This window comes from Martes martes (genome assembly GCF_963455335.1).
Source record: "Martes martes genome assembly, chromosome: X".
NCBI classification, from domain to species: Eukaryota; Metazoa; Chordata; class Mammalia; order Carnivora; family Mustelidae; genus Martes; species Martes martes.
In genome coordinates this window covers 91,212,355-91,284,443 of record NC_137897.1, presented here as the reverse complement: position 1 = coordinate 91,284,443, position 72,089 = coordinate 91,212,355, and the positions used below count along the sequence as shown (strand labels likewise).

General features: G+C 41.5%; 1 pseudogene across 1 annotated transcript; it reads right to left on the bottom strand.

Annotated features, from left to right (window-relative positions):
• Nucleotides 1-48,790: 48,790 nt before the first annotated feature.
• LOC308337466 (large ribosomal subunit protein eL27-like) lies at nt 48,791-49,302 on the bottom strand (annotated as a pseudogene). Its single transcript has one exon. The product of its transcript is annotated as a large ribosomal subunit protein eL27-like (transcript).
• Between the last annotated feature and the right edge of the window lie 22,787 nt (nt 49,303-72,089).

Sequence of the window (72,089 nt, the reverse complement as noted above, 5' to 3'; positions counted from 1 at the left end):
TCCTTCACATAACACACTTACTTAGAGCCATGAGTGAGTAGATGAGGTCAGCCATATTTGCACATTACCAATAGGCCAGGCTTCATTTGAAACACTGGGATCCCGCAACAAAGAAGACAGAACTGGTCCATGCCTTCACGGGGCTTCCATTCTAGTAAGAAGACGAATAAGGGTTTGCATTCATGGGAGGGTATGATTTGAGGAGTACAGCGTACTATGGGATAGCACAGACATACCCATTGTGGTCTAGAATATGAGGAGAGGTCTTCTGGAGAAAACCATGGGGCTGAGACCTGAACAGTAGTAGAAGTTGTTGAGGAGAATGGCCCGGGAAATGGTGTGCCGAAACCCATCGTTTGGCTGACTTTCTGATTAATGGAGCAGGTCTGTCAAGGGTTTCTATCAACTCTTTGCCAGTCTAATTTGCATTTCTCTATATACTTGAGAGGAATATAAATTGCTTTTCCTAAAAAGATTCCAAATCTTCACAACTTCAGACAAGTGTTGCTACTGTTTAAAAAATACCCTCTGGTCTACACTGGGTACACTCAGTAGGTCATTCCTGGCGCCCACTTCCCTTTGGATTGGTCAGGAATGTAACAGTGTCTTGTAGGTGCAGTCCCAATCCTTCACAATTTACGTAACATTTACTGTTGTAACATATTACCACACGATGCCATTGTGGCTTATTAGCAGTAAGTAGCAGAACCTGTAATGTGTAGACAATTAAAAAATTTCATTTTCCATGTCATTTCCTGCACTCATAGGGTGTTGTGTGAGGAGAGTAGTGCTGGAGACCATTCTGTGGTATTTTTTGGTGTGGTATATTTTATATATGTAATTTCGTGTGTGTGTGTGTGAGAGAGAGAGAGTGTGTGTGCGTGTGTGTAGTTTCAGGTTACTCTAGGTCAATAAACCAGCTCTCTCGACCTGTACTCTCCAACATAGCAGCCATTAGCCGCACATGCCTGTCTAGCAGTTAGAATGTGGCTCGTCGGAATGAGATGCACAGTACGTATGAAATACACACCAGATTTCAAAGACTTGGTCCAAAAGAAGAGGGATGTAAAATATCTCATTTTTTTTTGTAATGATTGCATGTTAAAGGTGTTTTGTTTTCTTTAATTAGATACAATATTGTTCTTATTAAATTGGTTTCACCTGTTTTTTGTTTGCTTGTTTTTTACTTTTTACAAAATGGCTCCTTGAAAATGTCACATTGCATCTGCGGCTGGCATTTGGGGCTCACCTTATGTTTCTATTGGCTGGCCCTGCTCTAGATTTCTTTAATTTGCCTATGTGAGCAGAGGCCGAGGCTAGTCGGGAGACATGGCTAATGTGTGCTGTGGCTGTTAGTGAGCGTGGCAGCGAGGAGGGGTAGCAGGGGTGTGTGTCATCACTGCGGGTTAGGAAGTGTTTGGCTTTTGAATTGAATCCGTTCAGTTACTGAAAAAAATCAACATCCATAGGTGCCGTGGAGACTTTGTTGGGGATAAGGGATTGGAGGAAGAAACTCGATCAGATGCTCTTCGAGTCCCACCTAACAAGGAGAGGAGATCCTTAACACTGTCGTGTTCGTGAAAGTGGAACCATTGTTCCCAAGGAGTTCTTGCTGCCTATTTTGCCCCTGAAAGCAAGGCAAAGCCCATAGGAAGGAAATGCCGTGTTATATCAGGAGAAAGTTAACCTGAGGAAATGGAAGCTGAGCCCCCTTGTAAACAAAGTTCTCATATCGCCATTGTTGTGGATAAGGCATATGACGCCTCAAGTCGCCATTGCTAAGGATAAGGCAAACCCCAGCAACAATAGTTTGCAATCCCGTAACCCATTTCATCCCGAAGTGCATTAGTAACATTAATTCGTGAATCATCGCAATTTGTCAAATGTTCAGTAATGAGTGTTATTATCCCATTTAGGGATGAAGGAGTGTCAATGAAGGTAAAAGGCTTGTCCGAGTGAGGACGTGTTTAGGAGAACTCACTGGCGGGCATGGAAGAAATGAAATGGAAGCCCTTTGCAAAGCAGTTTTGAGATTGTTTTCCGAAGGATGTGGCAGAATAGCACATCCCCCCTTTCTACGTTCCCTTGACTAACAGAATCGAACAACTGGGTGAGCATTTTGTAAATGGACATTGACTTAAATGTATTCGCGGGGTTTTACTATTTAAAGCAAGGATGTACAGACATTGATTTATTTCCTTTATACATTTTCGTAATAGTCTTATTTCAGACCTAGCTTGTTTAGAGAAGGGATTACTTGTTTGTTAGACATAGTCATTTATTGACCCCCCCCCCCGAGCATTTATTAAACACTCATTATTGCCATCATCCCTGACCTCAGCAAGTTTACAGTCTACTGAGAAGAGGCAGAGGGCGCCAGGGGGCTCAGTAGGTTAAGCCTCTGCCTTCGGCTCGGGTCATGATCTCAGGGTCCTGGGATGGAGCCCCACATCGGGCTCTCTGCTCCACGGGGAGCCTGCTTCCCTGTCCCCCCGCCCCGGCCTGCCTCTCTGCCTACTTGTGACCTCTGTCTGTCAAATAAATAAATAAAATCTTTAAACAAGAAAAAAGAAGAGGCAGAAACACCTTCTGCCTCTAATAAGAGGAGGCAGAAGATGTTTCTGCTATGCTGATGAGAGGAGTAGGTCCTAGCTAATGACATGCAAGACTTACATAGCCCTTCCTGTGGACTGGCACTATTCTAAGTGTGTTTACCTGTAATGACTTATTCAACCTTTAGGGGAATGCTATAGATAAGGAATGGATACCATTCCTATTTTACTCAATACTGCACGTGGGCAAAAAGAGATTCTGTAATTTGCCTGAGATTGTGGTGAGTGGCAGAGCTTGGATTCAAAGCCAGGTCAGCTTTGCCCTTCACCACCACACACAGGTGTGTGTGCATTACCACCTGGGTGGGCAGAAAAAGCTTGTTAGGGAAAATGACCCTTGAATTGAGTCTTGGTAAAAGGAGAAACTGTTTGCTAGGATGGCAAGAAGGGGGTGTTCCTATTATGGTGATCCTAACAGAGACCTGGCAAAATGGAGCAGTTACCCCCAAAATAAACAGATTCAGGAGAAAGGAGAGGGGAAGATGGAAAGAGGGGGAACAGAGTAGGCCATTCAGAGCTCCAGGGAAGGGATAGGTTGGAAAAGGAGAAAGCTTGAAACTGCTGACAACAGGAGTTTAACAGAATACCTAAGGATTCATTTACCAAAGCTCCTACAGTCCCTTAGCCCAGACAGCTGAAAACTTAACTCTGTTTAAGTCACTGGCTGTGTGACCCAAGGCAAATCAGTTTCATTCTCTGGGCCTCACTTTGCTCATTGGTGAAATCAAGGGTCAAGACAAAAGGGTCTTTGTGTTCCCTACCAGAGCTGGTCTCATGATGTTTGTGGTTCTAATGTGCGAAAAAGAAGCCCAATTTTGAACTGGTAAGTGACATTTTTAGATTTACATTTGATAAAGATGACACTACTTTGTATGGTAATACCATGGTAAATTTTTTAAAAGGCATCTTAAGCTTTAAAATTCAACACTTGCTCTGGACACTTCCATTTGGAGAGTGTTTCCTTGTGTCCCTCCGCTCTCTCTTCCATGCTGAGCACACCTGATTCTCCTTTGGTCCCGATGTTCTTCTCTTTCTCACTTGGAGATGACCCCTTTCGTTTGCCATGGTTCTTTGGTCTCTCCTCTGGCACCTAAGACTTCTAAGAGACTCAGTGCCCCTGGATTTTCTTGTTTCCATTGTTTTAACTACCATCTCTATATAAATATCTTCTGATTAAAATATGCTCTGTCTTTTTTTTAGATATTATTTTTAAGTACTCTCTACACCTAGAATGGGGCTTGAACTCACAACCCTCAGATCACGCAAGAGTCATGGGCTCTACCATCTGAGTTAGCCAGGGACCCCAACTACTCTACTTTCTATCTTTAGTGGATATAGTCCCCCTTAGAAATGTCATGGCTAAAACATGACTTTGCATCAAGTTTTCTCTGAAGCCTTTTCTCTTTATTAGAAAAAAAATCACCTTATTTTCTTCTTCCATGCTCAGTACAGAAAAATTGGAAAGTATAAAACAAAAAGTACAAACAAAAGAATATAGTATATAGTTTATATGTATGTGTGTGTGTGTGTATCATGATATCATACATACTGTTTTGTAACCTATTGTGAACACCTTTCCATTTCAATACCTAAAATCATGTATCATTTTGAAAGACTGTGGATTATTCAATTATATACTCATGTAATGTATTTAACCTAATTCCTGATGCTGGGAACTTATTTCCAATGTCCGTATCAATAGATACAACAAACAGTGTTTGTATGAGTTCCCATTGCTTGCAGGCACTTATCACACACAGCTGCTGTACAGGTTACCTGAGCTTTGATGTATCTCCCCAAAATGATTTTATACTTTTTGAGACCAGATCTTACCTTTCTTTGTGTCTCTCATAGAGTTTAGCATTGGCCTTGCATAAGGGAGACATTCCGTAAATACTCATTGAGTGAATGGGGAGATGAGCTTCCAAGCTTGGGTGACAGGAAGAATGATACATTTATTGACAGAAAGAGGGGCATTGGTTGAGGGAAAAGAGAAGAGGGTGAATTTGACTTTTAACATGTTTAGTTTGAGGTGATGGTGTTCTTAGTTTTTTTTAAAAATATTTTTTGATGGGTCACCTGGGTGTCTCAGTGGGTTAATCCTCTGCTTTTGGCTCAGGTCATGATCCCAGAGTCCTGGGATCGAGCCCCGCATTGGGCTCTTTGCTCAGCAGAGAGCCTGCTTCCCCCTCTCTCTCTGCCTGCTGCTCTGCCTGCTTGTGATCTCTCTCTCTCTGTGTCAAATAAATAAATAAAATCTTTTAAAAATATATATTTTTAACAACACCTGGAATAGCTTAATCTGTTACCTGTCCATTTCATTTCAGGAGACTCAAGCTACAGGACAATTCCAGAGCCCTTTTGTGGTACGTGGCATCCCGGATTCCTTACTAAAACAGCTTGGTTACTTATGGTGAGAATGATATGCTATTTGCTTTATTTGTTTAAAAGATTTTATTTATTTATTTGAGAGAGAGAGGATGAGAAAGAGAGAGAGTGAGAGAGAGCATGAGAGAGGGGAAAGTCTGAGGGAGAAGCAGACTCCCTGATGAGCAGGGAGCCCAATGTGGGACTCTATCCCAGGACTCCAGGATCATGACCTGAGCCTAAGGCAGATGCTTAACCAACTGAGTCACCCAGGAACCCTGTCTTTGCTTAATTTGATTAAAAGCTGACATTTGGGGCTCTATTTGTTCCCATTGTTCTCTATTTAATGGTCTTAACTTGAGAATGTGGCGGAAAACTCTGTGATAAGGTGAAGGTAAAGAATGGGGGCTTCCCTTCTCTAATTTCTGGATGCCTCTGTTATATATTCCACCAGTCACAGTGTTACTGGCTTTACAATGAAAACCGCAAACACATTTGTGTAGCAGGAGAAGGCATCAGGAAATTCGTTGGTGAGACCTTAGAAATTGAAGTTCCTTACCTAATATGTCTGGCTTTCCCCTTATAGCCCCCATTAGAAATGCCAGACCATTTAGTTAGGACTCTTGGCTGCCAATAACAAAAACTTCTTGGAGCTAGGTGAAGCTCCAATAATGACTAAAGTCATGATGATTCTTTTCTCAAATTCTTTTCTTTAAATAAACGTATTTATTTATTTTAAGTAATCTCTATGTCCAACATGGGGCTTGAACTCATGACCCCCGAGATCAAGCGTCACATGCTCCTCTGACTGAGTTAGCCAGGTGCCCCTATTTCCCCAAATTCTTAATGGTAAGGCTAAGATTTTTCTCATCTTGTTTAGATTCCATGCATGCAGGCCAGAGATTAGTTCACTGATCCAGAAGTCCATACCGATACAAAAAGGGCCAATCAGAGACACTCCAATGGACTGTGGAATTGAGTTTTAGAGATCCTAGCTTCAGTCTGGTTGGTCTCTCGAATAGAGGGGATGTAACCTAAGGATTTGTGCCCAATCATGTCCCAGCATGCAGCTGGGAAAGTGTAAAATGCCAGTCTGTACTAAGAGAGAGTAAGGAAGTGGATTCCTTGATAATTTACAGAGACAAAGATGAAGATAGTCCTGCCAGCTTTCTGGTCTCTGATTCAAATCCATTCCTGAGCCTTGACTTGTATCCCCCCCCCCCCTTTTTTGTATTCTTATTCACAAAAGAGAATAAAATAGAGACACTGCAGTTGGGCAAGGCATATGACTGATTTGTTAACAGAGAAGGGACATACAATGAACTGCATGTATTTAACGTATACAATTTGATAAATATTGACATTTGTATATACAGGTGAAACCATTACTGCAGCAGTGATAATGAACATACCATTTCATTAACCATTAAAAGTTTCCTTGTAGGGTAGCTGGGTGGCTCAGTTGTTAAGTGTCTGCTTTGGGCTCAGATCATGATCCTGGAGTCCTGGGATCGAGTCCCAGGATCAAGTCCCACATCGGGCTCCCTGCTTAGCGCAGAGTCTGCTTCCCCCTCTGACCCTCACCTTTTGCGCGCGCACTCTCTCTCTCAAATAAATAAATAAAATCTTTTAAAGAAAAATTTCCACGTACCCCTTTGTTGTTCTTACTTCCCCTCTCTCCCTGTTCTTATCCCCATGCGATCACTGATCTGCTTTCTGTCCCTACAGATTCATTTGGATTTTCTAGAATTTTCTATAAAAGGGATCATGTATCTTTTTTGTGTGTGTGTGGCATTTTTCTCTTGGGGTAATCATTCTGAGTTTCATCCAGGTCGTTATGTATATCATGTTGTAGCATGTTGGTGGGGAAACAGACAACATTATACACTATTTCTTGTAGAAGCCTGCCAATGAGGACTGTCTGTCACAGAGAATATTCTGAGCCTTTGAGGCATACATCCCTGCCTGCTGGTGTTCTCCCCTTGAATATCACACAGACAAAAGGAACTTTATAGGCAACAACCCCCACTCCCCACCCCCCCAAAAAAAAACCTCCTCCAAAATCGATTGCTCCAATCTTCCCCATCTTATGAAATGACATCATCTTTCCTCTCGTTCAATGGGTCTTCCGAGGTGCTGGGTCATCCCCCTCAATAGATCTCTAATCCCTCTGTCTTTTTTTCCTGTCTCTACTGTCACCACCCTATTCGAAGCTGCATAGCCACTGGTCTGCTTACTGCAGCCTTCTTCCCAGTCTCTCTTGGCTTGGCTTTTGCCCACTGCCAACTCAGAGAAGCCATGGTGATTCTAAAACATACATTGTCTCTTCTCACTCTCATGCTTAAAAAGCTCATCGGTGGTGTCATTTGCACTTGAAGTCAATTCCAACCACTTCACCGTGGCCTGCAAGGCCCTACAAGATCTAACCTTTGCCAGTGTCTCCGACTTCCTCATGTTCTCCTCTTCTCCCTTGGTACTCAGTGGCCTCGTTTTCTTTCTTTTCTTTCTTTCTTTTTTTTAAAAATGATTTTATTTATTTGAGAGAGAGACAGAGCGTGAACATGAGCCTGAGCAGGGGTGGGGGGAAGCAGAAGGAGAAGCAGACTCCCTGCTGAGCGCAGAGACTGATTCCAGACTGTATCCCAGGACCCCGAGATCATGATCTGAGCTGAAGGCAGATGCCTAACCGACTGAGCCACCAGGCGCCCTGGGGAAAAATACAATAGTTTAATAACTACTTCCTTACAGAACAAAATCTGTACAGTCAGGAACTACTCCCTTAAGTAGCCACACACGACTTGCTCAACTCTGACAACATTCTACCCAGGTGCCCCATCAGCGGCCTCCTTTCATTCTGCAAAGGTACCAAGCTTGTTCCCACATCAGGGCCTTTACCCATGATGAGCTTTTGGTATCAATGAAAGGATGAAGGCGAGAGGACTGTAGCCAGAGGGCTACGAATGGGCAAGTTAAGAGGGAAACTTGCGTGTTGTTTGAAAACACAGAGTAAGAAGTCAGTTGAGACATAGAATTTGAGGACCCTTTGGGCACTGGGGGTTTCTGTGGGTGCAGTTCTCTGTACAGTCGGGACATAGGCTGGCGCATTGAACCAGAGAGAGGAGCTCCTCCTATAGGTTTATTTTTAGAACATTATGCTTACAGAGTCCCTGGGAAAGTTTTGATTCCTCACCCTCCAAATTCGAGCTCCTGTTAGTATTAAACGCACAAGAGCTGGGCTGAGAAGTCAGCTCTGAAAAGTTTTGACAGAAGCGGGCAGGGTTAGAATCTTCTCAAAGATCCCCACGCAGAGTTAGTGTAGTTTATGGCTAGGGTCCTTCTTGATGTTGGAAAACCTGTACAGATCCTTTAGTGCTTTTTCTCCCTCTGACTCTTCCAGCTTGAGTTTGACCTTTCCTTAAAGCCCAGTTAAAGGCTCACTTATTCTAGAGGTCATTATCTGCCTAAGGGGGTGGGAGTATGTTGGTTTCTCTTCACTTAGCAAGTGTGTATTTATTTCTGTGTTTAAAGACACAACCTTGCCTCCACCGCACTATACAGTGTGTGTGTGTGTGTGTGTGTGTGTGTTTGGCTACTTTTCTTATCTGGACTAGTTTCTGGGCCACACGAGAATAGAAAGCTTTCTCCTGGTTCTGTTCCTTATTCCACTCTTTGGAGTGAAGGGCTAAGCAGACACCCTGCGGGCTCTCAGAATACTGGTTCCATTCAGTAATGGATCAGATGAGTGTTTCAAAGAAATACAAATTGAGCAGAGAGATGAAAAAGGGGTCCTCATACTTTGCGTTTGTTCTTTAATCAGAGTGAACATCATCGTAATCCTTTGGTTTCACAGCTCTTAGGCACACAGCAGGTTTACAAATGTTTCTTGAGGGACTAGGCCTCTGCCATGATTTTGTGCTCTTTAGTGCACGGTGCGTGTGCGCGTGTGTGTTCCTACCTGCCTCCATGTTCTGTCTTTTTTTTTTTTTTTTGGAGAATTTTTTTAGAGATTTTATTTGTTTATTTGACAGAGAGAGAAAAAGAGAGCACGGGAAGGGGAGGGTCAGAGGGAGGAGCAGACTCCCTGCTGAGCAGGGACCCCCCCCCCCCCGCCCCGCGGAACTCCATCCCAGGACTCCAAGATCATGACTTGAGCCGAAGGCAGGCACTTAACTGACTGAGCCACCCAAGCACCCCTGTCATCTCTGTCTTGGTGAATTTTTATAAATCTATAATTAAACTGGTGCCATCAAAACTCTGGAGAGTGTGGTAGGCAGAATTCTAAGATGATCTCCAAGATTCTTGGCGTCTGGTACACATGCCCCATAAATTCCCCTCCCCTTAAGCGTAGCTGAGACCTGTGCATATGCTGAGGTCACTCTGATGGTTAGGCTACATTATATGACAAAGGAGAAGAGAGTTTGAAGGTATAATTCAAGTCCCTTCTGGAGGTGCGAGTTCGCCTGGTGACCAGACAAAGCACCAGCCATGTTATCAACTGCCTACGGAGAGGGGCAGTCTCTAGAGACCGTGGATGCTGGGAGTCTCAGTCCGACAAGTATGAGGCATTGATTTCAGACAACGATGTGAATGAGCTTGGAAAAGGACTCTGAGCTCCATGTGTGAATGCAGCCCCGCTGACATCTTGCTTCCAGCCTTGTAAGACCCTAACCCATGCACCCAGCTCAGCCATGCCTGGACTCGGACCCATGCAAACAGAAATTTGTGTGGTTTTAGGCTGACCTCCAGGTCTGTGGTGGGCCATTATGCAGCAATTAACAATAAGGACTACAGAGGATCCTCTAGCTGGAATTTTAAATGTTCACCATTATATTAGTTCATTACACTGGATGGCATCAACAAAACAAACGAGAGAAACACATTTTCTCACAATTCTCATAGAGGCTACATGTCGGAGATCCAAGAGTCAGCAAGCTTGGTTTCTTCGGAGGCCTCTTTTCTTGGCTTGCCAACTCCTCCCTGGATCCTCACGTGGTGTTTTCTCTGTGTTACACGCAGGTACGTGTCCCGATCTCCTCTTCTTAGGAGGACAACAGTCATGGTGGATTAAGACCCACCCTAAAGTCCTCATTTCATTCTAATTCCAGCTTTAAAGAATTCACTGCCAAATGAGATTGCATTCTGATGTATGGGGGGTTAGAATCGAGCATATTAATTCTGAGGAGGGGGACACAATTCAGCCCATAATAGCCATTATCCTTTTCTCTATTCTTTGTACCAATATTTTCTTTTGACTTGTTTTCTCATTTCTTGAATCTCCGTTGTATCTCCCCATTCTTTAGGTTTTTACTGTACAATTGTATTTCAAATGCTTTTTTTAGTTCTTGACATTTTTGGGTACAGGTTAGCATGTAAAATCCTTCATAATGACATCTCTAGCTTGTAGTGGCCAGTCTGAGATAAATAAAAACATCACTTTACATTTGCATATATTCTTTATGTGTTTATGAGGTACTTTCATATGCCTTATTTGATTTGAAATCCAGAATAACACAGTGAGCAGGTCCGGCCAATATCATTATGATCCCCACTGTAAATTCAGGAAAACACACTCAGAGAGCCGATGGGTCTGAGAATGTCACATAGGGCCTAAGTGTCTTCTAACTCTAAGTTGGAGTGTTCTGTCCACTAGATTAAATATTCAAAACATCCCAACCCAAACAGCAACTAATTCCTACAGACTCAGTGTATTTGTAATGTCTTATTCCCATCTGGTTGTTCAAATTCAGATTCTGTAATTAACCCTCTCCTTGCTATGCACCATGAACGGTTTTCTCTTCCAGTGAATAAGGATGCCCGGGCCATACCTGATTATCCCATTTTCCTGTTCTTTTTCTGTTGGAGAATTTATTGTAAAACAACCCCACTTGAACCTTTCTATGGCAGGAGTGATACAATGACTTAGATGTGTATCAGCTCAGTTTTTATTTATTTTTAACCTGCATGCCAGGTTTTAACATATGCTGAAATTGATTGCTTTAAACATATCACCTCAAGGAGACTGTAAACTTCTGTAACAGGTGCTATTGGTATAATGGGCATTTTGTGTGTAATGTAGGCATACGGTAATTAATGAACAAGCATGGTGGAGAAGCCAACGAATGCATTCCGGTTAACAAAGATGAATTGTGTTGAAAATACTGACAGGTAAAAGATAATAATGCAAATTCCATGTGCATTTGCAGTTTCTTCTCTTCACCAGTTTGATAAAGCCTAGCCATGTGGTCATATCTTTAGTTCTAGAAAGTCTTTTGAGTAGCTGATTATTTTCAAAGTTACCTAAAACCCACTGCTAGAATTTCAGTGTATGGGATTTGAAATACCAGGTCAGCAATGCTGAGATCTCAGATCCCTGCTCCATTTACTGGTAGGCAAAGGGAGAAATATTAGGAAATAGAATGAACTACAGTCCCCACACTCACCCAGTCACTTCCTTAAGGAAAACAAAAAACAAAACGGGAGTAAACTGGCTGTTAACGGAAAGCGCCCATTATTTTTCCTAGGAGGAGTCTGGAATCACAAGGAGACAAGGTGTAGGAAGGTGGCCTCAGGCTGTAACCTTCCGGAAGGCAAGGAATGAATAGAAGACCTGCAAGGGAAAAAAACAGGCTTGACTGGGGTTTTTGTTGGGGGCTAGGCTGACCGAACTGGGAGGAGAGTCAAGATTCAGACTTAGAGTAGCAGCAGCCCTACCAGTTTGCAAGCAATAGAATTCAGCGGTTTAAGAGCCTGGGCGCTGGCTTGCATCAACACCGCTTGGGATCCCGGGTCCTGCTCTGTCCCTTACTTAATTCTGTCACCTTCGCAACTTGCTGGACCTTTACGCCTCAGTTTTCTCACTTGCAAAACGGAGATGAGAATAACGTGGACCTCGTGGAGGAGCTGGGAGAGTTACGGGAATTAACAGTTCAGCGCGTGGTTTCTAGTAAACGCTCAGTAAACTGTTAAACTGCTGGATCCGTTGTTATTCTTCCTTTCTTAACACTCCGCACTCCCGTAGGGAGGAGGGAGCCACGAAGCGCTCAGCGCACGGGCAGGCTGGTTTTGAGGGGCGCGCCCCACGGAGGTGAAGCGGCACCGCTTCCAGGGCACGCCCCGGTGCCCGGGCCCTTGGTGAATCCGAGCGGGCGAGACTACCGCGGGCCTCCCGGAGCGGCCAGCCCGGGGGCGGGTACGCCGCCGGCCCTGGATACTTGACAGTTTTCACCTCTCCTGCCTCCTGGGCACCAGAGGCCATGTGGGCTCCAACGCGAGCGTCCCGGTTTCGGAGGCGTGAGGGCTCCTTGGAAGTCCCCCCCGCCCCTGCCCCGCCGGGCCGGGCCCACCCGCGCAGCGCACCGGCTGTGGGGGTGGAGTTCTGCTCGGACCCTACACACGGTCCTAGCCCCAGCTCCCCCTCACTCCGCCTCCCGCGCAGGCGCCGCCGGGGCCACCCCCGCCGCCATGTTTCCCCCGCCCGCGCGCTCGCTCCCCCCGCCCCCCTCCCCTCCTTAACTGGACTCCCGCCCCCTTCTTCTCCCCCCGCACCCCCCCAACCCGTGAGGTCAGGCGGAGGCTCTGCCGCTGCGGCCGCAGCAGCTCAATCTCCCATTCCGGGGAAGCCGGGAACGGGGACTTTGGAAAATAAGTGGAGCGGCGTCCGGGTTAGGGTCCCTGCTCTCCGCCTGCGCGAGGGCTAAGTGACCAGGACGAGCCAGGGGCTGCGGAGGTGCGGGGGCCGGTGTCTCGCAAGCCGGAGGGAGCCCCGGCTGCGCCGTGCGACTCGCTCTTTGGCTCTCGGAGTGCGGCAGCGGGCTGACGGACGGCGGGACGCGGGGACGCGGCAAACAAGGTGAGGCGGGGTCCTGAAGTCGCAGGGGCTCCATCATCAGCCACCACCCCGCCTCCGGGACCCGGTGCGGCGAGGCGGTGCGCGGTAAGGAGTTGCGATCTGCACCGGGGGCAGAGGGACAGGGAACCAGCTGGACTCTTTGCGTGCACCCCCGCCGCCCCCCGCTTTTTCTCTCGCGTGCGAGTGCGCGCTCGTCCCTGCGCCTTCTCATCCCTACCTCCCGGACGCGGAGGCTCCGCCAGACGCCTGGATTCTTTCAGCACCCCCGACCCCAGTTTTCCTTTGCTTCTTTGTTATCCCTCCAAAATCTTCTTGTCCGGGCTTCGCTGTCGCTGCCCTGGTGGTCTGGGGTCCCTCTGCTCGCTTCAGCCCCGCTGTCTCTTGCCCTCTAACAGTTTCGGCTTTGTGCCTCTCAACCCATCCGTCCCTCAGAATCTTTGAACTTGGGAGGCTTCACTGCTGGCTCCCGAGTCTAGAGCACACTCCTCTTCCTCGAAGCTTTTAACTCCTCTCTGGACGTCTTTATCTCTGAATGTCTTGGCTTCTTTGGTTTAATCACAGTTGACTAATGATTTTCTTGGAAGCTTACTGTCTAGCCTACGGCTTACTGAAATTGATGGGAATGATCTTCTAGTATATATTAGCTAAGGAACTCTAAAGTTTCTTTCTAGGTTTCAGTAACTTAGTCCAAGATACCACAGCCGCTTGAAATGTATGTTATGTATGTTTGTGTGTCTGTTTGTATGCAATCCTAGCACATGGTCCTAAATCTGATTCTTCCTCCACTGCTGAGCAGGCCTGAGTGAGAGAGAGAGAGACTTTTGATGCGTGCTTCCATTTCTCCATCTGCAAACTGGGATGTTCATCTTTTATTGTGCTCAGAGAGAATTCTAGGGGTTTGGGATACTCAGAGAGAATTCTAGGCGTTTAGGATAGTCACTCAACTTAGTATAGGCTGTTTACTAAGCACACTGCATGGGAACTGAGAAAATCCAGGGTTTCATGCTGCATTTGTTGGGAGGGCACCTGCCTTAATTTTTTTTTTTTAAAAGAAGCTGGAGTTTCTTAGTGTATATCTCCTATTTACATAAACCCTCAAGAAGCAGCATTTACAAAGCAGGTAGTTAGAAAAGAGATTGCTTTGCTATGGACTGGAGATTAGTTTGCTTAAGTCAATTTCACACAGTACCACTTTCTCAGTGATGTCCAGTCGCTCCCATATTGAGGCTCCCTTACTCACTTCCATGCTGAAATTAGTGTGTGAAGAAAATTGAATGGAGAGGCTGAAAGTGGAGGCAGAATGCAGTGAATTAGCACATGCTGACGTTTGTGGCTGTGTTTTTTTTTTGGAAATAGGATGTATCTAGTGCTCAGCTTTGAAAACCGGGAAAAGTGAAATGATCAACCAAGCAGTTATGACATCATTTTACCCTTAAAAATAGTAGCTCCTTGAATTGCAAGTTTTTATCACTATCCTTATACTTAGAATGATAGCATTGTCTGCTGGATATGTGATCAAGTGTTGCCATTGGCATGATGTGCATTAACGGGCAGTAATCTCTGAAGAAACTGAGTTGGGAATGAAGGTAAGGGCTAAATTTCACTGTCCTGGTAGCACTTGTTTTGGCAGTGAGACAAGGAATGTAAGTTTCTGCTGCAGAATCCAATGATGTATTTAGAAAATACATGAATAGGGGCACCTGGGTGGCTCAGTGGGTTAAAGCCTCTGCCTTCGGCTCAGGTCATGATCCCAGGGTCCTGGGATCGAGCCCCACATCGGGCTCTCTGCTCAGCGGGGAGCCTGCTTCCTCCTCTCTCCTCTCTCTGCCTGCCTCACTGCCTACTTGTGATCTCTGTCTGTCAAATAAATAATAAAAAAAAAAAATAAAATCTTTAAAAAAAAAAAAAAAAAAGAAAATACATGAATAAGAGTCTCAATTTTCCCTGGTTTTAAAATCTGCACTTTCATTAAGCACACTTTGAAAAGCGTGGTATGACTCTATAGAGTTTGAAGTTGAGCTTCTGAGGAAAGCAGTTTTTAGGAGAACAGTAAAGGCCATTGATTATCAGTTTAGTTGGATGGATTACAGATGGTTTGTAGTTTCCCTCATTTGTTTGGTAAATTCCTGACTTCATTTTAGTTTTATTTTAAAAAATGGAATAAAGTAGGTAAAGAGGATTTATATAGTAAATAGGGCCAACCTAAATCTGTAATTTTCTTGGCAACCTATTTTGGAAAGACGTACTAACTTGCAAACACAGTTTGTATCATTCTGTTATTTTTTTTCCTTTTGTGATTATTAGTGATACTAAGTCTAAGTTAAGATTGCCACCAATATGAACTATTTCTGTTTGCCAGAAAAAAAATAAAGTTGGTTATGAGTTCATCCCGAGCATTTTTCTCTGAATCTTTTCGACATGTTTCTATATGTATTTAATAAACCCACTTGGTAGACCCAGAGGTTATCAGAACCAGTGTTTCTGATGTCACTACACGTAACTGCACTTTGCTAATGAATCGTCTTTTTCATTTTAACATTTGACATTACTTTTCTTCATGTAATTTGATTTGCAGTAGTGAAAGGAGACCAAGCAGTTTTCAAATTGATTTTGATGTTTAATAAACTACTACAACCTCCTCAAAGTATTTTTTCTTAAATCCAGTGCTTGAAAAGGATCTATTTTTACTGCTGTTAAATAACTCAACAATTTGCCAGGCATCATCAGATTTCAGAAAATGTAGACAGATTATGGAAAAAAAGAGTAGCCCTACAGAAAGCATCTCAAAATTCAAGGGGGGAGAAAAGGGCTTTTTTCAAGTTACTAACATTCATATCAATCAGCTTTTAAATATATTTTTCATTCATTTAGTAATGTCTTTGACAAAGTCTGTTGAGCACGTTCCATTTGCCAAAGCCCTCTATCAGGCATGAGGCCCTGTATTATTACAAGGCATGATCTTGGCCTTGTGGAGTCTCCCAGAGGCTATAGTCCACCAAAGGATAGAGAAACCAGCAAACAAACGAAGAAGATCCTCACAGATTGTAGGAAGAACAATGAAGGAAATAAGTAACGAAATGTGATATGGAGACCTGGGAAGGGCTTATTTGGCAAGGGTGGTCAGGAAAGGCCTCTCAGCAGCGAAGGTGACCTTTGAACAGAGAGACCTGAAAGAGAAGAGAGAATAAACCTACCTTGTGAAGAGCAGAGAGACAAGTAAGAGTCAAGGCCTTGAGGCAGACAAGCAGGGTGTTTGAGGAACAGAAAGCAAGCCAGGATGGCCAGCCCCAACGACATGGGTGGGGGGAATCGTTAAAGGTGTTCCAGAGCCTAAAGGGTGTCGGATAATAAATATAGGGCCTGAAAATTCTGAGAAAGAATTTGGGTTTGATTCTCAGAACAAGAGGAAGCCAGGGAAGAGTCTTTATGAACTACTTTTCTGTGGAAGATCACTGGCTGGAAAAAAAAATTACTCAGTGGAAATAAATAAAAATGGGTTTTGCAGAGGTTGTCCAGCTACTCAGTTGTTTACATTAAGACCTGAGGATGAAAAGCTACGTTTGATATGTATGCTAAATAAATAAGTAATTTGGTCTCTACAACTCTGTAGATAAGGGGATAGGGGACTGGGAACTCTGAGGTGAATGCTTGAAAAGCAGTTTACTTTCCAGAGTTATATTGTCACCTGTGCCCGAGGTAAGTTGTCACCAGCCTCATTAAAAATCAGACCATTGTTCAGCCTAAGAATTTGTTTTTCAAAGAATGATGTTTTATTTTCTCATACAAATATGTTTCCTGGGGCGCCTGGGTGGCTCATTTGGTTAAGTGTCTGCTTTCGGTTCTGGTCATGATCTCTAGGTCCTGGGACCCCACATCGGCCTCCCTGCTCAGTGGGGAGCCTGCTTCTCTCTCTCCCTCTGCCTTCAGCTCCCCCTGCTTGTGCTCTCTCTGTCAAATAAATGAATAAAATCTTAAAAAAAAAAAAAAAGAAATATCTTTCCTTTGGAAGATTGGAAGTTTCATTTGAGTATGAAAGAATACTTAGGTTTTAGTAATGGCTGTGAGATTTTTCAGGGGAGTTTCCCATTTTCCTTTACTTGTTGCCTTCTCTGGAGGTTTTGTTTTGTTTTGTTTTGGTGTGTGTGATGATTTTTTGAAAGTTTTTATATATTTAAGTCATCCTTACACCCAAAGTGGGGCTCGAACTCATGACCCCAAGATCAAGAGTCGCATGCTCTTGCGACTGAGCCAGTCAAGCACCCCTTTCCAGAGTTTTCCAATTGCCATTCTTTGAGAGATTAGGGTTCCTCTTCCATGAGGGTTACGTGAATTTCGATTTGGTATTTATTTTGTGCCCTGAGCTCTTGCTCAAAAGCAATCCAGCTTTGAGGTCTGGTTGGCCCCAAATAGGAATTCAGTCAGTTGTGGACATTCCGCAGGGGTAAATCTGAATATTATGGGGCAGTAACCTGCGAAATAATCTTCAGCAACTCCTGCAGAGTCTACTTCCTACTCCTTAACTTGGCACTCAAGGATTCTTCACGGTTTGAGCCAAGCCTACTGTCCTCCATGTCTTTATCATTCTCTTACACAAATCCCATGTTGGTTTGAACTGGTTTTCTCCAGTTAGGAACTTCTCTGCTTAGCTTCATTCTTGGCCTAGAGCAGGTTCACAACTGCTTGCTGAATGGATGCCAGGCCATCACCTCTTTGAAAAGCCATCTCCTTTCTTTTCTGTCATTGCAAATCCCAACACCAGTCATGGGACAGTTCAGATCCCTTGCCCTAATATACACCAATGCCCCTGAACCAGCCTCCTCCTCTGGAGGTGAACGGTAACCACACACTTGCCACGTGGCGCGTTAATTATGTTGATGTGATGCCTGGCTGTCTACCCACCGGCCTCTGACTTCGTGAAGGCGACCTGGATTTGTCTGATTCTCTCATCATTGTATCCTGAGCACCTGGCTTTTGGTATGCCCTCTATTAATAGTTGTCAGATAACGAATAGACGCTGCCTTGCGATGTTTCTCCTGTTATTGTTTTGGGTACTTAAATTAATTCATGCTGTTTTACTTTTCACATATCTGTCAAGTCTTCTCAAGCGGTTTCTGAGAGGACCAGGAGTACAGTTGTTATGGGCACAAGCTCTGGGCTTAGGCTGTTTGTGTTCCGTTGTTGGCTAGGAGACTTCCTAGCTGTGTGACACCGGGCCAGTTGGTTAACCTCTCTGTACCTCCTATTTCTCACCAGTAAGGTAGGGGATAATCGAACTTCCCTCTTAGGGTACTTGTAAGGATCAAATGAGTTACCTAAGTCTCCAAGTTGTTGTTTGCAGTTACTAAAATTCAGAAGCTCTGACAACTGGTAAAAACTTTGTTTGGTAAGCGCCCTACATAGGTGGTGGCAAAATCTGACTTGAACTGAGAAGAGGGTATTTATAGTTTTTATTCTCTTTAGTGTTCATCTTTATTTGGTTTTGCTGTAGAATTAGTAGTATGTTTATGGGGCAGTGCCTCAGACCCTCCTGGGGTATTATGTAATACGTAGTATACACAGGTTATTGCCTCTCCAAAAGCCTGGACATTTCTGGATTTGGAAACACATCTGGCACCAAGGCTTTCAGATAAGGGATTGTATACCTCACAGTAAAGTGCTTAAATCAGCGCCGGGCACATAAGAAGTTGTTGCTCTTGGTGGTGGAGATTAGAGAGGTAAATATACAACTGTCTCCTCCCCAATACCTTTCTCATACTGGTTACCATGTAAATAAATGCTGATTTATTCATGCAACAACTCTGAATAGAAGGCTGGCTGTGTGAGCATCATTTTATCATAGGAAAACAGATACGGGTCATGTGATTGAAATGAGCCAAGAACTCGATCTCTCAATACTCTCTCATCTAGTGCCATTAGGAATATTTATTTTTGTGTTTTGCTTTTTTTATTTAAACCAGAGCACGCTTCTTTAGGGTGAGTCTTTTAGTCAGGGGTAGAAGGGAGGATCAAGTTAAGAAGAATTCATTTAATATGATGAGACACTTCTACTTTGCAGTTGCTAAATATTTATTGAACTCCTCATGTATATGGAAATCAGTATTTAAAAGCAGGAGAAAGGTACAAAACAAATGAGGCATAGTTCCTGCTTTTAGTGGTTCCAGTAGCATGCACGGTTACATGGGCACATGGTTGTCCATTGCAGTTCTTTCTTTTACTTCGTAAGTTTGAAATCATTAATATTAAAAATGTGCAAAGGAAAACACAATAGGCAATTGAGAACCCGTCTTGGTTCCAGTATATGCAATTGGTTTTTTCTTTAGATTTTATCTATTTGCCTGACAGAGAGAGCACGCACAAGTTGAGGGAGCAGCAGGCAGAGGCAGAGGGAGAAGCAGGTTCCCATGGAGCAGGGAGCCCAATGTGGGGCTTGATCCCAGGACCCTGGGATCGTGACCTGAGCCAAAGGCAGACGCTCAACCGACTGAGCCACCCAGGTACCCCATGGAATTGGTTTTTAATACACTAAATTAAGTACAATATGATTTTTTAAAGATTTTATTTATTTGAGAGAGAGAGAGAGAATGAGACAGAAAGAGAGAGAGCATGAGAAGGGGGAGGGTCAGAGAGAGAAGCTGACTCCATGCCGAGCAGGGAGCCTAATGCGGGGCGCCATCCCCGGACTCCAGGATCCTGACCTGAGCCGAAGGCAGTCACTTAACCAACTGAGCTACCCAGGCGCCCTACAATATGATTTTTACTGTTCTCCCTATCAATATCTGTAAATCATAATTGATACATTTTCTTTGTCCTTTTGCCTTTGTGGGTTTGAGAGTAATTGTATGTCCCAAAAGATTTTTCGGGAATGTTCTCTTGCCGTGAAGACTAGTTCTTGAAATCATTCTGCCAGTTCATTCAACAGATATGTGTTAAGTACTTATTATATTCCAGGCATTGAACTAGTTTAAGCCAATGGAATCTCTGCTCAGTACTCTTTCCCTCAAACTGGAGTATACTGGACATACTGGGTGAGCAGGGTGGGGATGTGCTAGTGTGCCCCAGGAGCAACAAAGTAAACAGCTTGTGTATTCTTTTTTTTTTTTTTAAGATTTTATTTATTTGGCAGACAGAGATCACAAGTAGGCAGAGAGGCAGGCAGAGAGAGAAGGGGAAGCAGGATCCCTGCTGAGCAGAGAGCCCCAATGCGGGGCTCGATCCCAGGACCCTGAGATCATGACCTGAGCTGAAGGCAAAGGCTTAACCCACTGAGCCGCCCAGGTGCCCCAGCTTGTGTATTCTTGAAGAACATTCACTGGTAGCTAATGAAAACTACTTAATAATATTTAAACAGATTCATATGCATTGTGCTTTAGAGTGCAATATTCATGTGAAAATTTGACGTAAAACCCAGTACTTCAAATAAAGTCTCTGCTTGTGCAAGGTCAGCTGTGGTAACCCTGGGGTGACCCTTTGAAAAGCACCGAGGCCACAATATGCCAAGTCTGTTCCTTTAGTCAAATGCCAGGGCATTTTCATACCCTTAAATTTTCATGGTGACCTTCAGGAGCCGTAATAGACATTATTAAATTTTTCCACCATGTTGCCCAATTTCTTTTAGTTCAAGAGAACACTCTGGTTGTTTGATAACGATCTAAATCTTAAAATGTGTTGAGTCCTAACAGAGTTTCTAATATTGGTGGGAAATAGCTAAGATTGATAGTGAAGGGCCTGCCAAGGGCCTGGTCTTCAGAAGACAGGCTGTTAGAACACAATGACCATGAACTTGTGGAGCACAACTGATGGGGTCACAGCTTTATCCCATCCCACGAGCACTTGCCTGTGTCACCGGTTAAAGTTAACTCCTGCTAACTTTAAAGCTGCTTTCATTTATAACACATACATTCTACAGGCTGCTTTGTTAATTGCTGGCTATCGAAATGTTTAATGGCAGAGGAAAGTTGTCAAGGTTTGTGTGCTCTGAGGGTAACAAAAGGTTTCTAGATTTTTAGACGGTTTTGAAAAGGGGTGAGCAGTGCGTTGGAGGAATGCCTGTTACCAAGCGAATGGTTTGATTTGCTCTGAATGAGAAAGATGAAGAAGAAAAAGGCAAGTGAAGAAAAGGAGGGAAAGTAACCAAAGTAAGTCAAACGCCGAATCTCTCAACTGATTTTGATTATTGCTGTCCCACTTTCATTGTGGTTCACAGGGCCTGCCATTGTTGTCTTGTTGTGTTATTGCCCAAAGCTCATCAGGACATAGAGGGGCAATTAAGGGATGGTCATTATGTTCTGTGTGTCAAGTGCTTTTCCATTTTACAGTCTTTTCAGGAAAAGGGGATAATAGAGTTGTAGAGTTTGGTTTCTTGGTTCCATTTCATTAAAATGGGCATGCTTTTCTAAAGAACTTCATCTCAGCAATGTTTTCTGTTCTCCTGTTGAGTACCTCTCGGCAGGAAGGCAGTAGAAATCAGTGGCTAAGATCTTGGGCCCTGGAATCATAGGCTTGGATACAAATCCTGACTCTGCCTCTTGTTGCCATTGTGGTTTTGGGCAACTCCCCTCACCTCTTTGAGCCTTGTTTGCCTCTTCTGTAAACAATCTCATCTGGTGGTTTTAAGGATGATATGAACTAATGCATATGACATCCTAAGCATAATTCAAGCTACATGGTAGATATTATTATTTTTTTAAGATTTTATTTATTTAGTTGACAGACAGATCATAAGTAGGCAGAGAGGCAGGCAGAGAGAGAGGGGAAAGCAGGCTCCCCACTAAGCAGAGAGCCCGATGCGGGGCTCGATCCCAGGACCCTGGGACCATGACCTGAGCCGAAGGCGGAGGCTTTAACCCACTGAGCCACCCAGGCTTCCCCATGGTAGATATTATTGACTCTTAGTAGATTTCATGGTTTAACTAGCTAAAATTTGTGACATACTATGGGAGCTTTGCCACTTATATATGAACAAGAAATGTAAGGGAAAATTTTGTCGTTCCTTTGTATTGCCTTAATCCCAGCAGGAATGGTATTTTTTCCACATATATCTCTTAAACAGTGAACTAACTGCTTAGAAGTAACACTGGTTTTCTGGCAGAGAAGAAAGTTTATGGGAAGTGCTTGGTTTATTACTTATTCAAAGATGGTATCACATTGAATGCCAGGAAACTGTAAATTTTTTAATATGATTGACCCAATATATATTTAAATATAGTGTTCAGCTTAGTAGGATTTAAAAGTTTAATCTTCATTTTGAAGGGAAAGGGAGATGCAGGAAAATGTATACAATAAACAATGTTGTCTTTGAAATGAAAATTTTTGGTGTTCTGATACTCAAAGACGTCATATATTTTCTTGATTTATCTCTATTCCAGATTTGAGGTTCTCGCAGAAGAAAATATTGAAATATTTGTAACAGTTAAGGCACTGGGAGGAGGGTAATTCTGTCTGAATAATGTCTTCTATAGATTTTGAGTTGTGATGGTTATCTTAAGCTTTTCTGGTAGTTACTCTGGCAACAAATCAAAGAAGACCTTAGAGATGATAAAAGTTCAGTAGCAGTTTTGAGAAATGGATGGATAAGTCTAAGTAGATCATTGAGAGCAGCTTCTGGTGTTGGAGGGCTGGTGTAGCCTTTTGGGTTGGAAGTGCATGACGGTAGTGTTCCCGCATTCCCCCGTTCTAGTGTTCTTCCTTTCCAGTGTCAGATGATAAGGCAGTTGATCCTTGGGTAGCCGACTTGGTTATGGAATGCCATTAGTATACAGAAGGGAGCGAACTGGGAGACACATTGCTCAGGTAACTGTATATTCGCTCGGTATTTTGGGAGGATTGTTACGATAATGCGCACTCAAATACTTGAAAAGCCTGGCTCGCCATCCTGATGGGATATATTACGGATTAGCAGTGTTACCTGCACTAATAGTTGTCATGATCAGCATTGGATTTGAACATGAAAAGACAACATTCAGAAGTATCTTTAGAAAAATTAGACTTATTCTGTCCTTAGGTAAGAAGCTCGAATGTTAAGGATAATGCCACTTACTTACAGAACTAACTTTCTTTTGGAGCATGGTTACTTATTCTTATTTTCTTTGCTTCAGTGGCGTGTGCGCAGTGAGGCTGAACGACTTGCAGAAGGTCTCACTGCCGGAGACGGAGCTGGGAGCCGAATGTAGGGCCCTTGGTTTTTAATGAAGTGCTTGTTCAGTAATAATGGAAAAGACTTGTTACCCAAAGGATTCTTTCGTGTTGCTTTCTTTTTTTTTTCCCCTTCAATATTTACTTATTTGTTTTGAGAGAGAGTGTGTGTGTGAGTGCAGGCAGGGAGGGGCAAAGGCAGAGAGAGGCCCAAGAACACTCGGCACTGAGCGGGGTGCCCGAGGCGTAGCTCGATCTCAGGACCCTAAGATCATTACCTGAGCGGAAATCATGAGTCAGAGGCCCAACTGATCGCGCCACCCAGGCGCCCCGGATTCTTTCATATTTCTCGTCTTTGAGCTGACAGGGTGAAATCAGAATTTCGGCAGTGGAGAGTCTGACCATTTTTTGGTACCTGTATTACTTCTTGCACAATTTGGCATTTAGCAAAGTGAATTTTGGGTTTATTAAATTTTCTAAGCACTTTTGGCATCACAGAGATTTTTATTTAAACATTCATGAGCAAGAATTTGTTAAGTATTTATATGTAAATAGGAGTAAGAAAATATATCCATTGCCCTGAAGTATCCTGCAGTGTGGCAGGGGCAAGAGAGAATGTGAAGCACCCTGATATCAGCCAATACTAATAAATATTTTTAAAGATTTTATTTATTTGTCAGAGAGAGAGAGAGTGAGTGCAAGCAGGGGGAGCAGCAGGCAGAGGGAGAAGCTAGACTTACCACTGAGCAAGGAACCCGATGCAGGGCTTGATTCCAGGACCTGGGCATCATGACCTGAGCCAAAGGCAGACACTTAACTAACTGAGCCACCCAGGCATCCCAGCCAATACTAATGGTAATTCCAATCAACAATTACTAAGTTGTTATATATTTGCATATATATATATATATATATATATATATATAACACTTACAATGTGCTTTATATACATGAACACATTTAAACCATATAACAATGCTGTGAGGTACTGTTATTATCCCCATCATACAGATGAGAAAACTGAGGCAGAGAAGAGCGATAACTTCCCAAGGTTGCACACCTAATAAGTAGAAGAGCTAGCATGAAAATCTATGCAACCTAGTTTTAGAGTCTGTGTTTTAACCACAGTGCTTCCTTTTTATCCTACCTCTGATGGGGGACATTGTATAAGAGCACGATAGCTAAACAAGGCATGCTAGAAAATGTTCTGGATAAATACAGAGAGAGGAAGGATCAGAGCAGGGGGTTAAAGTTGGCAAGCTGTTTGGAATAAGGTACTTTTGAAGCAGGTCTTATTAAAAAGCAGGGAATATATTCTGAATATTTTAATCCCCAAAGCTGTGTACATGTATGTTGCATGTGTATGCACAGGGGTGTGCATGCGTGTGTGTGTGTGTGTGTCTGTGTGTCTGTGTGTGTCTGTGTGTGTTTATTTTGAACTGGAAAAAAATTACAAGGGTAAATCACATTGAGAGTCCTTTATATTGACAGCCAGTCATAGCTCTGTTTTTGTGTACACTATAGGGCTCTGCAAATATGTTTTTAAAAGTATGTAACAGCTTCATAGAGCTATAATTCAACTACCCTACAATTGACCCATTTAAAGTGTACAATTCAGTGGTTTTAGTATCTTCACAGAGTTGGGTAACCATTACCACAATCAATTTTAGAACACTTTCATCACCCCAAAAAGAGAAACAGTTTTTTTTTTTTAAAGACTTTATTTATTTATTTGACAGACAGTGATCACAAGCAGACAGAGAGAGAGAGAAAGTGAAGCAGGCTCCCTGCTGAGCGGAGAGCCCGATGCGGGACTCGATGTGGGACTCGATGTGGGACTCGATCCCAGGACCCCGAGATCATGACCTGAGCCGAAGCCAGTGGCTTAACCCACTGAGCCACCCAGGCTCCCGAGAAACAGGTGTTTTGAAACAAATGTAGCCACAAAGGGAATGAAAGTAATGTGTCTGTTGGTACCACTGTTTTTCTAGCAAAATGTTCGGAGAGTCCCTGCTCAGTGTAACTCAGATCTTACACCATTCTTTGTAGTGTAGCTCTAACTTGCTGCAGAACGCCGCCTTTAAATTTCATTTTCATTGTATTTATTTTTAAAGAATATTTATTTACTTATTTGACACAGAGACATAGAGGACAAGTAGGCAGAACAGCAGGCAGGGCTACGTAGAGGGAGAAGCAGGCTCTCCACTGAGCAGGGAGCCTGATGTGGGGCTCGATCCCAGGTCCCTGAGATCATGACCCAAGCCGAAGGCAGACGCTCAACCAACTGAGCCACCCAGGCACCCCTTAAATTTTATTTTAATCACTGACTGGTCTTTTAAAAGATCATATATTTATCTGATTTTGAATTCTGAATCCATATTAATTGTATAGATTTGCTCATTATATACTTACCACAAGCATATGGGTATTAGTGCTACATAACTAAACCAGGCTTGTATTTAAAAACAAAACTGCTAAAGAATAAAATAAAAACAAAACTGCTTAACTCACTAGTGTGTCTACACCCTCTTTGTCTACACCTGCTTCCATAGTGTGCCAGAGCCAGAGATACCAGAGAAATTTTATGTGTACATACTGGCATTTTTTAATATTTCTAAAGATTATACCTGACATAGGTTAGTAATAGATAGATAGTGGAGGTAAGAGTAACACTCATTTTTGGCTGGGAATTAATATTGGGATGGCGTGTTTTGGAAAATGTCCCATAAAATACATTCCGTGATATTGTGTGCAGGTATTGACAAATAACTAGAACTTTTAAAAAAAATCTGAAGATTTTTCGCCACTCATGCCTCACTAAAATAGAGTCTGTTGTTACAGTCAAGGACGTTTCTGTGTGTGCTGCAGGAAGGGCAGGCTATTCACAGTTCTCCATCAGAGTGATAAGTCACAGTCAGTGTCAACTTTCCAGCTGAAGAGTGGCTATTTACTTTTTATTTTATTTTATTTTATTTTATTTTATTTTATTTTAAGGTTTTATTTATTTATTCGTCAGAGAGAGAGCAAGAGCACAACAAGGGGAGCAGCAGAGGGAGAGGGAGAAACAGGCTTCCTGCTGAGCAAGGAGCCTGACACAGGACTCTATCCCAGGACCCTGGGATTATGACCTGAACCAAAGGCAGACGCTTAACTGACTGAACCACCCAGGCGTCCCTATTTACTTTTTATTATTAAAAATAATCTTTGGGGGACACCTGGGTGGTGCAGTTGGTTAGGCGTTAGACTCTTGATTTTGGCTCAGGTCATGATGTCAGGGTCATGAGATCGAGCCCCATGTTGGACTCTGCACTGAATGCGGAATCTGCTTGGGATTCCCTCTCCCTCTCCCTGTTTGCCTCCTACTAGTGTTCTCTCTTTCGTCAATCTGTCTCTCAAATAAATAAATTTTTAAAAAATAAAAATAAGGGATGTCTGGGTGGCTGAGTTGGCTGAGCGTCTGCCTTTGGCTCAGGTCCTTATCCCAGGGTCCTGGGATCGAGTCCCACATCAGGCTCTCTCCTCAGTGGGGAGTCTCCTTCTCTTGTGCCTCTGTCTCTCTCTCTCTCTCTCTCTGTCTCTCATGAATAAATAAGTAAAATCTTCAAAAAATAAAAATAAAAATAATCTTTGAACATGATTAGATGTCTTGAAGAGTGTAGCTATCTTTCTAAATGAGTTAATCTTGGATTGGTCTCTTCCTACTTCTGATTTCACCTACTTTTTCTTTCAGAATGATTTTGTAATGTTATTTTATGCTTCCTCTGTAGTTTTTTTTAATGCTTATTATATACTTGAATTGAGTTTCTTTTCAGGGGCCAAAGTAGTTTTATTTGAAGTTAAAGTGACTTGATTCACTCAGAATGATTTGCTGTAAATATTAAGTGTGTATGTGTGTGACTATATATATATATTATATATAAGATAAAATTTATGTATTTTATATATGTATTTAACTGAACTATGGTTGACATTTAATATAACATTAGTTTCATGTGTGCAACATAGTGATTTAACAATTATATACATTAAGAAATGCTCACGAAGATGTGTTCTTATCATCTGTCACCATACAGAATTATTACAATACCATTGATTATATCCCCTATGCTGTACTTTTCCTCCCTGTGGCTTATTGATAAATGGAAGTTTATACCTTTTAATTCTTTTCACCTAATTTGCCCATCCCCCCAAGTGCCTCTCGTTTGGCAACCACCAGATTGTTCTCTGCATTTGAATCTGTTTCTGTTTTTGTTTGTTGGCTTTGTTTTTTTTAGATTCCACATAGGAATGAAATCATATGGTGTTTGTCTTTCTCTGACTTGTACTTCACTTAACACTCTCTAGGTCCATCCGTGTTGTCACAAATGGTAAGATTTCATTTACTTTATGACTGAGTAATATCCAACACACACACCCACTCTCACACTCCCCATCACCCTTACGCATTTATCTATCAGTGGATATTTAGGTTGCTTCTGTATCTTGGCTATGATAAACAAAACCGCAGTAAACATAGAGGTGCCTAGCTCTTTTTCAATTAGTGTTTTGGTTTTTTGTGTCAATACCCTGACATAGAATTACTGGATTGTATGGTATTTCTATTTTTAATTTTTTGAAGAGGCTCCATACTGTTTTCCAGTGTGCACCAGTTTGCATTCCCACCAACAGGGCACCAGGCTTCCCTTTTCTCCACATCCACACCAACACTTGTTTCTTGTCTTTTTGATGCCATTCTGACAGGTGTGGGGTGGTAGCTCACTGTGGTTATGATTTGCATTTCCCTGATGATGAGTGATGTTGAGCATCTTTTCATGTGTCTGCTGGTCATCTGGATGTCTTTGGAAGAAGTTGAGTCAGGTCCTCTTCTTTTAATCAGATTATATCTCTTTTTGGTGTTGGGTTGTGTGAGTTCTTTATGTATTTTGGATATTAACCCTTTTTTGGATGTACCGTTTACAAATATCTTTACCCATTCAGTACATTGCCTTTTCGTTTTGTTGATGGTTTCCTTCATTGTTCAAAAGCTTTTTAGTTTGATGTAGTTATAGAAGTTTATTTTTCTTTTGTTTTCCTTGCCTGAAGAGACTTATTCAGAAAAACAGTGCTAAAACTCATGTCCAAGAATTTGCTACTGGGGCGCCTGGGTGGCTCAGTCAGTTAGGCATCTGACTTTGGCTCAGGTTATGATCTCAGGGTCCTGGGATTGCCCCGTGTCAGCTCTGTGCTCAGTGGGGAGTCTCTCTCCCTCTCCCTCTGTCCCTTGCCCCCAGCTCATGCTCTCTACCCCTCTCTCTCTCAAATAAATAAGTAAAATCTTAAAAAAAAAAAAAAAAGAGAGTTTGCTACCTAAGTTTTTGTTTAGGACATTTGTGATTTCGGGTCTTACATTTAGGTCTCTAGTCCATTTTGAGTTTGTTTTTGTATATGGCACAAGAAAGGGGTCTAGTTTCATTCTTTTTTTTTTTTTTTTGAGATTTTATTTATTTTTTGTAAAAGAGAGACACAGCGAGAGAGGGAACACAAGCAGGGGGAATGGGAGAGGGGGAAGCAGGCTTCCCGCAGAATAGGGAACCCAATGTGGTGCTCGATCCCAGGACCCTGGGATCATGACCTGAGCAGACACTTAATGACTGAGCCACCCAGGTGCCCCTCTAGTTTCATTCTTTTACATGTAGGTGTTCAGTTTTTCCAGCACCATTTATTGAAGCGACTGTCTTTCTTTGATTGTATGTGCTTGCCTCCTTTGTTTTAATTGACCTTGTAAGGGTTATTCCTGGGTTCTTTATTCTGTTATGTTAATCCTGTGCCTTTTTTTGTGTCAGTACTATTCTATTTTGATTACTGTAGCTTTGAATACCTGTTTGAAATCTGGGATTGTGATACTTCCAGCTTTCTTCTTTTTTTTAAGTTTTTATTTAAATTTCAGTTCATTAACATACAGTGTAATATTAGTTTCAAGTGTACCATGTAGTGATCCAGCAGTTCCATACAGTAGCTGGTGCTCATCACAAGTGCACTCTTTAATCCCATCACCTGTCTCACCCATCGCCCAGCCACCTCCCCACTGGTAACCCTCACATTGTTCTCTATAGTTAAGAGTCTATTTCTTGGTTTTCCACTCTCTTTTTTTCCCCTTTGCTCATCTGTTTCATTTCTTAAATTCCACATATGAGTGAAATCATATAGTATTTGTCTTTCTCTGGATGACTTATTTCACTTAGCATAATACACTCTAGCTCCATCCATGTTCTTACAAATGGAAAGATTTCATTCTTTTTTTTAAAATTTATTTATTTGACAGGGTCTTTTTTTGAAAGATTTCATTCTTTTTTATGGCTGAGTAATAGTCCATTATATGTACATATTCCATATGTTCCATATATAATATATAATCCAAATATATTATATGTACTCTGATGTATAATATATATTTATTTATTTGTATAACCTGATGTATTTTATCTATTTATATATATACCCTGATGTGTATATATATATATTTTTTTTAAAGATTTTATTTATTTATTTGACAGAGATCACAAGTAGGCAGAGAGTCAGACAGAGAGAGAGAGGGGGACGCAGGCTCCCCATTGAGCAGAGAGCCCAATGTGGGGCTCGATCCCAGGACCCTGAGATCAAGGCCCGAGCCGAAGGCAGAGGCTTAACCACTGAGCCACCCAGGTTCCCCCCCTGATGTATGTATATATACCACATATTCTTTATCCATTCATCAGTCAGCAGATGCTTGGGCTGTTGCCATAATTTGGCTATTGTAGATAATGCTGATATAAACATCATTTTTATATTCTTTGGGTAAATTACTAGTAGTGTAATTAATGCATTGTTAGATAGATTTTTAACTTTCTGAGGAGCCGCCAGATTGATGTGAGGTGATATCTCATTGTAGTTTTGGTTTGCATTTCCCTGATCAGTGATGTTGAACATCTTTTGATGTGTCTGTTGGCCATCTGTGTATCTTCTTTGGAAAAATGTCTATTCATGTCTCCTGCCCATTTTTAAGTGGATTATTCATTTTTTGCGTGTTGAATTTTTTTTATATATTTTGGATACTAACCCTTTATCAAATATGTCATTCGCACATATCTTCTCCCATTCTGTACTTTGCTTTTTAGTTTTGTTGATCGTTGGCTTTGCAGAAGATATTTATTTTGATTCCTTTGTTCATTTTCTTAAGATTGCTCTGGCTATCCAAGGTCTTTTATGGTTCCATTCAAATTTCAGGGTTATTTGTTTGAGTTCTGCGAAAATTGCTATTGGTATTTTGATAGGGATTGCATTGAATCTGTAGATTGCTATGGGTAGTATGGATATTTTAACAGTACTCTTCCAATCCATGACTGTGGTGTACCTTTCCATTTATTTGTGTAGTCTTCAGTTTCTTTCATCAATGTCTTACAGTTTTCAGAGTACATGCCTGTCACCTCCTTGGTTAAATTTATTCCTAGGTATTATTTTTTTGGATGCAATTGTAAATGGGATTGTTTTCTTAATTACTGTTTCTACTAGTTCATTATTAGTGTATAGAAATGCAGCAGATTTTTTTTTTTAAAGATTTTATTTGAGAGAGGGTGTGGGGAGAGCACGAGCAGAGGGGGAAAGGGAAAAGCAGGCTTCCTGCTGAGCAGGGAGCCTGATGTGAGGTTCCATCCCAGGACTCTGGGATCGTGACCTGAGCCGAAGGCAGATGCTCAACCAACCAAGCCTCCCAGGCACCCCTGCAGCAGATTTCTGCATATTAATTTTGTATCCTGCAACTTTACTGAATTCATTGAACAGGTTTAATAGATTTTGGTGGAGTCTTTATGGTTTTCTATATATAGTATCATGTCATCAGCAAATAGTGAGATTTTCTTCTTTCTTAGCACTTGGCTTACTTTTTTTTCTTATCTGATAGCTACAACCAGGACTTCCAGTACTATGTTGAATAAAAGTGGCAAGAGTGGAATTCCCTGTTTATTCATGATTTCAGAGGAAAAGCTTTGAGCTTCTCACCATTAAGTATGATCTTACCTCCTGGTTTGTCATATATGGCCTTTTTAAAGTTGAGATATGTTCAATCTAAACCCATATTATTGAGTTTTTATCTTGAATGAATGTTGAATTTCTTGAATCAAATTATTTTTCTGCACCTATTGAGATGATCATATGATTTATATATTTCATTTTGTTAATGTGCTATATCACATTGATTTATAGATATTGAACCATCCTTGCATCCCTGAAATAAATCCCACTTGTGGTGAATGATGCTTTTAATGCATTTTTTTTTAAAGATTTTGTTTATTTATTTGACAGAGAGAGACACAGTGAGAGGGGGAACACAAGCAGGGGGAGTGGGAGAGGGAGAAGCAGGCTTCCTGCCAAGCAGGGAGCCCAGTGCGGGGCTTGATCCCAGGACCCTGGGATCATAAATGAGCCGAAGGCAGACACCTAACAACTGAGCCACCCAGGTGCCCCACTTTTAATGTATTGTTCCATTTGGTTGATTAAAATTTGTTGAAGTTTTTTAAATCTATGTTCATTAGGAACATTGGTCTGTAATTTTTTTTTGTAGTTTCTTTGTCTGGTTTTGGTATCAGGGTAATGCTGGCCTCATAGAATAAATTTGGAAGCATTCCTTCCTCTTCTGTTTTCTAGAATTGTTGAGAAGAATAGCTATTAAGTAGTCTTTAAATCTTTGGTAGAGTTCTATGAAGCCATCTGGTCCTGGATTTTTATTTGTTGGGAGCTTCTTTTTGTTGTTATTGATTCAGTTTGTTTATTATTAATTGGTCTATTCAGATTTTCTACTTCTTCCTAATTCAGTCTTGGAGGATGTAGATTGCTAGGATTTCATCCATTTCTTCTAATTTCTCTAGTTTGTTGGTGTATAATTTTTCACAGTAGTCTCATAATCATTTGTGTTTCTGTAGTATCAGTTGTAACTTCTCTTTCATTTCTGATTTTTTAAAAAAAGATTTTATTTATTTGAGAGAGAGAGAGAGTGAGCAAGAGAGAGCATAAGCAGGGGGAGTGGGAGAGGGAGAAGTAGGCTCTCTGCTGAGCAGGGAGCCCGATGTGGGTCTAGATACCAAGACCCTGAGATCATGACCTGAGCTGAAAGCAGATGCTTAACTGACTGAGCCATCCAGGCACCCCACTTTCATTTCTGATTTTATTTTATTTTGAGTAGTCCCCTTTTCTTTCTTGATAAGTCTGGCTATGGATTTATCAGTTTTGCTTATCTTTTCAAGGTCTAAGCTCTTAGTTTTACTTACATTTTCACTTGTGATTTTAGTCTATATTACATTTATTTCTGTTCTGATCTTTGTTATTTACTTCCCTCTGTTCACTTTGGACCTTGTTTCTTCTCCATTTTCTCATTCCTTTACGTATTAGGTTATATCATTTATCTGAGATTTTTCTTGTTTCTTGAGATAGGCCTATATTATTAGAAACTTCCTTCTTAGAAATTTTTTTGCTGTGTCGCAAACATTTTGAACCATTGTATTTCCATTTTCATTTGTCTCCAGGTATTTTCTGATTTCCTGTTTGAATTTTTTTTTCTTGGTTGACCATTGGTTGTTTTAGTAGCATTTTGTTTAGCTTACACATCTTTGTGGGTTTTTTTTCCAGTTTTTTTCTTATAATTTATATCTACTTTCATACCATTGTTGTCAGAAAAAAATGCTGGATATGATTTTAATCTTTTAAAATTTATTAATGCTTGTTTTGTTGGCTAATGTCATCTATCTTGGACAATGTTGCATGTGCATTTGAAAAGATTACGTATTCTGCTGTTTTTGGATGGAATGTTCTGTATGTATCTGTTAAATCCATCTGGTCTAATATGTCACTCACTGCCACTATTCCCTTATTGATTTTCTGTTTGGATTATCATCCACTGATGCAAGTAGAGTGCTATCCCCTACTGTTATAGTATTACTGTTAATTTCATCTCTTATGTCTGTTAATATGTACTTTACACATTTTAATGCTCTTATGTTGGATGCATATATATTTACAACTGTTATATCTTCTTGTTGGAGCGATCCTTTTATCATTATGTAATTCCCTCCTTTGTGGCTTGTTACAGTTTTGTTTTAAAGTATATTTTGTCTAATCTAAGTATTGCTATCTCAGCTTGTTTTTTGTTCCATGTGCATGGAATATTTTTCTTCATCCCCTTCACTTTCAGTCTGTATGTGTTTTTATGTATGAAGTGTGTCGGTACCAGGTAGTATATAGATGGACATTGTTTTTTTACCCATTCAGTCACCCTGTGTCTTTTGATTATAGCATTTATTCCATTTACATTTAAAGTAATTATTGGAGACCGCTGGCCGGCTCAGTTGGTGTAGCGTGCGACTGTTCATCTCAGGTTTGTAAGCTCACGCCCCCAGGTTGGGTGTAGAGATTACTTAAAAATAAAATCTTTAAAAAGATTAAAATAAAGTTTTTATTATTATTATTTTTAGAGAGAGAGTGTGTCTGTGCATGAGCGGGGGTGGGGGGTGGGAAGGGAGGGGCAGAGGGAGAGGGGGAATCCAAAGAAAGCTCCACGCCCACTGCAGAGCCCGATATGGGGCTCGATCTCAGAACCTTGAGATCATGGCCTGAGCTGAAGTCAAGAGTCAAGCGCTTAACTGACTGAACCACCCAGGCATTCCATAAAATATTTATTGATAGGTATGTACTAATTGCCATTTTGTTTTGTTTTATTTTATTTTATTATTTATTTATTAATTATTTTTTTGGTAGTTCTTCTCCATTGCTTTTTCCCTTGCTGTCTTCCCTTGTGATTTGGTGATTTTTTTCTCTAGGGTTACATTTGATTTTTTTTTGTTTATCTATTATAGGTTTTTGCTTTGTGGTTACCATAAGGTCTCCATATAATATCCTGTGTATGTAACAGTCAATATTAAGTTGGTGATCACTTCACTGCGAACATATTCTAAAAGTACTATGTTTTGGGGCGCCTGGGTGGCTCAGTGGGTTAAAACCCCTACCTATGGCTCAGGTCATGGTCCCAGGGTCCTGTGGAGGAGCCGCACATTGGGCTCTCTGCTCAGCAGGGAGCCTGCTTCCTCCTCTCTCTCTCTCTGCCTGCCTCTCTGCCTACTTGTGATCTCTGTCTGTCAAATAAATGAAAAAACCGAAATCTTTTAAAAAAATAATAAAACTACTATGTTTTTACTCCTCCCAATAACATTTTATGTATATGACATCATATTTTATGTCTTTTCATTTTGCATATTCATCCCTTTACTAGTTTTTATAAGCATAATTTTACTTTTGACTATTCCCTACTTCCTTCTGTTGTTTGTGGGCTGCTGCTGTGACTGCTGTGCTTTTGTTGATAGGCAGAGCTGGTCCCCCTCTTTCTAGGGCAAGAGTTGTTTTAGAGGTGTGCTGGTCCTGGCCAGGGCTAATTTTGCCGGGTGTGGTGGAGCCGTTGTCACTTTGAGGGGAGGCCAGTCTTAACTGGGTCTGCCCTACAGGTGTGGTGGGCTAGGGAGTGCTCTGTACTTGCATCTTCCAGAATGGGGGAGTTGAGTGGGTTGGGCCTGGGGCACATGCTGTGACCAGGTGAGTGGTGGTATTAAGGTAGATGGAGAGTGTCAGAGCTGGCTCCTGTCAATGTCTCACCAGCTAGGCTGAAGGAAGCCAAGAAGAATAGCATCCACCAGCACTTGCTTTCCAGGAGAAAACTACAGGTTCCTCTCCCTTCACCACATTCCCTAAAATCAGTCAGTTATTAGTCAGTAAATCTCAGTCGGAGTGATGTATTATGGTGGCCCCTTAAGAGAGGAGGATCAGTTTCCTAGAGCCCTCTGACTTCCTCAGAGTTAAACCCTACCGGTTTCCAAAGCCAGATGTTTTGGGGGAATTGTCTTCCCAGTGCAGGTCCTCGGGGTGGGGTGCCCAGTATGGGACCTGGTCCCCTTTTTCCTCAGGCAGGACCTCCAATCATGTGGCATCCCTTCCACCTCTGCGTCGAAGTGCCAGGTGTTTGTTTCCAGAACATGTCTCTGCTCTTCCTACTTTTCTCTTTCCTTTTTAAACGATTTTTCTTTATTGGACAGGAAGAGAGCACAAGCAGGGCGAAGAATGTCTTCCGGCCTAGGGCAACACTCTCCGATGAGAGGAAGAAGAAGAATAGGAGAGGGGGAAGCAGACTCCCCGCTGAGCAGGGAAGCTAATACGGGGCTCGATCCCAGGACCCTGAGATCATGACCTGAGCCAAAGGCAGATGCTTAACCCACGGAGCCACCCAGGCGCCCCAACTGGTTTCCTTTTTTAAACTCTAATATTCCAAGCTATATAATATCCCATGAAAGGTTATGTTTATTTCATTTTTTTTAAAGATTTTATTTATATGTCAGAGCAAGAGAGCACAAGCAGTGGGAGCAGCAGGCAAAGGGAGAAGCAGGCTCCCCAGTGAGCAGGGAGCATGATGCAGGGCTTCATCCCAGAACCCCAGAATCACGACGCAAGCTAAAGGCACACGCTTACCCGACTGAGCCACCCAGGCGTCCCCCCCTTCCTACTCTTTTCAGTGAGTGTTTTTCTTCATACTCCTAGCTGGGGGAGACCTGCTCTTGTAGTCTTCAGTCACTTGCAGAGTGTGTTGCATTTGATGTAGTTGCAGCCTCAGTGTGTGTGGGCGGGGGGGGGGGGGTGAGCTCAGGACCCTCTGCTCTGCCAGCCTCCCTGTAAGGGTATTTTTTACTTGTTAAATGGATGCTCTGTTCATCATGTGCAGGGCTGGTGTCATAATCTGGCAGCTTGTGGGTAGAATGGAATTAGAAAAGGTAGCACTGCTGGCACTGGAAGAAGAACACTAAGTATGCCTTTATGTTAATTCGGTGGAAGCACATCTTTATCATAGAGACTAATAGTTCACATCACCTGGAGTTAGGATAGGAGAGGTTGTGGAGTGAAAAAAAAAAAAGGATGCTTGACTTAGGAGCTTAGGTGTCTGTATTTTGATGCTGCCCTTTTTTTTTTTTTTTTTTTTTTTTTTTTTTTAAGGTTTGCTGACTTCTTTTTTTTTTTTTTTTTTTTTTTTTTTTCTTTTTTTTTTTTTTTTTTTAAATTTTTTATTTATGTTCAGCGTAACAGTATTCATTGTTTTTTTCACCACACCCAGTGCTCCATGCAATCTGTGCCCTCCCTAATACCCACCACCTGGTTCCCCCACCCTCCCACCCCGCCCCTTCAAAACCCTCAGGTTGTTTTTCAGAGTCCATAGTCTCTGTGGCTAGTTTTGTTTATTAAGCCATTATGATACGGAAAGGGGTCAAATTTGCTGATTTAAGACAAGCCAGACCAGTCTGGTTTCAGAGGGCCGTTGGGACAACGAGAAAGTATCACCCATTTACAAAGGAGGATTTAGAATAATGTGAATAATCAGTTTTCTATGACTTAAGATGTCATTCGCTGATAATAAAAAATGAACCCATTACAGTATACTCTGAAACTTCACAGTAGTTTGATTTTCTGCTTAATTTAGTGCCAAAAATGGTGGAGACGCCTTAATCTTTTAGAATGGCTCTGAGTGACTGCATGTGGGTTAGGTCCGTCCACCTGTTTCAAAGATGAATCTGCTTTCCCTGCATATACAGTAGACTCACTGGCTCTAGTTAGTCTTCTAGCATAGGACAACATGCTCTGATGAGAGGAAGGGAGTTGTTTCATGTAAATTCATTCAAGAAAACTTAGTGAGCATCTTCTGACCCACGTCCTGGGGATGCAGGGGTGAACACAAGGCAAAATTCTACTTTTCTTCCCAGAGGCAGTTGCAGTATCCTGTTCGTTTTCTTTGTTCTTCAGAATGCAATGGAAAGGCCTTAGAAGGCCCAGTGAATCCCGCTCGGCACTCTGGGTTTGAAGTCGTAACTGGAAGGAGGAGGAGGATGGCTGGTCTCTGGCTCCATCAAGCTGAAGCCCTGCCCTTAGTTATAAACCCTTGTTTATTTCTTGGGAGCCCAGAGTTCTTTCTTGGTTGTTCCTTGTATCCCTTTCCAGTAACTTAATGGGGATTATAAGATCACAGTTGTGGGGGCGCCTGGGTGGCTCAGTGGGTTAAGCCTCTGCCTTCAGCTCGGGTCATGATCTCAGGGTCCTGGGATCGAGCCCCGCATCGGGCTCTCTGCTCAGCAGGGAGCCTGCTTCCCCCTCTCTCTCTGCCTGCCTCTCTGCCCACTTATGATCTCTCTGTCAAATAAATAAATAAAATCTTTAAATAAGATCACAGTTGTGACCAGCATTATTTAATTTCCAGTGGAAATTGAATTATTATTTCCACTGGAAAAACAGTGGAAATATAAGCTGCCAAGGGACTGGTATAGGAATAGGTAATTTCCATGCCATAGGATGACATGACAGGCGCCTAATGGTCCGGCCTGTTTGAAAAATGTTACTTCCATAAGTACTGAAGTCTTAACGATTTGTCGGACATTTCCACTATTTGGTTAGACCTGTGGCTTTTAAAGATTTTTGTTTTAGTTTGGGTTTGGGGTTTTAGTGAACAGAACCACTTTTTTTTTTTTTTTAAGAGGGCATGGGGAGGGGCAGAAGGAGAGGGAGAGAGAGAATCTTGAGCAGCCTCCATTGCCAATATGGTGCCTGATTCAGGGCTTGATCTGACGACTCTGAGATCATGAATTGGGAGTCAGACACTTAACTGACTTAGCCACCCAGGTGCCCCAACAGAACCACTTTTTTTCTTTTTAAAGTTTTTTTTTTTTAATTTTATTTATTTGAGAGAGAGAGAGAGAATGAGAACAAGAGTGGGGAGGGGCAAAGGGAGAAGGAGAAGCACACCCCCCGGTGAACAGGGAGCCGGACTCAGAGCTCAATCCCAGGACCCTGGGATCATGACCTGAGCTGAAGGTAGAGGCTTAACCCATTGGGCCACCCAGGCATTCCCTAACAGAGCTACTTTTAAAAAAACAGTCCAACCAAATGAAAGTTAGGCACTTTTGCCATAGCAGATCAAAATGGGTTTACAGAAAGTCTTGGTGCTGTCTTCTCTAAACTTACTCATTAACATGGAATAGTTTACTTGATATGTAATTATTGAAATATACTAAGAACCTGACCATGACCGTAAATTTCCAGTAGGGTAGGCATGGAGAGGAGGTAGATATCAACCACAGAAGGCAGCATGGGATGTTGGCTGTCCAGGCTAAGCCGTAGTGAGGTATCTCCAAAGGGCTTCTTGGGCTCCTGTGTATAGGTTGTGTGTTAGGAATGTACTAGAGGACAACCTGAGATTCCTGAAGACCTATTATACTTATTCACTTTTACCTAATTAGTCTGAGAACCTTAAAGATCAGTTTCCTTAGTTTGAGGGGCATGGGTACTGGTAAATTTAGGTATAGATCTCTTACTTCCTTTCCTGTATTATGTTTGTTAATGGAAAATTTTTCTATCAGTTTAAAAAACTGATTTTGAATACTGGAATAATAATTGTAGGACCATGAATTAACACGAGCCCATCTCTGTATTGTCCTGACCACATTATGCAGGTAATGCATGTTGACAACCTATTTTTGTCTTCTAATTGTGTTTACTACTTAGCATGGTCTTAACAAAATGACATTCTTTTTAAAATTTAAATTCAACTAATTAACATATAATATATTTTTGGTTTCAGAGGTTGAGGTCAGTGATTCATCAGTCTTATATAATACCCAGTGCTCATTATGTATGGTGCCCTCCTTGATGCCTATCACCCAGTTACCCCATCCCCCTACCCCCTCCCCTCCAGCAACCCTCAGTTTCTTTCCTATGATTAAGAGTCCCTATGGCTTGTCTCCCTCTCTGATTTCATCTTGTTTTATTTTTTCCTCTCTTTTCCTATGATCCTCTGTTTTGAGGGTATTATGCTAAGCAAAAGAGGATATTATGCTCAGTGAAATAAGTCAGAGAAAGACAATTATATGATCTCACTCTATGTGGAATTTAAGAAACATAATGACATTCTGATAACCTCTACATGCTCACTAAACTTGAAAGACGTGAATTCTAGAACTCCTTATCTCTCTCTCTATTGCGTATTTATTTTTAGAACTCCTTTCTTCTTGTCTGGTGTTATTGGTAAATATGAGCGGTTCTTGAATCCTTCTGATGCAGTTTTAAATTCCATTGTATATTCGTGTAGATAGAAGTTATCTGCTCTAACAGAGGCCCCCAAATAGAGTGCCTTAAACAAGCTTGCTCTTTCCCACGTCAGGGTCGGATGGCAGCTCCTCAGTTATTAGGTACCCAGATGCGTTCTTCCCGTTCTGGTGTCCTTAGAACGCACCTTCCATGTCATGATTTGAGCTGGTTGCTGTAACTCACTGTCCCATCCTTATTGTAACCACAGGGATGGCAGAAGGGGCAGAAGATAAGACACTCCTTCCACTTAAGGATCGAACTTAACAGACGTGTGCACTGGTTGCTCACGTAGCCCACTAGCCAGACCTTGTCATATGGTGACACCTAGCTGTCAGGGAGGCTGGAAGATGTGGCCCTGAACTCATTTTAACTCCAGTTAAAATGAAGATTACATTCTTAGAAGGGTAGAAAAGATGCTGGGGGACAACTCACAGTCTTTGTCGCATGCAGTTTCTCATGTACAACTTGATGACTTACCTGCAGATATTATTTTCATAATATTCGGTGCCCAGGCACTTCAGGTCCTCTGTTACTTCAGGATTAGAGTCCCAACAGATTTGGGCTCCTGCCTGTCCCTCTAGCTCCTCTCTTACCCCTCCTAAAGTGGCGTTTTAACTGCGCTTCCACAAACTTTCCGTGTTTCCTTACCCTCACACTTTTGTAATTGCTGCTTTTCCTGAAATGATGGCTACTTTTTGTCCTTCAGGACTTTAATTGTCACCCATCCTGGGAACATTTCCTTGGGCCTCCTCTACTTCACAGCTGTTGCCAGTTGTTTTTTTCATATATTTGTAGAGTATCATTTGTGCCTTTCTTTAGCAATCTTTATTGTGATGAGTGCTTTTACCTCTCTGTGACTCCCACTGGATTGTGAGTCCCTTGAGGGCAAGGGCCAAGTCAGTTACCTCTGTGTTGTCTGATATGGCACTTGACCCTGATTTTTTAAAAATAAAGATTGTATTTATTTGTCAGAGAGAACAGGAGAGCCAGTGTGCAAGCAGGGGGAGTGGGAGAGGGAGAAGCAAGCTTCCCACTGAGCAGAGAGCCCGATGTGGGGCTCGATCCCAGGACCCTGGGATGATGACCTGAGCCGAAGGCAGACCCCTAACCAACTGAGCCACCCAGGCATCCTCTGACCCTGCTATTTAATTAATGTTTGTTGTGAGAAAACAAATGAATGAATATTTAGCTTACTAATTATGGCTGTTTGATTAAGCTGGCAGCTTTTTTTTTTTTTTTGCCTTTTGGAAATTGTCATACTTAGAATATTATCCAGTAGACAGCACTGGGTAAGTTTATAATAGGCGTTGGTAAACTCAAATAGTTTGAAATATTTATCAGATAACTAAAATACTCACATTATCGGGGATGCAAGAAATAGATGTGTAATATTTTATTTATTTATTTATTTTAAGATTTTATTTGTCAGAGAGAGAGCGCGCGCACACAAGTAGGGAGAGCGGCAGGCAGAGGGAAAAGCAGCAGAGGGAGCGGCAGGCAGAGCAGAGCAGGGAGCCTGATGCGGGACTCCACCCCAGGACCCCGGGATCATGACCTGAGCCCAAGGCAGATGCTTAACAGCTGAGCCACCCAGGCATACCCAGATGTGTAAAATTTTAGAGCAAGGAAGAGCCCTAGGTATCATTTCATCCAACCCTACTGATTTTAAAAAGGGTTTTTTTTTTTTAAGATTTTATTTATTTACTCGACAGAGATCACAAGTAGGCAGAGAAGCAGGCAGAGAGAGAGAGGAGGAAGCAGGCTCCCTGCCGAGCAGAGAGTCCAGTGTGAGGCTCGATCCCAGGACCCTGGGATCATGACCTGAGCCGAAGGCAGAGGCTTTAACCCACTGAGCCACCCAGGCGCCCCGTTAAAAAGGTATTTAATGTAATGGAGAGGAAAAAGTTAAATCACTTGCTCAAGGGCCTCTGTATTCAAGGAGCCTGCAGTGTCATTGGATAGATGGTATGTACAGACATGAAAAAGGTGATTGCCAAGAAAGTGCCCAAGGAGCAGAGAAGCCTGGACTAGTCAGGGTAGGTTCAACTACAGGCTTAGGTTTCGAAGAGAATCTTGATGGCTGGGAAGGATTTTGATATGAGAGGATATTCCAGGTGAAGGGAAATTGTGAATAAAAGTGCACATATAAGAGGCGCCTGTGTGGCTCAGTCGGTTAAGCCTCTGACTGTTGATTTTGGCTCACTGGGGTCATGATCTTAGGGTCATGAGATCAAGTCCTGGGTAGGGCTCTGTGCTGGGTGTGGAGGCTACTTAAGATTCTCTCACTACCCCTCCCCCCCTTAAAAAAAGTGCACATATAAGGATGTGCAGGTGACTGTTATGATCTGTTCCGTTACATGGTATTTAATAATAAGAGAGAAAGGAGAAAAATAGAATCGGAAAATGGAGGGACTTGAATATCACGCTGCAGAGGGAGACCACTGGCACTTTTTGAGTTAAGTGACTGATACAATGAAGGCGATTTTTGCATGTTTTATTTAACTGGTAGGTGGACCGGGTTGAAGGCTAAATGGGTCATGAAGCTGGCACATTGTCTAATACGCCGATTAAAAAATATGAACTTAATGGATTCTAAAGTTATTGTTCAGTGGCGAAAACACAAAACACCCCCAGTTTCCGTGATAATTAACATGTCAGCTTTCTTCTTAATGGAAAAAACAAGCCCAACCTACAAGCTTGTGATATTGTAATGTGCGTATGTTAGTCATGACATGACGTACTGTAGATAATTGTATAAACTCTCACGTTACCCAGCAAACCGTACAAATTCCAGAAGTAACTGAGAACGTGGGAGCAGCTGCAGCACCAGGCCTTGCTGCTTTGCCAGTCCAGCCAATTAACATGAAGCAGCAGGAACCCGCTCGATGCATTTGGAAACCATTTTGCTTAAAAATGTTTTCTTTAGGAAGCTAAAATGAAATATTGTATCTTGGTGCAAAAACAGAAGCAAAGAGGGAACACTGGTCGGCGATATATACTACCCTAAACTTTATCCAAAAATGAGAAGCATTTTTTGTAGTCCTGGATGAGTGTATATCTTTAAGGGCAATAAATGTGTGGATGTGAAGGGAACTGTGGATGGCCTTCACGTAGGCTTTTGAAAGTGTCTTAGTGTATAGCTTCAGAAGCATATCTTGAGTACTTAATCAATTTTTAAGGTCCTTAATCTTTCTCCGAAGAATTACAGGGAAAACCCCCAGTTAAAGGAAGATTCATTTAAGTTGTGTTTATGTGAGCCTAGTGTGTTTGTGAAACATTTTTAGGAAGCTTACCCCAAAAATATTTGTTTCAGATGTACAATTAAAGGTATCAATACCTAACCTATAGTATTTTTGTATTTCACCATGATTTAAAGTTAACTGTGTGTTGCCTTTTGAAAATTTAAAGTGTTTTAACAACTAAAAGAGTGTATTTTTCCTCTGACCCCACACCCCCCACTCTGTTAGAAAATTTGGTAAACTTGATTTTTTTTAAAAAAAGATTTTATTTATTTGGGAGAGAGAACATGAGAGAGAGAGTTGAGAGCACAAGTGAGGGGTAGGGGAGGAGAGGGGCAGAGAGAGAGGGAGAAGCAGACTCCCTTCTGAGCAGGGAGCCCAACATGGGGCTTGATCCCAGGACCCTAAGGTCAAGGCCTGAGCCGAAATCAGGTGCTCAACCGACAGAGCCACCCAGGCGCCCCAAATTTGGTAAACTTTAGCCCATCCTAAACTTCTTATGCCTTTACAAAAACATGAACATCTGTAACAACCAGTTTCAGCATCATACACTATTTTAAGACTTATTATCATTGTAGGGAAGTCATGGTATTGAATGTGCCTTTAAGACATAAACCCAGTTCTTGTGATCTCTTAGCTATAATATATTGAAAAACATTTATTTGTTCTAGTTCCCAATGTGATTGAAATCCTAATTGGAATAATTAAAATAATAATTTGCAGTGCATTATTTAGTAGGAATCATTCAATAGACATTGGCACACATGCTGTCTATCTGTTACATAAAATAGTACTTAATCATTGTGGACTTAGGAGTTATAGTCATGGTTAGGAGTATCAGCTCTAAGCTTGACTTGAAATTAGGCTGCCATTCCTACTTGTGTGTTAATAAGCAAGTTACTTAATTTCTTTAAGTCATGGTTGCCTTGTCTCAAATGGGGAAAACAAGGAATTTTATAAGAATCAAATCTTGGGGCGCCTGGGTGGCTCAGTGGGTTGAGCCGCTGCCTTCGGCTCAGGTCATGATCTCAGGGTCCTGGGATCGAGTCCCGCATTGGGCTCTCTGCTCAGCAGGGAGCCTGCTTCCATCTCTCTCTCTCTGCCTGCCTCTCTGTCTACTTGTGATCTCTCTCTGTCAAATAAATAAAAATCTTTAAAAAAAAAAAGAATCAAATTTTATTTGATTTATTTATTTTGATTTTATAAGAATCAAATCTAGGGGTGTCTGGGTGGTTTAGTGGGTTACAGGTGTGACTCTTGATTTCAGCTCTGGTGATGATCTTGAGGTCATAAGGTCAGCCACATGTGTCAAACTCTGCACTTAGCCGGGAGTCTGCTGGAGATCCTCTCTATCCTTCTGTCCCTCCCTCCCTCTCTAAAATAAGTAAATAAATCTTTTTTAAAAAGAATTAAATAAAATAATGCATGTAAAAAAATTAGCACAGTACTTACAATATTCTAAGAGTCAATGAATGCTAGCTACTATTATTTTATATAAATAGTATAATTTGATTTTCAAAAGAATTTTGGCTGTTAGTTTACATTTTTTCCAGCTATTTTATTTAAAGCAAACATCTATAGAAGAAAAAAAATCAAAAGAATGAGCTAAGTGACAACATCAGCAACTTAGTAGTTACCAAAGAATAGGGGACATTTTTATCTGTTAAATTACTTGATATTGTTGTCAATTATTTGGACAAATGACTAAAGAAAATGACAAAAATTAACCACCAGGCTTTGAATGACTTTGCCTTAACGCTTACTGGTGGGATTTCTTTTCAAGTGCCTCACTATTACTTAGGAAATAACCTGATTTTAATTAGACTTTTAGAAAACTTTATTGTGAAAGAATTACTGATTCACGGGCACTGGCAAAAATAGTGCAGAAAGAAAGAATGTGCCCTTTACCTTGCTTTCCTCAGTGTAACTATAGTAATTTCTCAGAGCCTAAACAATTGACATTGGTACAATGTGTTTATAATTTTACACCATTTTGTCACTTTATATATGCATCTAACCACTTCCGCACCAAGATATAGATCTATTCCATCTTCATAAACCCAAGTTAGACAACTCAAGAGAATAAGAAAGGAAAGAAAATCTGTTCTATTTACCCACACTTTTCTTACCATGTTCTTTTTTTCTTCCTGATATTATGAGATTCCTTATTTTATCATTTCCTTTCAGTTGAGACATCTTCCTTTAGCCTTTCTTTTAGAGTAGGTCTCGTGGCAACAAATTCTTAGTTTTCCTTCATCTGAGAATAGACTGATTTCTCCTTCATTCCTGAAGGAAATTTTTGCAGGATATTAGATTCTGGGTTGACAGTTCCTTTCTTCCCACATTCGAAAAATCTCGTATGCCCCTTCCTTATGGCCTCCATGGTTTACTGATGAAAAATCTGTCATGTGAATTGTTTCCCCTTGTAGGCAAGGTGGCACTTCTCTGTCTCCCTCTGATTTCAGGATTTTTTAATGCATCAAAAGTACGACTATGATGTATATTAGATAAGATTTTTTCAGATTTACCCAGTTTGGGGTTCACACAGCCTCTTGAGTCTGTAGGCTTTTTTCTTTTGAAATTTCCAGCCATTATTCCTTGGAGTACCTTTTCAATGGCACCTTATTTTTCTCTCCTCAGATTCTGATGACATGAATGTTAAATCTTATTTTATGGTTCCCCCAGTCCTGATGTTCTGTTTTTCTCTCCCTTTTGTTTAGATTGGGTAATTAGTATTATTCTGTCTTTGAATTCACTATTTTCTTCTGCCCCTTTCATTGTACTGCTGAGCCTATCTGCTGAGTGTTTTATTTTCAGTTATTGTATGTTCCAGTTTCAAGAGTTCCATTTGGGGCTGCTTCATATCTTCTATTTCTTTTCTGTGACTTTCTGTTTCTTTGCTGAGACTCTTTTTTCATTTGTTTTGAGCATGTTCTTATTGCTTGTTCAAGCATTTTTTATGATGGCTGCTTTAAAATCTTTGTCACATGTTGACATCTCTGTCATCTTGACATTGACATTTATTTTGTCATTCAGCTTGAGTTGGTATGATGAGTGGTTTTTTTGGGGGGGGTGTAGACTTGGACATTTTAAGCATGTCATGAGATTTGGAGTTTTATTGATGTTTTCTGTTTTAGCCAGCTTTTTCTGGTACCACTCCGTCAGGGGTGGGGACAGTGGTGACTCATTACTGCCAAGTGGGTCTCAATGTCTAGATGCCCCAGTTGACCTCTGTTGATGCTTGAGGGGTCAGCTTCTCATTAATGCTGGGTGAGGGTGGGAGTACTGGCTCCCCATTGGGCCTTCAGTGGTACCTCCCTGACTGAGAAGGGTAGGAGTGCATTGTTACTGCTCTGTACGTGGCATCCACGGATGCCGTGGTGGAGGATAGCCACATTACCACTGGGCAGTGGTGCAAGTTCGGACTTTCTTGTTAGCCTCCTCTGACACCACCCCAGCTGGGGTAAGTATGCCTCATTACAGCCTTGTGAGGATGAACGTTTAGGCTCCTAAGTCTTTGTTGATGTGTGTATCATTACAATTTTTTCCATGGTGTTGGGCTGGAATAGAGCAGTTCTTATCTAAAAGTATTCTGTCCTGCTAACCTGCCCCTTGCCTGATCTGTTGGCTAGGTGAACAGGGTTTTTTTTTCCTCTGTGCTCATTGTCATTTCTTGGTTTTCTGCTTCTTCGGCTTCACAGCTAGAATATATGGGTTTAGTAGAAAACCCATGGAACTCACCACTGTGTTGTTCCTTGGGTCCTGAGTTCCCTGGCCAGTCTGCCTCTTCTCTCCAGCTTTCAGAGCTTTCTTGTATTTGTTTTATATATGATGTCCATGGTTTTTAGCGGCACTTTGTAGGAGGAATAGGGAAACACACATCTACTTCATCTCTTCCAAAGATGTTTGACTTATTTTTGGTATTTCTGAATTCTTGCCAGTGATTAAGGTTTAGTTCTATCTCCTAACCTGGAACTGGAGAATTTTTGGAGTAGCTTTGTATCCCATCTTTTTACTTTAGCTGTTATTATTTAAAGGTATCTTTTATAGGCAACATTTCTTTAGTTTGTAAGGCAAAGTGCTAATTCTAAGAAGCTGGTACCTTAATTCTAAGAATTCTTCTTAATTCTAAGAAGCTGGTACCAGACTCGAGAGTCTGCCATACCTTTAAGAATTTACATGTATTAAACAAATCTGTCTTGAGGTAAGGGCAATAAAAGAGGATGGATGTATAGATGACAGATTTCAAAGAGAATAAAATCTCAGAGTGAGAGTGCGGGACTAGTGTCAGACTGAATTTAGTAATGCAATTATAGTGCTTAAGTAATGATTAAACTTGCATGTTATTGCAGCATTAGTTAACTAGCAAACACATAACTCTCCTTAAAATCCGTTAGAGACACACTGTACTGGTGCACATTATTGTTTTACGTGTCCTGAAACAGTAAATATAGATTGAACTGATTGAAAGATTTTCTGCTTTAGTAGTGAATTTCCTCGGTGCTTCAGTATCTGACTGTGATTTTACTTTGGCTTTTCTGTTGTTTTCCTCTCTCTCTCTCTCTCTCTCTCTCTCTATCTCTCTTTTTTTTAAAAGATTTTATTTATTTAGTTGAGAGACAGAGAGAGTGAGAGAGAACACCAGAGGGGAGAGGGTCAGAGGTAGAAGCAGACTCCCTGTGGTGCTGGGAGCCCGATGTGGGACTTGATCCCGGGACTCTGGGATCATGACCCAAGCGGAAGGTAGTCACTTAACCAACTGAGCCACCCAGGGACCCTTTGTTGTTTCTCTCTTAAGGAAGTTAGAGAGAACGGCTCCAAGATAATAGCAGTGGCAAAGCCTTCCTTTGCTCCTGGAGTTGAGGTACACTACTAAAGGGCTTGAAGGGGGTATGGATGGCCCCAGAGTTAAAATTTAACTTAGTATAATGAAACATTCAGTGCTGAATGTGAACATACATATCACCCCTCTCAGTTTAGAGACAAAGAACTTGAAGCCCAGAGATGTTGTCAGACCTGGGAGAGGTAACAACTACTTGGAAAGAAATGGTGCTCAAAGTCAGATGCCCTGATCCTGGGGCCATTGTGTTTTCTGTTAGCTGGTACAGTGATGGGAGACTGAGACCCAGAGCCCGCCCTCCAAAATTCTAGTGTGGGAGATGGCAAGGACAAAAGTAACTAGAGAATGTGGTAGAAAGTTACTGCACTCATAAAAGATGGTCAGATAAAGTTCTGTGAAATGTAATTCTTCAGTCATTTAAAAATATACATCAGTCAAAAAAATATACTTCAGGGGGCCCCTGGGTGGTTCAGTCATTAAGTGTCTGCCTTCAGCTCAGGTCATGATCCCAGGGTCCTGGGATCGAGCCCCGCATCTGGCTCCCTGTTCTGCCTGCTTCTCCTTCTCCTACTCCCCCTGCTTGTGTTCCCTCTCCCACTGTGTCTCTCTCTGTCAAATAAATAAATCTTTAAAAAAAAATCTGTGTGTGTGTGTGTATGTGTGTGTGTGTGTGTATATATATACACATACTTATGTATATTTCAGTTCTGTCCTATGAGTACATAAAGAAAAGGAAAGAAGTCAGAAACCTTGCTTCTAAACTCTTTTAGAGAAAGAGATCCTTAAACTTACTGGTTTTTATTTTGAAAAGTTATGCTCCTGGGATAAAAATGTAGACAGTGGTGCTTGGTTTAGAGCTTTTCATAATTTATTTAACCCAGTGTAAAGTGTTTATATACAGGCATACCTCATTTTATTGTACTTTGCTTTTATCGCACTTTACAGATAGAGTGTTTTATAAATTGAAGGTTTGGGGCAGCCCTGCATCAAGCAGGTCTGTCGGCACTATTTTTCCAAGAGCATTTCCCCATTGCATGTCTCTGTGTCATGCTTTGGTAATTCTTGCAATTATTTCAGGGTTTTTTTTCATGATTATTATATTTGTTACGGTCATTTGTGATCAGTGGTCTTTGATGTTACTATTCTGATTATTTTGGAGCATCATGAACCACGTCCATATAAGATGGTGAACTTAATTGATAAATATTGTGTGTGTTTCCTTTTTTTTTCTTAAGATTTTATTTATTTGACAGAGAAACAGCAAGAGAGGGAACCCAAGCAGGGGGAGTGGGAGAGGGAGAAGCGGGATTCCCACGGAGCAGAGAGCCCGATGCGGGGCTCGATCCCAGGATCCCAGGATCATGACCTGAGCTGAAGTCAGACGCTTAATGGCTGCGCCATCCAGGCACCCCTGTTCCATGTGTTCTGACTGCTCCACCAACCACATGTTCCTTAGTCTCCCTCTCTTGGAGGCTCCTTATTCCGAGACATTACAGTATTGAAATCAGTTTAAATCATTGTAGGGTTAAATTAATAACCCTGCAATGGCCAGTAAGTGTTCAAATGAAAGGAGTCACATGTCTCACTTTAAATCACAAGGTAGATGATGAAGCTTAGTGACGAAGGCATGTCTTAAGCCGAGACAGGCTTGTGTGTGTTGGGGTGGGGGGTGACTGCAACGAAAAAAAAATTGCAACTTCTGGAAGAACCATTTATTCTTGCTGGTCTTGTATGTCCCCTCGAACTTGACCTTGGCCTCTCATGGGACCTTGCATTGAAGAGCAGGTTCTCTGAAGACATCCTTATTGACGACCATTTTGTCCAAGGGGATATCCACAGAGTACCTCGTGGGCATGGAATGATTGTGGTTATAAACATTCGCAGAAGACTTGATCTTTGACCTCTTGGCAATTTCTTCTTGCCCATGGCAGCTGTCACTTTGCAGGGATAGCGGTTCATTCCAGCCACCTGAGCGTGGCTGTAGGGACAGTCTGAGGTGCCATCATCAATGTTCTTCACGATGACCGCTTTGCATCAGAAGTACTGTCCAGCTAGGACCAGCACCACCTTCCCAGGTTTTATGAACTTGCCCATCTCGACACCAGCCACTCAAGCCTACAGCAGCAAGAAGGGAGATTTTCTAATAAAGTCCTTGAATGGTGGAATGAGTCATCTCAGGGTACGGGGGCTTCTGTCACCGGAAATGATTAAGGAAAGGCTCACCAACGTCTTGACAGGAATGCTGGTTTATAGGAGAATTAAGCGTTGTGGAGGTGGTGGGATCTAGATGATCTATTAAGTTCCTCTTGGACTCTAAGATTTTATTATTGAAATTATTTGAATTGCTGCCTAAGCTTTGGAGATATAAGCAGAGTTTAAATATTTTATTTTCCTCATTTGATACAGGAGAAATCCTATATTTTTTGATTTTTAGAGAATGAAGCTGTCATATCCAACATTAGAAAAAATCTATCACTGTGGAGTAACATTCTCATTATCAGGATTATATATTACATTAGCCAACACTGTATTTCATCAGAGGTGTCTACAGAACTAACATTTTAGTCCATGCATTTCTCATGGGTAGAAGAATGGAAGCAGAACACCAGATTTAGTCTGTGTGCTGGAGATTTCCCACTATAAGAAGATATGAATGTGTTTTAATTTCTAGTAGGGGTCAATACAGTCATGTCCAATGTCCTTCTTAATACAGATATTTCAGGTGCTTTCTAGTCTTTATTATAGTGTAACATACACGTAGCAATACACTGAAAAAAAACAACAACAAAAAAGTACCCGTAAAAAGGAAGTCTTCTCTCTCTAGTGGCAGACATTGTTAGTTTTTTTATTTTTGTCTTTATGCGTACAGATGTTTTCTATGCAAATGAAAGTAGGTACATATATCCTCTTTTAAATACAAATGAGAACAAATGATAGAAACTGCTCTTTGCATGCTCCTTAAAAAATGATTTAACATATGTTCAGATCTTCCCATGTCAGGACATAAGTAACTACTTTATATAATTTTTAACAATTGAGATATAATTCACATAACATAAAATTCGTCCTTTCCAAATGCACAATTTAGTCTTTTTTAAAAAATTTGTTCACAAAATTGTGCAACCATTATCACTAATTACAGAACATTTTCATCAAAAGAAACCTTGTATCCATTAGCAGACACTTCACAACACCGCCCCCCCCATCCTTGGCAACCCCCTGCTGTCTCTGTGGATTTGCTTATTCTGAACATTCCATATAAATAGAAGCATACAATATATGGCATATTTTGTCTAGCTTCTTTCACTTAGGACAATGATTTCAGGGTTCCTTCATGTTCTCTAACATTTATCAGTAGTTAAGTCCTTCTGTGACTGAATAGCATTTTATTGGATAGATATTATAAAAATTTTTGGATACGCATCCATTGATGGATAGTTGGCTTGTTTCCGCTTTTTGGTTCGTATGAAGAATGCTGCTACGAATGTTCATGTGCACAAGTTTACGTGGCGTGTTGCCTTCCTATTTTTAATAACTTCATAGTAACCCATCACGTGGGTGCTCTGTAGTTTATCTAAATTTGTCTCCTACTCAGGGCATTTGGATTAGGTGTAAGCACTGTAATTAAATCTCTCGCAAACTGTCTTGCACATCCATTTCTGTGCAGCTTTGTGAGACAACATTGTAAAGCAGGGGAATTACCACATCAAATGATATGTGTAATTTTTCATTTTGATTAATATATTGCCTCATTGCCTCCTGGAGAAGTTTCATCAATTGAGGCTTCCACATATCTGTTCCCTCGCGGTGTTTCCTGTTATCTTTTTAATCTCCCCAGCTTTTGTAATGTTCACTTTTATTCCTAATATTTTATGCTGACTCTTTTTGCCAGAGGTTTGGCCCTGTGACTAGGCTATCTGCCCCTGTTGCCCAACACCCCAACTCTTGATCATTCTTGATTTGTATTATTTTTGTTTTCCATTTCGTTTATTTGCGCTCTTTATTATTTCTATACGATTTGAAATTTTATTATGTCAGGGTTTGTTCTAGCTTATTACGTTGGATGCCTAGTCTATCTATTTTTTTGGCCTTTCTTATTTAATGTAAGCACTTAAGATCACAAGCTTTCCTCTAAGCTTTGCTTTACCTGCACCTCACAAGTTTTGCTATGTTGTTTGTTATTCTTACATTTTAAGCATTTTCTAATTTCTTTTGTGATTCCTTCTTTGACCCTATGTGTAATTTAGAAGTGTTTCTTGATATCCAAACTTGGATGGCTTTAGTTATCACTTAGTGTTTTTTAGCATAATTTCATAGTGAATATAGAATATAGTTTTTAAAAGAAGATTTATTTATTTGAGAGAGAGAGAGAGAGAGAACACACTAGTGGGAGGGGCAGAGGGAGAGAGAGAGAGAGTCTCAAGCAGACTCCTTGCTGAATGCAGAGCCTGTCTTAGGGCTCAATCTCACAACCCTGAGATCAGGACTTGAGCTAAAACTAAGAGTTGGGTGCTTAACGAACTGTGCCACCCTGAGAATATACTTTGATTTTTAGTCCTTTTGATATTTGTTGAGACTTACTTTATGGCCTGGTATGTCATCAGTTTTTGAAAATATTCTGTGTGTGTGCTTGTGAAAACAAGATATTTTCTCCATTTGATGAAATAATGTTCTATGTATACTTAATAGATTAAACTCGATAATTGAATTCAAAGTATGTGTAACCTTACCAGATTATTTTTGTCTGCTTGTTTTGTCTGCAGTTACTGAGAGAAGTGGTTTAAAATATTCTCGGGTTGCCTGGGTGGCTCAGATGGTTAAGCATCTGCCTTCGGCTCAGGTCATGATCTCCAGGTCCTGGGATTGAGCCCCACGTCGGGCTTCTAGCTCATTGGGGAGTCTGCTTCTCTCTCTGCCTCTCCCCCTGCTTGTGCTCTCTCTGCCCCTCTGTCTCCCAAATGAGTAAATAAGATCTTTTAAAAAAATTCTAATCTGTGAATTTTTCAGTTTCTTAGTATTTTTCACCCATTTTTTTGAATATATGTTTTGAAGCTGTGTATTAATGGCATAAAAGTTTAGAATTGTTTTGCCTTTCTTGTAAATTGAAACTTCTCTCCTGATGTGGTCAGAAGGGGAAAGAATCCTATATCCCTCCTGCTTTTTCTTCTCCTTTTCCCCCCGGGAACATCCTACCCACACACACCTGGCTATGGGAATAACAGTCGACCACTGGAAATTCAACTCTATCTGTTGGGAAAAGCAACCATGTTATTTGTAATTCAATTTTCCCCCAATATGGCAGGTAACTATAGAAAGTCTTAGAAGAATGAAGGAAGTAATTCTGAAGGTTGGGGAAAGCATGTTTGGAAACCAATGGCTAAAACTTCTTAACTAATAATATGATGTTGACTCCTTATATCCAGTAAAGATTTTTACTCACTTCTACCAGCTGTTGGTGCCCATGTGTCTCCCTTGCTGATTGTTTTCATGTTTGCCTGTTTCTCTTCCACCTTCTGTGTATTTGTCAGGGAGGTCATCTAGTTTCAAAGCTGGAAGGGACCTTAGAAGATTTTTTTCCTCTGTCTTTTCTCACCCCAAGGACACTTGATAGAAGAAGCAGCTCAGCTCCTTGTAGGTGAATTAAGTTTTTCCGAGTTTGACCTTTTAGCAGAGTGGAGATGAGAAACAAAGTCCTGTTCCTGATTTCCTTGTCTTACATTTCCTACTTTTTTCCCCACTTGAAGTTCTCAGGGTAGTCCCAGACCGAGCAACCTGCTGAATCACTGGAATGTTCTACCTATATAAGCTGCTGTAAACGATTTCTTCTTTGGACTATCTTGGGTACAGAGGACACTATGACCTCAGCTGAAATGTGGATACTACTGAAAGATTTGCTTGTTGGAGTAAAAATCTCAACCATAATTCTGTCAGCTCTTTTCAGTTTCGCCACTCTTGGAGACTGGGAACAAATTGGTTTCCAGAGGGTCCAGAACCCCTTAAATGCATGTTTCTGAGTCTGACCTGGCAGCAGATGTTCCTACATATTTCCCTGAAGTAAAAGTAAGTAAAGTAAGCTTGTTGGCTTCATCCCGTTGTGGCGGTTCCGCTGCGTGGGTTTTAGTGGTTGGCTTTTTCTTCAGTTACACAACTGCCAGCATCTACCCCATGGATGTTCTCACTCCTTGGGATTATGCCACTGGTTGGTAGTACGATCTTGTGGGGGCAGATGGACTTCCCTTTATGGTGAGTTCCCTATGTCCTCCAGGCTGGTTATGGAATTGATGACAGTGACAAACATCTTCCACTGGTGATTTTTTAAGAATTTCTCAAGTTGTGGGGCGCCTGGGTGGCTCAGTGGGTTAAGCCTCTGCCTTCGGCTCAGGTCATGATCTCAGGGTCTTGGGATCGAGCCCCGCATCAGGCTCTCTGCTCAGCAGGGAGCCTACTTCCTCCTCTCTCTCTCTCTGCCTGCCTCTCTGCCTGCTTGTGATCTCTGTCAAAAAAATAAATAAAATCTTTAAAAAAAAAAAAAAAGAATTTCTCAAGTTGTAAACATCACAGGCTCTTTGCCCGTAAGTTTATGTGTTTGAAGGCTGGACTCTAGTAAATCCATATATATATTTTTTAATTTTACTGCCCCCGCTCACAACATAGAAGTTGGTGAAGGTGTCTGTGGGTTTGTGTAGCTGGTTCCCTTTCTTTGCTTTTTTCCTCCTGCCCCACCATGTACACATTTAATTTTCTTGGTCTGAGCTTCCCTTTACTTTCTAGAGGGTCGCTGCGTGTGTTGAGAGCTGCCGATGGAAGGCACTACAACGGTGAAAGTATGACAGAAGATAATACCTTGAGAACTATTGTCTGTGCTCTTTGGATTGGAGGATAGTTTCCATGGTCTGTGTTAACCTTAGAAATAACACTGTCACGTGTGTTACCAACAAAAATGGGTTCATTCAAGGATAGCAGAGAATTACAATTTGGGATGAGCAAGCTGAAGCAAAACCATAGGCAAGTCTGGAGAACACAGGAGAAGAATGCTCTTTTACAGAAGGAAGGGAAGGGTTGGGGGTGGGTGCTGTTATAAACAAAAAGTCTATTGGAGTAAATGGTGGGTTCAAGGTGTAGTGGCTTTTCATTGACTGAGCTGTGACAATCTCTCACTGACTCTGCTGTGGTGGTGGTGGTGGGGGAAACCTTTCTTCTTCATTTTGGGGTAGTAAAGTAGCTGAAGTAGTATCAGCTTGTAAGGCAGGTCTCTTCCTTTGGGTCTGCAATTGACCACCATGCGTAGGGCACGAGAGCTCCCCCTTCTGGCCTCCTGGCTCCTTTCTAAATGAGGTTGCCTTTTATTAAGTTTCACATCTATGAGGCTTTTAGTTTGAGTATCTCGGACCCTTGCTCCTCTTCCAAGCTCAGTACACTATAGTTCATCTTCCTGTGTCCTTAGAGCTTTTCGTTAGTGATGAGGACGGATTTCAGTCTGGACAATCTGTAGGAGTTAACTAGGTATTCTGGGGGAGGGAGGGGCTTTCCAGGGTTGAGTGAACCCTCTAAGGGAGGTAAAACGTGAACCAGAGCTAGGCACTCTGTGTGCTGGCAGTGGAGAGGGATGAGAATTAGCAAGCGACCAGGTCCTCCCTAAAAGGTTTATATGTAACTCCAAAGAGATTAGTTTTTATACTGAGGAGCCATTGCGATATTTGTCAGCAGAGAGGTGACTTCAGAGTCGCCTTTGAGCCATATTAGTCAGGCTGTAGCTTGTAGAGGTAATTGAAGGAGGGCAAGTCCCAAGATTAATCAGGAGATGAGTTAGAAGGCTGATAGAGTAATTCAAGCTAAAATAATATGTCTGAACTAAGATCTCATAGAAAGGAGAGAGAGGACAAAGGATGGGTTTGAAAGCCAGTAGAAGGCTTTGCATCTTGAATGGATGAAGGATCGAGAATGTGGGAAGGAATAAAGGACAAAGCCCCAGGTTTCTGGCTTGCACTGACTTGGTCAAGGACCTGACATTCCCAGGGCCATAGAATACGACAGGAGTGGGGGAGGCAAAAAGCCAATCACATAGGCAGGGTGATGAGTTCAGTCAGAACGCACTAAAATGAAGGTGCTCCCGTTCCACCTCTGTGCTCTAGGAGGCAGTTCTGGATCTGGTTCTGGATCTCAGAAGAGGTCTTGGCTTAAAATAAAAGAATTTTATGTTACATGTTTTTGACCACAATGACAAATAATTTTAAAATAACATAAATGTTGCAAAATTTTTAGTTTAGAAATTACCAGCAAACGGGTGGTAGTTGAAGCCAGGGAGTGCATGAGATTCTTGGCTCTTAGGTGGGCTCATAAAGTGAGAAGGACAGAAATAAGTGAACCACCAGCATTGTAGGTAGAGCTGGGCAGAGAAGAAGAGATCTAAAATTGTACCGTCAGGAAAATCAGGAGACCAAGCCGGAGTGGATTTAGAACATGGTGGAAGAGATGTTTAATATTTAATCTAAAAAGTAGTCTTCCGTGCCACACTCCAGCGATGCCAGGTCAGGAAGGAGCGAACGTGGTCAGTGACGTGGATTTAGCTACTACAGCCTGCTAGTGACTTTGGTGGGTGAGAGCAGTTGCCTGTAACGCATTCGTTTGCAATTATGTTTTTACCCGGTCTTCTCCACTGGAGACATCTTTATGTAGTCCACAGTACCTAACACATAGTAAGCACTCGATAAATAGTTGTTGCATTAATAAATTGGAATGTGATCGTCCTTACGATCAAGAGAAATCCTGATTGAGGTCTGGGTCTGCTCTGCTGAAAGTTTGGTGTTTGGTGGGTAGAGTAATAGTCTACTAGATTCTGCTTCTGTGTCACAAGATATTTGTGGATAAACTCTTGAAAATTCTTAGTTAAAATAGTTAAGACAGTTTCTCACTTTGTTTTTTATTTTGCGTATCAGGGGATTTTAGCATTCAAGATGATTGATACTTCTACTTTATTTTGCAAGTTTTTCTCTTTTGTTCCTTCCTCCTTGATATATTGAAACCTCACTTTCTATTGAGAAGGCTTGTACCTTATTTAAAAAGAGCAGCATAGGAAGAGAACATTGCGTTGTGTTGTAGGAGTCAGGTTATTGTGAAATGAACTCTGACTTTTTAAAAGGTACTGCAGTGTAACAAACTAGCATCAATTGCAATATAAATCATTCACAATTTAGGTTTATCTGCGAGTTTAAAAGAGCCTTTGAACATTTCATAATTGGATAATTTGTTTGTATTACATGGCCTTAGTCATTTGGGCTTCTGGAATATTATCATTTGTTAGAACCTAGTGGGAGTTTGTATAGCTTCCCTTAAATAAAACTGTTTCTTTTTTAAAGGAAATGGCTCCCTCTGTGGTAGTAGCACTGGGGAGAAGGACTGGGAGGAGGGAGGTGTGGAGTAGTATGTAGGAAAAAGGGGGTGTTAAGATGAATTTTCTATGTCAATTTGGCTATTCGCCTACACATTCTACATGTTTCTTTGGAGGTATTTTTAGATGAGTTGAACATTTAAATCAGTATACTTTACTGTGTAAAGCAGGTTACCCTCCATAGAGTGAGTGGGACTTATCCGATTATTTGAAGGACTTAATAGAAAAAGACTGATCCACCCCAAAGAAAGAATTCTGTCAGCCACCTGACTACCTTTGGACTCAAGCTTCAACATCAGCCTGCCAGCATCCACAGTGGTGTGAACCAATTCCTTAAAATCTGTCTTCCCCTCTCCCCCATGCATGTGTGTGTGCGTGTGTGTGTGTTTTATATTTAAATATATAGGGGTGCCTGGCTGACTCTGTTTGTTGGAAGAGCACGTGACTCTTGATCTTGGAGTTGTGAGCTCTGGAGAACCCTCACTAGTGCAAGGGAAAACACAGTTTTGCTTCATTATTTTAAATACTTTTGCTTTCCATGTCTACCTCTGTGTCTCCTCTGGGTTTGGTGCTTTCTGGAAAAGCGAGACACACTTGATCACAGATGCAGGTCAGTGAACATGCTGGGACCTCCCTGGGCATCGAGTAAAGTACGGGCTGGCTCTTCGCTGGCTCCCAGCTGAATGAGGCTAGGTCTCTGCTCTTGAGGAGTTTAAGACCGGAAGTGAGCAAACATCTGGGGGATAAGGCTGCTTGGGATGGGTTCTGTAAGAGAAAGCTGCACAGCGTGCAGTAGAAATCAGAAGGGACTGCTGACTTCTGAGGGGCTGCTTGGGGAAGCTTGGGGCTGGTCCTTAAGGACGATGGGGTCTACTTACTGCCTTGGGGTGGAGAAAGTGGGGTCGCACAGGCGCATCCCAGAAAGAGGTAATAGGATGACCGAAGGCCCAGGACTCAGGAAGTAGGCGGTACACTGGGGATAGGGAAAAAATGTGACTCTATTTTACAGGAATACTCTCTAGCGAGATATTTTCAGCATGAAATGGACCCTAGAAAAGAGACAGCTTGCCGTTTCCTCCCAGCAGCTGTGGGCAGGAACGAATGCAAATGTGCAAATGCTTGTATACATGCGTGCTCGGTTTCTTCCACTGGGGTTGCTCCTGTTAGAGACACCATGGCCGTGTCCTCTAATCTGGTCTCTTCTGCTATCCAGGACGACTGAACTTTCCCTCTGGGCTCAGCATCCCTCAGGGGATGGAAGGCAAATGAAGCTTGGGGGTTGGCAGTCCCTGCTTCACAGCTGTGCTCGGAGCTTGTCTCACGTTGGCCGGGCTTGCTGCTCCCTGGGAACGTGGCTGGGGGCTGGGGGAGCCCTGTAAGGTATTTTAGTTGTCGTTAGTGAGGCATTCTTTGCTCTGAGGTGTTTTGTAATAACTCCAATGAGGTGGAGTATGTGAAAGCACTTCGTAAACTGCAAAGCTCTGAACAGATGCAGTCATTATCATAAGTCTTTTCTCTCTACAGACAGTGGATGTTATGTTAGTGTCATATTTAAGTTTTTGAGCAAGGCCTTAACTCTTAACTTTCTGTAATCAAGTATTGGTATAACAGCTTTTTTAAAAAAAAGGTTTATTTATTTATTTGAGAGAGAGAGAGTGTGTGCGCGTGCACACAGGGCGCACGAGCAATGGAAGGGGGAGAGGAAGAGGGAGAGAGAGAATCCTCGGGCAGACTCTCCGTGGATCGCAGAGCCTGATGCAGGCTTGATCCCAGGACCCTGAGATCATGACCTGAGCTGCAATGAAGAGTCTGATGCTTAACCCACCCAGGTACCCCGTAACTTTTTTTTTTGTTGTAAGTTACTTTCATTTTCCTGATGGGCTGTTTTGGAACCTCATTCAAAGGATTTAATTAGGAGAGGCTGCTAAAAGAACTCCTTTGTGTCACCTGTGGCAGTCCTGTAGCACGTTCTTATTTCACCATCCCTAAATATGGGTCCACTTGGTAATTTAAGTCGCATAGATTTAAGTTTTAGACACTTTGGGTTAGGTTTATTGAGGTGTAATTTACGTATAGAAAAAAAATTCTCCCCCTTTAGTGTACAGTTCTGTTTTGACAAACCTATAATCGTCACGTCAACACCACCACCACATGAAGATACAGGACAGTTCTGTGACCACCTAGATTCGCCTGCTGTGTTGTCAGCGTGTCATCTCACCCTGGCCTCCAGCAAGCACTGATCTGTTCTCTGTCCCTAAACTTTTGCCTTTCCCAGTTAGTCATATAAATGGAATCATACAGTACTTAGTCTTGTGAATCTGGCTCCTTTCCCTTACTTAGCTAACAACTTCAAGACTCGTTCAAATTGTTGCATGGATCAGTAGTCTGTTCCTTTTTACTGCTGAGTGTTATCTTTTGGTGTGAATGTACCACTGTTTATCCATTCACCACTTGGAGGACACTTGGACTGTTTTCAGATTGGGATGATATCAATAAAGCTGCCATAAACATTCATTTATAGATTTTTGTGTGAACCTAAGTTTTCATTTCTTAGGGTAAATATCATTGGGTAGTCTTGATGGATCATATGACCAATGTATGTTTTAACTTTATAAAAAGATGACTGACTGTTTTTACCAGCAGTATATGAGAATTTCAGTTGCTCAGAATCCTTGCCAGCCCCTTGGTATTGTATTTTATTTTATTTTTTTTAAAGATTTTATTTATTTATTTGACAGAGATCACAAGTAGGCAGAGAGGCAGGCAGAGAGAAAGGAGGAAGCAGGCTCCCTGCTGAGCAGAGAACCGGACGCGGGGCTCGATCCCAGGACCCCGGGATCATGACCTGAGCTGAAAGCAGAAGCTTTAACCCGCTGAGCCACCCAGGCGCCACCCTTGGTATTGTATTTTAAAAAATTTTTAGCCGTTCTGTAGGTAGTAAGATAACTAATTGCATTTTCTTAATAAATGAATTTTTTAATTTAAATTTTTTTTTAAAGATTTCGTTCATTTCATTTGACAGAGAGAGAGAGCGCAAGCAAGGGGAGCAGCAGGCAGAGGGAGAGGGAGAAGCAGACTCCCCGCCAAGCAGGGAGCCCCATGTGGGACTCAATCCCAGGACCCTGAGATCATGACCTGAGCTGAAGGCAAATGCTCAACTGACTGAGCCACCCAGGCGTGCCTAATGAATGAATTTTGTATGTAAATTATACCCTAGTTGGTGATCATTTTTTGAAAAGTACCAGCAACAAAGTAGGAAAAAGCAATAGTAACATATAAAAATGACTAAGGATGCATATCTAAGGTAGAAAAGGAACTCATAAAATTAAAAAGAAAATCACAAATAGGTATATGATAGAAATGGTAAATTCACAGAAAAAGATGTGTGACTAGCCAGTAAGTGTAATACAGGCTCACTAAGTATCAGGAAATTCAGTGGGACTTTTCTTTTCTTTTTCTTTCTTTTTTTTTTTTTTTTGAAAGGAAATTCAATTCCTTATTCTTCCTGGGAGTCTCAGTTACTATGGGCTTTGAAACAAGTTGACAGTGTCCATAAAAACAATACATATACCCTTCATTCCATTGATTCTACTTTGAGGACTGAATTAAATAAAGAGTTTCACATGTGTGCAAAGATGTATGACAATGTTAACCTTAAAAATAAAACTGTTATTTTATCAGTAAAAATGGGTCTGTTTAGGAAGAATAGCAGAGAATTGCAATTCAGGACATGCAAACGTGGCAAAACCTTAGGCAAGTCCAGAGAACGGAGGAGAGGAGCACTCTTACAGAGGAGAGGAGGTAGTTGAGAGGTGTTCTTATAAACAAAGTGTTCATGAGCGCAAAATGGGTGATCAAAGTATAGTGGCTTCTCATTGGATCAGTCATGACAATCTCTCATTGGCTGGGTTCTTGCTAGGGGAGGAGGAAACCTTTATTCCTCCTGCTGGGATAGTAAGGTAGTATTCACTTGGGACTTAGAAGGTATGTCTCTTCCTTCTGGGGTCTACAACTGAGGAGTGGTAACACATGAGACCTTATCCCTTTTGGCCTCCCGACTTGAGTTTAATGAGGTTTCCCTTTATTAATTTTCACAATAAGAATGTTTATATAATATTACTTGCATGAGGAACTGTTGAAAGCTCTCTAAATATGTACCAAAGGAGAGAATGGATAAAGAATTACCTAACTGTGTTAATTTGCATGTACCTAATAACTAATGATTTTGAGCACCTTTTCATGTGTTTCTTGCCTACTCCTGTGTTTTGGTTAAGTATCAGTTTGGAACTTTTGCTCATTAAAAATAGGTTGTCTTTATTGTTGAATTGTAATTGTTGTTCTTTATTTTATTACTATTTGTAATTCCTGTCCCTCCCCCCTTGTAATTGTTCCTGAAAGATCATGGCTGCAAATTCTTTATCAGATATGTGGTTTGCAAATAACTTTTTCCTAGTTTGTGGCTTGTCTTTTCATTCTATTGATAGTATCTTTCTCAGAACAAGAGATTCTAATTTTGATAAGGACCACTTTTTTCAGATTTTTAAAAAAGATTTATTTATTTATTCATTTTAGCCCCGATGAGGTTTTTTTTTTAACATTTATTGTGCTTTTCATGCATAACTATAAGATATCTGCCTATCCTAAGATCCTGAAGATTTTCTTTTGTCTTTTCTTCTAGAAGTTTTATAGCTTGGCATTTTATATTAGCCTGTGATCCAGGTTAAAGTTTTATTTCCTTGGAATAATTTAATTTGTTTTAACTCAGAGAACAAATATAGTATGGAAGTGTAATTGTAGGACTCATTGTCTCTGGGTGGTATTTTGGAAACATGGCTTTTTCAATGACTTTCAAGCTCCTTGACCAGCAGTAGGGAATATCGTGACTTAGTTATTCAAAAGTGTATGTACCTGAAACAAAGGTTTTATGAAAGAAAACTTACCCTGATACCAGTATTTATTCTTACTATGTTTTTCCTGCACTTCTGTGTCTCTACAAATGCATGTCCTGACCTATTAAAGATATTTCATATCCCATTTAATGGGTCCAGATCAGTGAAAAATACCAGCTTAACTCTTAGAACTTACAACCCTTACCACTTCCACTCATATACGTAACGTGTTTTCACCATTTTCTTTCTGGTAAGTAATAATCCTACTCAGTTTTTCTCTAAACAGAATTTTTGTCACAACTGAAAATAGTAGAAAGAATTTACTATAAACGCGGTGATTTTTCTCTGTTATTTTAGTTGTGATAAAATCTTAGTATCTGTTAAAATGGTGATGCTCAGCCCCTAGGGAGCTATAAAATTTTGGTGTTTGTGTTTCACTGTCTATCCCTATCTTAGTCAAGTTTTTTTTTTTCTTCTGAGTAACGGAAGTTACCAGTGGGTTAAGGAATGGTTTTATGGGGTGGAGTCCAGGGCAGTGAAATGGCAAATCTCAGTAACATTGCAACTGTTGTAGCATTTGTGTTTTGGGCTACACTGATTTCATTTTTTTTTTTTAAGATTTTATTTATTTTAGAGAGAGAGCTTGAGTGGGGGGAGGGGCAGAGGGAGAAGCAGGCTACCTGCTGCGCTGGGAGTCCGTGGTGTGACTCAATCCCAGGACTCTGAGATCATGACCTGAGCCGAAGGCAGATGCTTAAGCAACTGAGCCACCCCGGCTCCCCTCCATTGGTTTCATTTTGCTTCTTTCTGTGTGATTCCTTCATCCCTCTCTTTCTGAAGACTGCCTTTCTCTGATTCTCTTTGCACATGGCTGCCCCGAGACCCTGAGTTTACTTCAAACCAGCCTAGAATTACTTGGCTGCAGTGCCCAGAAAAGACCATATAATTAGTTTGGGGCAGGTTTCACTCCTGGTCCAGTTTGCCCAGGTTGGGTGGGACCAGAAAATACAACCCTAGTCTCCTGCTGTGCATAGAAGATATGCAGTTCTCAGAGACTGAGAAGAGTCTCCCACAAGTTCAGTAAGGCTAACTGGCATACATTTATCTTTTAGTATGTATGTGTGTATTTATTTTAAAGATTTTATTTATTTATTTGACAGAGAGAGAGAGAGACAGCGAGAGAGGGAACACAAGCAGGGGGAGTGGGAGAGGGAGAAGCAGGCTTCCTACTGAGCAAGGGGCCCTATGCAGGGCTCTATCCCAGGACCCCAGGATCATGACCTGAACCGAAGGCAGATGCTTAACGACTGAGCCCCCCAGGTACCCCTTTTAATATGTATTTAAATTAATTTGGTTTTCAGAATGCAAAAGTTCAGAAAAAGTTTGTAGGGATTTTAAAAAAAAACAAAAACTAAAGTAAGTTAGGGATTGCAAAACCAGAAAATTCACAGTGTCATCCAAGAATGACTTTTTATTTCCTTCATTTTTTATGTATTTCTTTCATTTTTTATGTAATTGAACTTATATAATACATAGAAATTAAGTTGAATGTATTGAGTACAGAGTGCTCTTAATTTTTTATTTTTATTTTTTTAGGGAGAAAGTGTGAGCAGGGGAGGGGTTGGGGGGGAGAGCATCCTAAGCAGGCTCCAGCGTGGAGCCCAGTTCGGGGCTTGATCTCACAACCCTGAGTTCATGGCCTGATCTGTAACCAAGAGTCACATGTGGAACATGTGCCACCCAGGTGCCCCTGGGGTACTCGTTATTTTTAAAAGATGGCGGTCATTAACATATAAAATATCTGTGGGTTCAACAATTGAGGGAGTTGGAGGTTAAGGAAAATCGAAATCGAAAATATCAAACATGTATTACAGATTGAAATTGCAGTAAGTTTTTTCTCATGGCTGGCATGAAGGCACTTTATTTGAAGAGTTTTCATTTTGATATATTAAAATTCAAAGTCATCTCCAAGTTGGGAGAGGAAGATAGGAAACTAACATTTATTACAATTCTGCTTAGTCAGGCACTTAACATTGTATTATTCTAGTCAGTTCTTAAAACCACCCTTTGAAAAGTAGGCTTTATCATCCCGTGGCCAATGAAGAAATTAAATCCTAGGAGAAAGAGGAAATTTGTGACTAGGCTACGATTTAAGCTCAGGTCTTCGTGACTTGAAAGTTTCTTTTCTTTCCACTTTACCATTGAGGAGTAAGAAAAGATTATTGGCAAAACCATTCCAAAGCAGGCTGTAAGTAGGACTATACAGAAACTACCTAGCTCATTTTCTTTTTTTTTTTTTTAAGATTTTATTTATTTATTAGAGAGAGACACAGCGAGAGAGGGAACACAAGCGAGGGGAGTGGGTGAGGGAGAAGCAGGCTTCCTGCAGAGCAGGGAGCCTGATGTGGCCCAGCTCATTTTCTTATCCGAGTACTTAAGACTCAGTCTCAGGGTTAAACATGTGGCAACCATTTCTCCAATATCTGGAGCAAAAAGAGAGTCCTATCAGTTATCTAATTAATGTTAGTCACTCAAGCACCTGGATTTTTCAGAGATGACCAAAGGGATAAGTCAATATTTAAAAATAGCAGTAGCTTCCTCAGTTTGGAAAAAAATTATCTTTTAACCTTATATTCTAAAGATTAATGCATGCTAAATTGGGAATTGGAGGCAAAGAGGGAAAGCTGACCTTTCTTTTCTCGTCTGAATAAACAGGAAGAGGAAAGCAAAGACTGGCTAAACAGTATAAAGCGATATTTTCAGTTTTCCCTTTTTAATGTGAAAAATCAAAAGAAATATATGCTTCAGAAATATTTGTTGGAGACAAATATTTATAGCAAAAATGTTTTATGGTATAGTTAGGTTGAACAAATTTAAATTGGTTGTTATTGATGATACTGAAGAGGCAAAGCCATCCTTCAAATATTCATGATTTTTACCTGTGCATTAATGAGAGTTTACCTTTGAATTTATCAACCTAAATGGCTTTGTCAAGTAAAATGAAAATGAATCACCATTTGGTTTCCTGTAATTTCAGACTTAGACTGAAAAACTTTCAAACCATGGCAAGGGCGTAATTCCTAAAATAACGTATTTTTGTCTTTTGGGTGGTAAACGATGTTCATTAAAGTTCTAGCAAAACATAAGAATGTGCTCTCTTTGTAGGTAATCTAATCAGATGTGGCCTCCCTGGTTTTTCACTTAAGATTAATTTGATACGAATTAAATCTAGCCTAATGCTTTATTTATTAAGAATTCGCAGTGACCTTTTTTTAAAAAAGAGGGGTGGGGGACGTAGATGAGCTCTGATGTTCCAGAATTTATATTGCTGCTATCCTTCAGGACATGAAGAGTGGGAATGAAGATTGTCTAGTTCTTTAATTGTCTGGCCGTTCTTTAGGAACTATCTTTTCTAGTTAAGGGATAAACTAATATAGCATGACATGCTTCAAACGTCAAACATCAGAGTCCAGACCAAACTGTTTTCAGCATTTCTGTTCTAAAAGTACCTAATTGAAAGTAACCATGAGTTACTGGCTCAGACATTGGCGCAGGGTTAGGGAAAATGAAGCACACTTAAGAGTCAGTGGGTTGAACCAAATGTCCTCTTCTCTTCAGTACCCCTAATGTTTTTCTCATTGGTATGCCTAGAGCAGGCAATGGAAACTTCTTAATGACAGAATTTTATTCTTCTCAAGCTAAACCCTCTTGGCCTCTTCACCTTACATTCTCTCTGACTTCTTGACCCTTTTTCTTACTCACTGAAGTTCAGCACATATACAGGTCAGTCGATTTACAACTAAACTTCCACCACATGGTGAGCATGTTATGTGGGTCATAGACTTCTTTTTTTTAAGATTTTATTAAGATTTTTTTAAAGATTTTATTAATTTGACAGACAGCGAGAGAGGGAACACAAGTGGGGGTGGGGGGTGGGAGAGGGAGAAGCAGGCTCCTTTCTGAGCGGGGAGCCTGATGCGGGGCTCGATCCCAGGACCCTGAGCCAAAGGCAGATGCCCAATGACTGAGCCACACAGGTGCCCCTCACAGACTTTATTTAAGCAATTAATCTATCGGTCAAAGTCAGCTTCTTGCCACCCTTTCAGGGTTGAAATTCTAACTAGTCTGTCTTAAGACATCCTCTGTCTTAGACACCTAATTCCCCCTGATGCTCTGGTTGCTGCGGGGTTAGAGCTGAGACCATTGCCAGGAGTCAGTTTTGCATATCCACACTTAATTGTTGGCTTTCTGATAAACTGCTTCTCTGCTCTTTCTTTGGCTTTTTTGCTTCCAGTTTCTGTTTCTTAGTTCTGTTTGCTAAGCTATCCCACTATCAGTGATAAAAAACATTTACCTTTTCCTCTTGACCAGATTCAGGACCAGTTCCTGATTTTTTCAGATGTTTGCAAGGCACTGTACGTGTTCTTATCCATCTTGGACCCCTAAACTCCCCCCGCTTATTTTAGAGAAGGGGGAGGGGAGAAGCAGAGGGAGAGAGACAGAATCTGAAGCAGGCTCCTTGCCCAGCGTGGAGCCCAATGTGGGGCTCGATCTCACAACCCTGAGATCATGACCTGAGCTGAAATCAAGAGTCGGACACTTAACCAGCCACCCAGGTGCCCCACATCCTGCTTTTAAATAAAAATTTTTAATACTTTCTTAACCAGAAATAATGTTCATAAATAATATAACCTGCCTTTCTATATAATGCCATGATTGTAACATAAAGGGCAAGTGTATGTAATGTCTAATAACACAGCATGTGTTCCAGGAGGTGACTGTGAAGGCACAGTTGTACCAGAAGATGGAATGAAGTAATGGATGTTTGTACCTACTTCTGTAGAGTGGGTTTGGGTTTGTGAGAAGTGAGAAGATAATTCTTTTTAAGAAGCCAGGAAAATAAAAAATCAGTGATGCACATGAACCACAAAATAAAAATGTTAGGACAACCGAACAGACTTGTTTGTGTATAAGAGAAAGAAGGAATTAGCTGAAGTAGAGAAAGCATGCCGGGACAAATGATAGGCTTTCAAAATGGGGAAAATGAGGAAGTATGATAATTCTCAGACCTGGGCCATATTTGTAAGACTAGTGACAAAATAGCTCCCTTTGTTGTGATATGGGACAGGGGACGGTGGGGAATCCCAGAAAGTGTGTTCTGTATTTTCAAATACTACCACCTATCAAGGCATATTTTAGGATCTCAGCACTTCAAAAAATCTTGAAGACCGTATCCTTCTTTAGGTGGTGAGGAACAGAGGATGGTTTAAGAAGAGAAATGGTAAAATAAGAAGATACACAGAAGTTGAGCAGTAGATGTCTGTGCACAGAGAAGATGGAAAAACACCAGGCAGCTCCTGGGTGCTTCCCATATGGTCTCTCAGAGCTGAGGTTTTTAGTGTTAGACTTTTTTTTTTTTTAGCGATTTTTTTTTTCTTCAAAGTTCTTATTTATTTGAGAGAGAGCAAAAGCTAGAGAGAGAGAGAAAGAGTGAGAGCATGAGTGGGGCGAAAGGCAGAGGGAGAAGCAGGCTCCCCGCTGAACAGGGAGCCTGATGCGGGGCTCGATCCCTGGTCTCTGGGATCAGCACCGGAACTGAAGACAGATGCTTAATCAACGGAGCCACCCAGGTACCCCAAAATTTTTTAGAAATTACATATAGCATGGGCACCTGGGTGGCTCTGTCAATTAAGCATCCTACTCTTGATCTCAATCAGATCTTGATCTCAGAGTCGTGAGTTCAGGTTCTATGTTGGGCTCCATGCGGAGTGTGGAGCCCAATTTTAAAAAATGCATGCATATGCCCATATATACAGGTATATAGCATAATAATCTGAAATATTAAAAATAACTTTTGAGAGCCATGTGGTTTATGTGTCTAATGACATTTTGTTTGAAATTTATTAAAAAGGAAGCCATAATCTCTGACATTGTTGCAAAAGTTTCATTGTTTTTGCAGTAATGCCACTATTGCCCCAAAACCCTTTTCAACAATGGGTTGTTGAGAAATGCTTTACTATAGAGAGCATGGAGAGAGTACATCATATAATTTTGAGACAATGTCTTTGATTCAAACTTCTATCTCCATAAAGACTTTGCCCTGGGGCGCCTGGGTGCCTCAGTGGGTTAAAGCCTCTGCCTTCGGCTCAGGTCATGATCTCAGGGTCTTTGGATCGAGCCCCGCATCGGGCTCTCTGCTCAGTGGGGAACCTGCTTCCTCCTCTCTCTCTGCCTGCCTCTCTGCCTCCTTGTGATCTCTCTCTGTCAAATAAAGAAATAAAATCTTTGAAAAAAAGACTTTGCCCTAAATTATTAGGCTTTTCTCTTATTATTTAAAAAAAAACATTTATTTATGTATTTGAGAGAGAAAGAGAGGGAGTGAGCAGGGGGAAGGGCAGAGGGAAAGAACCTCAAGCAAACTCCCCAATGAGTGTGGAGCCTGACACTGGGCTTGATCCCATGACCCTAAGATCACAACCTGAGCCGAAATCGAGAGCCAGACACGTAACCGACTGAGCCAGCCAGGCACCCCCTCTTAGCTTCTTATAAAAGCTAACTAGTGTTAGTATACACAAGAGTGCTCCTCATACCATGTGTGTTGGATTTAGTCTGCTAGAACATTCCTCTCTTTTGGGATATGGGGCAATTCTTTGCTGCGTGGGACTGCTCCAAGCATTCCTTGACTCTGGTCTCTGCCCACTGAATGTTAGTAGTGTCCCCAAATAATTAGGAGTTATAAAAGCACATCAGCGCCTTTCCAGAATCTTGATGTGGGTCACCTCCATACTGGCCCACAAGGGCCACAGTATAACTGAGGGGTGGTCGTTCGTGTGTTCAGAGTTAGAATCCTGACTCATCCACTTAGTCATAGTGACCTTGGGCATGCTAACCTTCTGAAGTCTCTCTTTCTCTTTTTTTAAAAGATTTTATTTATCCATTTGAGATAGAGAGCACGAGCAGGGGGAGAAGTGGAGGCAGAGGGAGAAGCAGATTCCCCACTTAGCCAGGAAGCCCGACGTGGGGCTCGATCCCAGGACTGGGAGATCATGACCTGAGCCGAAGGCAGATGCTTAATCCACAGAGCCACGCAGGCGCCCCAAAGCTCCATTTTTTTATGACTAAAATGAGGATCATCATACCTTCGTCACTGGGTTGTTTTGAGGATTAGGTGAAATGACTCCTGTAACGAGCCCGGCACATAGAAGACTTCTATAAATATTAGTTCTCTTTTCATCTGCCTCTACTTTTAGATTGGTTTTGCATTTTCTAAAAGGATGCGATGGTGTGCTTGGGAGACAAGCCTTTCTTGTGGGAATTGCAGGCTGCCTGACTGCTGGATGGGGGAGTGGTTTGGGAACAGTTGGGCTTTTTCAGCACCCCTGTACTCAGTCATGTGCTTAGGATGTTTTGCAGTTTACCAACACACAGCAGCTACGTGCGATGCGTGAGGATTAACCCTAATTGTGCCTCAGGAGATATTACTGTAGCCTTTGTTTTGCTTGTCTAACTTCATTTAAGACACAGGAGACCTGTCTTCTGGGAATTCCATCAGCCGAAGTCCTCCTCCTGCGTTCCGTAGTACCATAGCTCACATACCTCTATTCATAACGCGGATCTGCTCTATTTTGATGTTCTGTTTTCCCCGTGCAATTGAGTTCTCTGAAAGTGGTGGCTCTTCCTTTCCACCTTGATATGCTTGCTGCCCTGCACAGTGCCTGGTGCTTTGTAGGCATGCTATAAAATCTGTATCACTAACGGTTTTCGAGTGATGTGAAGCAGAAGGTACTTTTATTTTGTATTTATTTATTTTTTGCCCCAGGTACCTTTAATGCCCACTTGACATTGGGAATTCTGTGTTCAGGGTTACATGACTCATAGGTAGAGCTAGCATCTGGGCTCAGGTCGGCTGTCTGAGGCATCTGAGCTCTTAACCATGATGCTGGAATGTGTTTCCCCCTGAGAACGGAAGGGTTGCCATCTGGGATATTGTAGGGCAAGGTTAGCCAGAGAGAATGTGGAGTGTCTCCTGGGGGACACCGTCAGGAGCCTGAAGTGCATCTTACCCGGAGGCAAGCTGGTGTGTGTGCGCGTGAATGTGTGTGTTTCCCGAGGCTTACTTAGAAAGGAAGTCGTATTTTATTGTACACACTTTTTTCCTGTGTGATATCAACTATTAGTAATGAAGGTGCACACAATGAGTTTATCTCTGAAATGCATTTTGGTCATTATCAATGTATTTATACAGTGATGACGAGTGAATTTCTCGCACCGTAAGCCCCCTCAGTCTCTCAGTATGCCAGTGTCATTACCCCCGACTACTGCTCACCTTACGAGATTTACTTTCATGGCAGAATTAAGGCCGTTGATATACCTGTAGGCAACTCACTGTATTTTGAGTGAAAATAAGGTGAGGAAAGGTGGAGAGTAGACACCACTCAGATTTCTCGATTCCTTGGGCAATGGGTCGCTCTAGAATTTTTCTTCCTAAGTAACAGTTTTTACCCCCTTATCACCAACATGGTTTCATTTTAAATACTTTGGTTACATATTTTCTCGCTGACTCATGTTCATCTTGACGGCTATTGCTGTACTGTGTTTTAGAGATGCCCTCAGGATTTGTTGAGACTTGCAGAAATATTTGCTTCTGTAACATATGATCTCGGGTGGCAGTGCTCTTCTTATCTTCCTTGAACTGGTATTTATGATTTTCCTCTTTCTATTGCCATCAGATGTCATGTGGTCGCACTGTCAGTGTGCCTTCCTGTAGCTGCCTCCTGGCCCCCTTCTGATTTGTTGCAGGCGCAAAACCAGTTTGCCCAGCTTCTCGAGAACTGGCCTCGAAGGACCAAGGGGCATGTCAGTTCCAAAGTGAATGTTCATCTGTGCCTGAGCTTTGTGACGTCTGTTTTGTCTCTAAGGCCTCTTATGATTTATGTACTTCTCTGCTGCAGTTTGAAGAAAGTTCCCACAAAATGGGTTCATTCCAGGCATTATCTTGTAAAATGTTAGGCATTTTCATTTTATGGGTTCAAAAGAATTGTTTGGCTTAATAGTCAAGTAACTTTCCAGCAGATTGTTCCAGTGACGTTTTGTAATCGGATATGTTGGAAAGTAAAACGCTTTCTGCTTTTCCGAAAGAAGTGGTGCTGTCATTTAGTCTGTTGAAAAGGGGGGAGGAAAGTCAACAAATATTTTCAGTGCTGGTTTTGTGACCTGCATTTATTTAGGTACTTTGCAGGTGAGTGACTGAATTCTAATTCTTTTAAGTTTATTTATTTATTTATTTGAGAGAGAGAGAAGGAGAGAGAGAGGACAGAGAGAAGCAGAGGGAGAGGGACAAGCAAACTCTGTGCTGAGCGTAGAGCCCAATGTGGGGCTCGATCTCATGACCCTGAGATCGTGACCTGAGCCCAAATAAGAGTCAGATACTCAACCCACTGAGCCACCCAGGAGCCTCCTGAGTTATAATTCTTGATCCAGAAGACATTCCAGGCTTAGATCCCTGGTTTCATCACTTCTGGCTGATTTGACATTGGACAGATCTCAAGGTCATCCTTGGTAAATTTCAGATAATGATGTGTACCCTCAAGGAGAGTGAGAATTACTGAAAATATACATACTGGTTGCTTAGGAGAGTGCTTGGCAAGTAGTTAATTTTTCATTGGATACCTACTAATGTATGGTTAATCCTGTACCATGATGTACATCTAGCAACTGTTGATAAGTAATTATAAATTGAAGACGTATCTTCTAGAATACTTTAAAGCATACATGCCCTCTTTTTTTGCATTCTCCTAGAAAAGGAGTTTTTGCTGCTTGTTTTTCTCCCTCTGCTTCTCCCTTGACTTTGTGCTCACTCTCTCTCTCTCTCTCTCTCTCAAATAAATAAATAAATAAATAATCTTAAAAAAAAAAAAAAAGAAGAATGAGTCACTCAGTCACTCACCTGCAAAGTACCTAAATAAATGCAGGTCACAAAACTACCACTGAAAATATTTGTTGACTTTTCTCCCCCTTCCCAACAGACTAAATGACAGCACCGTTTCTTTCAGTAAAGCAGAAAGGGTTTTACTTTCCAACATATCCGATTGCAAAACGTCACTGAAACAATCTGCTGGAAAATCTCCTGTTTACCGTGTTCAAAGCAGCTTTAACTTATTGCTGCTATCACTGCTCTCCTTGTAGTTTATTAGCTGAATGAATGAACAGTGTGGGGAATAAATAGGATAAATACTACCACCTGTTTTAGAGATAAGACTAATGAGGCTTAGAAAGGTAACTGGCCCGAAGTCACATGGCTGGAAGCAGAGGGAGAACTGAAACCCAGGTCTTTGGTTTCATCATCCTGGAAGCAACGAGCGTAGAATCACTTATTTGAGGTGTCTTCCATAGAAATGAACCTAGCAAAGTCAGCATCGAGCAAGTATTTGTGTACAGTGGAAGGGGTTGTAATGGATCCTATGGACCAAGTAAAAATTAAAAGGTAGTAAAAAAAAGAAGGGTAATACCAGCCCTTACTTTGCCTGGTTTTCCTTATCTCCTAATTGACCACTGTGCATTTTTTTTCTAAGGGTGATTTCGAACGTTCGAACGTTGCTGGAATT